This window comes from Pelobates fuscus, chromosome 11 (assembly GCF_036172605.1).
Source record: "Pelobates fuscus isolate aPelFus1 chromosome 11, aPelFus1.pri, whole genome shotgun sequence".
Lineage (NCBI taxonomy): Eukaryota > Metazoa > Chordata > Amphibia > Anura > Pelobatidae > Pelobates > Pelobates fuscus.
Window position 1 is genome coordinate 127918025 of NC_086327.1, and position 72089 is coordinate 127990113.

Sequence of the window (72089 nt, forward strand, 5' to 3'; positions counted from 1 at the left end):
TTGTAACAGGTTTTCCTCCGCTGCACCCTCCCCTCGCTCTGTTCAGGTTGAGGGCCAGGAGGAGTATGAGATCAACTCCATCCTCGATTCTCGAATTTCTCGGGGGAGGTTACAATATCTTGTGGACTGGAAAGGATATGGCCCTGAGGAGAGGTCTTGGGTGGTCCAGGAGGAGGTGCATGCTCCTCGCCTCCGCAGGGCTTTTCATTCCCGGTTTCCGTCTCGTCCCGGTTCCTTCCGCCCGGTGGGCGTTTCTGAGACGGGGGGTACTGTCAGGGTACCTGGTGTCTCTACCTCAGAGGAGGTGAGACACTTAGAATTCCGTCCTCTCAGAGGGACTGACTCACTCGTTCCTCGCGGTCCTCTCGGCCGTTTACACGCCGGACGCCTCTGATCCGCCTCCTTTTATGACGCGGCTCTAGTAGCCGACGTCATGACGACTATCCGTTCCGACCTGTCAATCAAGTCCTGAGCACGAATCAGGACTCGTTGGGGGCGTGATCATCTATTTAGAACCAGGGTATAAAATAAGGTTTTGTGTATTGGTTCATTGCCCTGTCGTGGTTCTAGCTAGTCTAGTCACTCAGCGCTCTTATTTCTATTTATCTCTTTGGTTCTGACCCGGCTTGTATTATTCTACCCTGCTTACCTCTATTACCCTTTTGACCCGGCTTGTCTCTCGTTTACCTGCTCTCTCGTTCCCTCGACCTCGGCTTGTCTCTAGACCATTCTTTGCTTACTCCTTACGTTAGTCCGGCCATTCTAAGGTCCGGTATACGTAACTTCTCCTGTTTGTACTCTGCGTGTTGGATCCCTGTCCCGATCCTGACAACATTCCCTCATTCAAGGATGTAGGTAACATATTTATAGACAATATTCCATATATATATATATATATATATATATATATATATATATATATATATATATATATATATATATATATATATCAGTATTCTGTTCTACTGCAGCACTAAACAAGATCTAAACAGGTTCTGTAAGCTTCATATAGTACATGGATTGTATGTATACTGTCAATCTGCTGCAAAAATCCAGTTATAGAGCATTATCATGAAGATTGTCCTGTTACTATCTGTCATTTGTAACTTATTCAGTTATTTGGATATTTTTTAAATGTGTCCCAATTTAAATTGCTAGTACTATTCTTGATTGCAAGGAATGTCCAGCTTGCAGATATCTCGCCAACCTCTTATATTAGAGGTATGTTATGCCCAAGCTATTATAACGTTATAGATGTTGAGAGTCTTTAATTAGAGCAGGGGATATCCCATTTCTGCATTGCAGGAAGTTATTAAGCTGTTCATCCAGGCGGTCAGATAGTTTATATGTACAAATTGTAGCTGTAAAGAGCCTCTCTACAGGCTCAAATGAGACCAGGGGGATCCGGAAAATTAAAGGACCCAGTATTTATGACTCACAGGGGCTTCTATAGAGGCTTCTATTGGCAACTGCCAATCTTCAGCTCTCTCTGGCAAGGGCTCTTTCATGGAATGCACGGCTGAATGCCTCGCCACGTGTCTATCTATATCGCCCATAACAGGGATTTTGCTACTGCTGTATCCTTGTGGAGTGGCTAAGAGACCTCTGTCACAGTCTCCGACAGCCTGATGGGTCTCAACTCTGTCTGCAAGCCCACAACATGCTCCAGTTGCTAGGTTGAACCTCCGCCATTGCCCGTTAGCGTCTCAGGCTAACTACTTCCTGTGCAGGGTCACATCCCTGTCAAATCTTTATAGCTTTTACACAATATAATTAAATGTTTTTGCACCATAAACCCACTTAATTAGCCATGCCTCATCATGCCAGAAAGACTTCCTTATCAACTGTATGCAAGTTGAGGGTTTATCTAGTAGGTTGTTAAAAAAATAAGTAGAGCGTTCTTTTAGCAGAATTTCAGTTATATCAATGCACACCATCTTAAACTTAAAGGGAAACTATAATCACCAGAACCTTCTACAGCTCAATGAAGTGGTTCTGGGACATACAACTTGTTTCCCTGCAGAGTCAGTATTATAAATACTGCCTTTTCAGACAGTCACTAGAAAGATTTAGTGGATGAAGGACCTATGTTAAGCATCACCTCGCTCTGTATGGAGTCTCTAAACACTCCCCATAGAGATACATGTATTCAATGTACCTCTATGAGTAGATACTGAATGGTCACAGCGCATCCATTGCCGAACATGCGCATGAACCTCTTAATAAATTCCATACAGGAAACCCGCGTGCAGTGAAATATGAGGTAAGCAATTATCCTTCTTACAGCTCATGGGTTGAACATCTAATTCATTAATATAATTCTATAGCATTAGGAAAGGAATACATGTGTTCTGGTAAATTATTTGGAAAAAATATATTCAAAAATTATTTTTAAACCCATATTTCCCTTTTATAGTAACAATAGATAGATACATGTATTATTTAACCAATAAATATACATGTAGCTTTTGCTCCATTTCCAGTTTATTCTCAGTTCAGCTGTTTTATTAACCAAATGAATGGCAACTATTTGCAAAACAAAAGGCTGCTTGGAATCAGACTTCTTGTTCCAAGAATAGATGATATACGGCAGTTGGAGCATTAATCAATGATTTATCTAATTTGTTTTGGAGTGTTAAGAGTCATTGTATGACCATATCAGCAGGACCCCTGTTGAAGAACCCACGTTCCAAGCAGTAATTGCCACTTATGTATTTTATTTCTATTTAATGTCAGTTGGAGGCCAGAAAATGGCTGAAATAGCTCAGGTTATTCTGCTGGAATACGGATGATGATGGGAACCGTGGGAAGCTGCGGTGGAGGCAGATTCTGAGACACACATCTCTCGAGGCTGTATATATTTTGTCGTGAGAAAAATACACATACAATCGAAAAATAAAGATAATCCAATATAGTGCTTCAAATCAAAACATATATTAGAAAAATGCAATTCCTTAAATATGTTGAATACGTACACAGTATAGATGTATTTAACCCCTTCACTACCAAGCATGTTTTGTTTAAAATAAGTTCAACATAAAATGTACTTGAAGCATGGAATACATACTTATCAACAACATATATGTTAAAACTACCATTTTATCTATAGACAACAAACAATTTAGGTTATGTAAATATTCACAATCTGTATTTTATATTATTCCTTTGTGTTTTAAAAAAACTAATGGCGGAATGAAAAACTTTAGACAGAGCTGTGAACCAGGTATGATCCTATCAGTGTACTGCAGAATATGTATTTAATAATATATTTTACAGTAGCATTTCACTTTGATTCTACCATTTCAGACCCGGTGTGAAGTATTGCAAGATAAAGAACACTACATACTATCAATAGGATTTTTTATTTCAGAAATATGTTTTTATTAAGTCCAAACAAATAATAAAAAAATAAAAAAAATGTGTAGATTTATGTATTTTAAATTTTTAAGTTAGTCTTCAATGCCATCTATACACCAAATAGCAGTGTTATGATATGTTTATATGCTAGCTATGCATCCCTTGCTTTAAATAAATGAAACGCTAATATTTTTCAACCAAAAAGTGCTTGGTACTGAAGGGGTTAAAAAACTGTTTCCTAATCTATAAATGCATTATTTGGTAAATATGTTTCAAAAGCATTTCTGTCCATCCAAATTGTTGTTTTCATTTCCATTAAATAATGTGCTATTGATGCATTCTGAAATGAAAAAATCAATTTAAACATTACTCTCCAGGACACCCAGATTAGTCAAAATGTGAAAAATCTATTTCTGCAAGCTGTTATTGGCTGGTAAATACTTGCACATCATTAAAAATGTGTGTAACTAAATGCACAGTATTTAAAGAGACACAGCTGAACACAGGCATTAGTCCCTAGCTCGGTGACAGCAGACCCACAGGATGGATGCTCGTTCATCTAAGCTATATCATGAGCCTGGCTTTAATTCCCGATTATACCTTGATGAGCTTTTCTCCATTAACATGGACAAGTCATTACAAGAAGAAACATTGATATTTCCAATAAAAATGATGCACAAAGCATTGCTCTCAGGTACAGTAAGTGCATGTATCATTGACTGTTGAAACCAATGTTATGTTTTATAAGCATGATTGATTTTACAGAGATATTTTAATCAAGTCATGATCTGCCAACCCTATTATCAAGCATTTCTGTCCTAACATCAAAGCGCTGAATTAAATATCGATTACAGGAGAATGTTGGTTAAGAAACAGGTGTCCAGAATTCCCATGTGGCTACCTTTCATCCAATAATGGAATCAAATGTGGGGGTTATACATTTTTTTTCAAATATATACAATCATGGTATTTTTCAAATTATCTGCTATTTGAGACATAGTTGAATTTTGTTTTGTTTTGCTGTCAGAGTATAATAGCCACCTCTGCATGCACCCCAGCAAAACTACAGTAAGATCTTTCAAAATATGACATCCTCTAGGATCCGGTGGCAAGTTAATTAAAAACAGGTGGAGTAATGGTAATATGTGACATACATTTGGTGGCCATTCACAAGAGTAAATTAAGCCACATTGAGTAAATTAGCGTTTAAATAGGCTTATAGCAGTAAGAGTAACATTATTAACTATTATTATTATTATTATTATTTTAACCATTTTGGTCTAAATTTCTGCAGTTCAGTTCTCAATTCAAGGACGCCCATTGTTATTAAATGAGCAACTTTGAGCTAGTTAATTTCTCATCAAGGTTATTCAATGAATCAGGAATTGTTGAGAACTTGGAAGGGAATGACAAATTTAAGCCAAAAGAGTTGAACTGTAAACATTGCTGAGGAAGGCCATTTTTACACGTTCATTGTATTTTGTACAGGTATTTGCAATGTTGTTCTCACAGGAGAATGCATGCTGGATAAGTGGGGAAAGAAACAGATACAATATTCAGCCATGTTAAATCACTGTTAGCTTATTTAGAACACTAAAGGTTGTAACTATAACATTATCGTTCTGTTTATGTGATTTTTTTTTCAAATAAATTTGCTATCGTAGAAGTGTAAAAAATTAGATCTAGCTTAAAATTCTCTCTCCGCTTTACTTTTGATACCTGCACCTTTTACAAAACATGAGCAGCCAATCAGTAGGAGAGATCAGTAGGAGAGACCAATCAGGATTCTGCTAGGAATTGTTATCATCTAGCACAGTGGTTAATAAGGAATGGTCTCTTACAAATAACAGTTAGTACGTTTCCTTTTCCAAAATTCTAACTTTTTCCAATTCTACAAAAACAAGTGTCAGCATACACATTGTGTAACAAAAAATAAATTTTCCCACTGCAGGTCTTATTGGTGGGGACACATTGATTGATGTTGCTATGGGCCCTATGGTTCATCATCTGTTACCAATCTGCACACTTTTTAAAGATATCATTATATTAGAATTTAACGACGATTGTGTCAAGGAAATGGAAAAATGGCTCAACAGTGAAACAGAGGCTTTTGATTGGTCTCATGCATCACAATTTATAACGGAGTTGGGAGGCAACAGGTTATGTATATGTCAAATTTCCTGCAAACTGTTAACACTGTAAATCTCATATAAGCTATAACTATAAAGGAGAATATCTTCTTTAAATATAAAATGTAAACTACATATGTTTGATATAGCTCAGTAATACCTAACTTTTGCAATGCAGATTTCTTTATTTGCTGAGCATCATGTGAGATTATCATAATTTTTACAAAATTCTACAGTGCCAAAGATGACCGTCACTGACCTAGATAAAACTAGGTGCAGACCTTATGAAAATGTATTGATTAATATATGTAATGAGCACATACAGGGTTATTCATTTAATCCAGTGTTGTTATTATGCCCTATAATTTGAAATTGCCTTGGCATATACACTAATCAGCCACAATGTTACAGCCACTGACTGTGACTTGAATAAAATTGTTTATATCATCACAATGGCATCTGTTAAGCAGCAAGTGAACAATCAGTTCTTGAATTTCTTGTACTGGAAGTAGGACAAATAGGCAAGGGAAAATATCTGAAAGACCTTGAGAAAAGACAAATAGTGATGATTAGACGACTGGGTCAGAGCACCTCCAAAATGGCAAGTCTTGTGGTGTGTTCCCGGTAAAAGGTGGTTAGTACCTACTAAAACTAACACAAGGAAGGACATCTGGTGAACTGGCATCAGGGTCTTGGGTGCCGAAGGCTCATTGATGCATGTGGGGATTGAAGGCCAGCCTGTCTGGTCTGATCACACAGAATCGGACCAAATTGCTGATAAACATAATGCAGGCCATAATAGAACGATGTCAGAACACACAGTGCATCACAGTTTGCTGTGTATGGGGCTGTGTAGCCACACATCATGTTTTCTTTTGGATCAGGTGGATGGCCAAGTGAGCATGTGTCATTTACCCGGGAAAGAGATGGCAGCAGGATGCACTATCGGAAGAAGGCTGGCAGGCCGGAGGTGGTTGTGTTATGCTCTTGGCAATGTTCCTGGTCCTGGCATTCAGATTACTTTGCCACATTCCACCTACCCAGAGATTGTTGAACACTACGTAAAACCCTTCAAGGAAATGGTGTTCACTGATTGCAGTGTCCTCTTTCAGCAGGATAATGTGTGTGGTGTGAGATATCCAGACGCACCCTTCATCTTTCCAGCCTTGTGTGTGTAAGAGCTTTTCTGGGAAGCTCCCACCCTACCTGAGCAGAATGCTCTCCCCGGCTGTACCCACCTCATGTAACCGAAAACATTCAGAGAACTTGCAGAGTCCATGCTTCAATGCATTAAATCTGTTTGGGCAACACAAGGGAGACTAACACGCTACTAGGCAGGTGGTCTTAATGTTGTGGCTAATCAGTGAATCTACTTAATAACTTCTTGATTAACTTCTGGTATTAACAAACCGGTCTAGGGTAATTCTGCTATTTTACAGAGATTTGGACAATTATTGCAAGACACGTAGTCTTGGTTAGATATCTTTATCTTTTCCATATGGTTAAATTAACATAAACAAATGCATGTATTTTGCAACTGTACACTTGCTGGACATGTACATTTTTTTGTTTGAGAAACACTGAAATGTTCTCTTTGGATTGAAACATATTAAAGAGGCTCTCTTCCCTCCAAACAATCATCTCAATTACTGTGGATGATTAATGTCTTCTTCCATCTTTAAGTGACAGTATATAAACAGAATAGTCTTTTGTTTCATCATTTCTCTATTTGTATTTTGCAGAGTTCACTGGCTGGAACAAGAACACATGCTAAAAAAGACTATTAAACACATAGTAAAATGTAACCTTGCAAAGGAAAATATTACAGATCCTGTGATTCTACCAATAGCTGACTGCCTGCTTATTGCGGGGGGCTTAGACGTGATGAGCAAAGACCATGACAGCTATCGCCAAAACCTGAGAAAACTCTCCTTTTTACTGAAACCTGGAGGTCACCTTATATTATTTGGGGCTTTCAATGGCACTTTTTGTCAAGTGGGTGAACACAGGTGCCACATTTTGACAATAGATGAAACCTTTTTACGCCAGGCTCTAACTGATGAAGGTTATACAATAGAATATTTTGAAGCTCTTGAGAGAAGAGCAGAAAGTTTGCTTCTAGATGCTCAACACTTTGTGTTTATCCTGGCAACCAAGACAAAGCTAACTCAAGAAAAAACAGCTTCAGTACCAATGCTAAGTGCTCAGAACTTTCCGATTTAAAATATTATTCAGTAGATATCCTATTTTCAAATAACTGTTTCCTGACTTTTCTTCTTATATTTACATGACACATGTGTGAGCTAACTAATAGGTACAAATTTTAATAAACAAGCTTGTTTAAATTAATATTAATGTTTTTTGTTTTTTCCTTTATGACCAGAGATGATATTATTATTTTTATTATTTTATTTTTTATATAGTGCCAGCAAATTCCGTAGCGCCGTACAAGGGGTGGACTAACAGACTCGTAATTGTAAGCAGACAAGTGGACGCACAGGAACAGAGGGGTTGAGGGCCCTGCTCAATGAGCTTACATACTAGAGGTAGTGGGGTATAGTGACACAAAGGGTATGAGTAGGGGTAACAAATTAGGTGGCTAGAAAAGTATTAGTAGGTTATTTTTGACAGGTGCAGGAGAGGAGTTATGAGGTGGATGAAAACCTGCTAACAGTTTAATTGATATGTTTTCCTGAAGAAGTGAGTTTTCAATGACTTTTTGAAGGAGTGAAAGGCTAACGAAGAAGGGAATGGAGCTCTACAGAAAAGATGCAGCCCTGATGAAGTCTTGAAGTGATCATCATAGGTAGAAAAAGAGGATAGACGTAAGTCTTCAGCAGAGCGCAGGGGCTCTTAACTGAGAGGGTATTAGGGAGGATAGCTAGGTTGGAGCAGCATTATGTAGGGACTTGTAAGCAGGCACCAGAATCTTAAATTAAGCCCTATATCTAACTGGAAGCCAGTGTAGAGACTGACTGAGAGGGGAGGCGTGGGAGGTGCGGGCAGACAGGAAAATGAGGCTCGCTGCTGTATTCATTATAGATTGCAGTGGTGCAAGCTGGGAACACGTAAGGCCACTGAGAAGGGGATTGCTGTAGTCAAGGCGAGTTAGAACAATGGCACCTGAACTGCGTCTGTTGTTAAATAGGGGCGGGTGTGAGCTATGTTTTTGACATGAAAGCACCAGGACTTGGTGATCGACTGGACATGAGGGGTGAAGGAGAGGTTGAAGTAAAAAAGAACACCTAGCAGCGAGCCTGTGAGGTAGAGGTGATGGTAGCGTTGTTGACTTGAAGGGAGACGGACACAGGAGTTGCAACGGTTGAGGGAGGAAACACCAGAAGTCCTGTTTTGGACAGTTTGGGTTTCAAAAAATGAGCAGCCATCCAGTTGGAAATCGTGAAGAGACAGTCAGAGACATGAGTCAAGATGGGCGGAGAGAGATTAGGAGAGGACAGGTAGATTTGCGTGTCATCTGCATATAAATAATAATGGAATCCAAAGGAGCTGATGAGTTTAGGCAAAATAGATAACGAACAGTAGGGGACCAAGGACAGAACCTTGGGGAATGCCAGCATAGAGGGGTTGGGGAGAAGAGACAGAGCCAGAGAAAGAAACACTGAAAGATCACTGGGAGAAGTAGGAGGAGCACCAGGAAAGAGCAGTATCCCAGAGACCGAGATTATGGAGATAAGAAGAAGCTGTTGATGATTAACAGTGTCAATGGCAGCAGAAAGATCAAGGAGAATTAGGATAGAGTAATGGACCCAATATTTAGCAGCGCTTAAATAGTTGGATACTTTGGTCACATGTTTCGACACAGTGACGAGCGTGGAATTAGACTGAAGAAAGTCAAGCAGAGAGTTAGATTTGACGAAGTCTGTCAATCTCGCATATACAACTTTTTCAAGTATCTTGGAAGCAAATGGCAGTAGCAAGATAGAGTGGCAGTTGGATGGGGAGTTTTGGTCAAGCTTGGACTTTTTCAGAAATTGGTGTTACGGTTGCATGTTTGAAGGGTGAAAAAAAAACTGAGGAAAGGGAGACATTGAAAATTTTACTGAGAGGAAGTGCAAGAGAGGGAGACAGAATGCGGATGATATATGAGGGAATAGGATCAAGGGAACAGGTGGTGGGGCGGGAGAACCGGAGCAGAGCAGAAACCTCTTCTGCTGTAGCAGGTGCGAATTAACAGAGAACAGTGGAGGGAGTGGGGTTGGATGATGTATTGGTAGGGGAGAGAGAGAGATTAGAGACCTCTTCCCCCATTGTAGAAATCTTCTTAGTGAAGTGAGTTGCAAAGTTTGTGGTGGACAAGGTGGTAGGAGGATGGGAAGCAACAGGACGAAGAAGAGCATTAAAAGTGTGAAATAGGCATTTGGGTTGGCAGGACAGTGTGCAGTTTTGCAGAGGAAAGAGCCAGATTGTAGAAGTGCAGCATAAATTTATAGTGGAGGAAGTCAGGTGCAGATCGAGACTTTCTCCAGCAGTGTTCAGCAGTTCTGGAACATTTTTGGAGGTATCGGGTCAGCTTGGTGTGTATTTCAGTATTACACACTCACTAATACACTCGCTGTGTGTATTAGACTGTATGTGTGTATGAACAGTGGCGTACGTACCGCGGTCGCAGGGGTCGCAGCTGCGACCGGGCCCGGCACTCCAGGGGGCCCGGCCGCCCTGCGGAGCCCCGCGACCGGGTAGCAGCTGCCACGCTTTGCGGCCCCGGCCCGTGCGGCAAACCGCCGGGGCCACATGTTAAGGGGTCCATCGGGTGGCCCATGCTGTCAGGGCCACCCGATGGACATGGATTGTAAAGGGGCCCGGTCTGCGCTGGGCGCTTTAAGAGCGCGACCGGGCCCCCTGTGATTCCTCCCAACATACTGAGAGCCCGCGCGGGAGGAAACTGAAAGGAGGAGGGAGTCAGAGTGGGAACTCTGACTCCCATCAGGCTGAGCCACCACTGGACCCCAGGGAAAGTCACACATGGTAGGAAACATTTTGTGTATTTGTGTGTATGTATGTCTGTGTCTGTGTCTCTGTATGTATGTGTGTGTCTGTGTATGTGTGTATGTATGTGTGTGTCTGTGTCTCTGTATGTATGTCTGTGTCTGTGTGTATGTATGTCTGTGTCTGTGTCTCTGTATGTGTGTGTCTGTGTATCTGTATGTCTGTGTCTGTGTATCTGTATGTCTGTGTCTCTGTATGTGTGTATGTATGTGTGTATCTGTATGTATGTCTGTGTATGTATGTTTGTGTCTGTGTCTCTGTGTGTGTGTATCCGTATGTGTATGTATGTCTGTGTCTTTGTCTGTGTGTGTGTGTGTGTGTGTGTGTGTATCTGTATGTATGTCTGTGTATGTGTGTATGATTGTGTGTCTGTGTCTCTGTATGTGTGTATCTGTATGTATGTCTGTGTATGTATGTGTGTGTCTGTGTCTCTGTATATATGTGTGTGTCTCTGTATGTATGTGTCTGCGTGTGTCTCTGTATGTATGTGTCTGTGTCTGTCGGGGGTGTGTGTATGTGTTTGTGTCTGTATGTATGTGTCGGGGGGGGAGGGGGCCACAGTCAGGGGGGAGTGGGTTTGGGTAGGGGGGCCCACGGATCAGTTTCGCACCGGGGCCCCATGGAGTGTGTGTACGCCACTGTGTATGAATATATGTATTAGGCAGTACATGTGTATGGATGGATGTATTTGCAAGTGTGTGTATGTATGGCAGTGTTTGTATGTATTGAGAAGTGTGTGGAGTTATGTATTGGACTGTGTGCGCATGGCTGATTGTATGTAATAGGTAGTATGTATGCATGGATGGATGTATTAGGCAATTTGTGTATATGGATGCATATACTGGATGAGTGTGTTTATATTGGGCATTGTGTCTCTTTCCATAAATGTATGCTCACTGTGTCTCTCACCTGAAGAGTCTCCCAGTCTCTGTTCCCTAAACGTTTTCCAAAGCCTTTTCTGTTCTCTAAATTTCTCACTCAAAGGGATACTATAGTGCCAGGAATGCCAAGTTGTGTTAAAGACCCTTTATTTACTTACAGGCACTAATGTCCCTTGGCGCTGGGTTGTGGCTCCTCAACCTACTGATAAGGGGGCGCAAATGCGTATGCACGGCGAGTGCCACGTGCATTAAGCCGTCCCCATAGCAAAGCATCTAATCAATGCTTTTCTATGGGGATATAACTGATGCTTGATGTCCTCATAAAGAGCATGAGGACATCCAGCGTCAATTACTAGACCAAAAGTCTGTTAACATCTAGGAAGCGGTCCAGTGACTGTCTGGGAGATAGCTACTGCAGGCAGATTAAGTGCTGCAATGTAAACATTGACATTTTTTTTAAAATGGCAATGTTTTACATTGCAGCGCAAAGTGCAAAAGGGACACTGCATCCAGACCACTTCAATGAGCTTAAGTGGTCTGGATGTCTATAGTGTCCCCTTAATGTCTACCCAGTGTATCTCCTTCCCCAAATATCACTTCTTTGCAATTCAGCATTTAGTGGATAAACCTCTGAAAGAATGTAGAGAGGGGGCAAAATGGATTGTTGCCTAGGGCGGTAAGAATCCTTGCACCGGTCCTGGGGTATGCCAGTGCCAAAGGTCAGCAGATGGTTCACAGACAAAGGAATTGGAACATTGTAGAGATTAGAGGTGGTACAGAGATTGGTGAAGATGAGGTCAAGAATGTTTCGTGCTCTATGGGTTGCTAAAGTAGACCACTGTGTGAGGCCAAATGAGGAAGTTAAAAATGGGAGTCAGTTGAGGTTGTTGATGGAATGTTAAAGTTTCCAAGTATGATAGAAGGAGTGATATATGAGAGAAAGTGGGGTAGCAAGGAAGAAAAGTGTTCAATGAATAGCTTAGGATGACTGGGGGGTTCTGCTTCTCTCACTGTTGACAGAATCATTACTCAGAAAATACAAAGGGTTATTCACCAAAGTGAGAATTCAAAGTAAATTCAAAGTGAATTTCCCATTTAAGGTCAGAGTATATTAAATGTGACAAATCTTTCATTCAGGTATGCTTTCACATCGGCTAGTTTGATTTTAAATTTAAAATCAACCTTGAATTCAGTTTATATCCTCACTTCCTATGGGAAAGCAATATGATTGGATGAGATCATCACTTCTGATGCTGCCAGTCAAGGAGAGCGGCGCCAACACTGACAGACTGGAATGAAGTTAAGATTTTACTATATTTAGGAGGTAAAGGGGGGGGGGGGGGGGGGCAGAGATGGTAGATAGTGAGTTTAGCACTATAAGGTCAGGAATACATACTAATGCTTTAATATGGTATTGGTGCCCAAATTGTCCCTTCAAACTAATTTTCTTTGTAGCAAAAACCATCCAGTTTTCAAAGAAATTTATATTTCAGAAGACCCCTGTATTTATAATGCTGGGAAAATAGAAGAAAAGTGTCAGAACAAAATCCTTAAACTGAAAAACAAATTGCTGATATTTAAAAAAGGACAGGCTGGAAAAAAAGGCAACAGATTAAAAAATCTGACATATTTAATTGTTTAATATTGTGTCTAAAATCCATCGTAAATTAGACGTAAAACTGCCGACAACACTTCGAAAAATCTTTGCCAATGTGCCGATTGCTTCTCTGCACTTGCAATGTTGCCCATGTATTGCCTGAATTGGATTATGATGTAATTTGCTAAACCCAATAGTTTCCCAATAGGAAACATTAGATAAGCTGAGAGACCAGCAGTTTAGAAACCTGTGTGCCGTGGGATATACGGTAAGTAATTCTCCTTTTTAAACATCTAAATCATTAATATGATTCTACAATGTTAGGAAAGGAATACATGTTTTCCATCATATTCTTTGGAATTAGAAAGTATATTTAAAAATTATTTTTTAAAACCATGCTTCCCTTTTATATTATTAATTATTAACTTTTGCTACATTTCCAGTTTATTCTCAGTTCAGCTGTTTTATTAACAAAATGAATGGCAACTATTTGCAAAACAAAAGACTGCTTGGAATCAGACTTCTTGTTCCAGGAATAGGTGAGACACGACAGTTGGAGCATTAATCAATGATCTATCTAATTTTTTTTGGAGTGTTAAGAATCATTTGCCATTTCGGCAGGACCCCTGTTGAAGAACCCACGTAATTGCCATTTCTGTATTTTATTTCTATTTAATGTCAGTTGGATGCCAGAAAATGACTGAAATAGGTCAGCTTGTTCTGCTGGAATACGGATGATGATGGGAACTGTGGGAAGCTGCAGTGGAAACAGATTCTGAGACACATCTTCTCTCGAGGCTGTATATATTTTGTTGTGAGAAAAACACACATATAATACAATACGAAAGATAATCCAATATACTAATTAAAATCAAAACATATATTGGGAAGATGCAATTCCTTAAATATGTTGAATACGTACACAATATAGATGTATTTAACCCCTTCACTACCAAGCACGTTTCGTTTAAAATAAGTTTAACGTAACCTTTACTTGAAGTATGGAGTACATACTTATCAACAACATGTTTGTTAAAAACTGCAATTTTGTGAATAGACCTTTGTTCAGACAACAAAAGATTTAGATTATGTAAATATACACAAACTGTATTTTTTATTTATTCATTTGTGTTTTATAAAGCTAATGGGGGAATTAGAAGCTTTAGACAGAGCTGTGAACCAGGTGTGATCCTATCAGTGTTCTGCAGAATGTGTATATAATAATATATTTTACAGTACACTGATTTTTGCACCCTTTTGGTTTGCCTGATTCAGTTCCTGAATAAGTTTTTCATTAGCAAAAAAATGTACTTGCAATGCACAATGCAGGTTAAAATGTCTGTGCTACATATTCAAAAATGTTATTTACTTACCCCTTTCAATACCAAAATCAGTTATAAACATTTGTATTTTCATGTGCTGCATGAAATCTAGTCCTAATGCCTCACTGACCCTCATTTATACTCTGCCAGAAGACATTAGTCACTGATATAATGAATATAAAAGTTACTGAAAATGTCAGCTCACGCTTTACTTCTAAACTGTACAGGAAGTTTCACTGGGTGATAGTATTCTTACAATCGGTAGGAAGAAGTGAGAGGTGAATGGACTCTGCCATTTCACCGTCTGTATTACATTGTCAGTCCAGGGATTTATAAAAATGTTATAGCAGTTTTAAAGGAACACTATAGGGTCCTTACAAATAAATATGTATATTTTTGTCACACCAACAGCTTGTGAGAAAAATAGAATTTTTTCTTTCATTCTACCATTTCAGAACCTGTGTGAAATATTGCAAGATAAAGGACACTGCATACTGTCTAAAGTGTTTTATTTCCCACATCTTTTTTATTAGGGCTCAATGAATAACTGAAAAGTTAAAATTGTGTAGATTTATGTGTTTTTAATTTTAAGTTAGTCTTCAAATCCATCTATACACAAAATTTCTGTGCTATGGTCTTTTTATATGCTAGTTATGCATCCCTTGATTCAAATAAATGTTACACTAATATTTTTTAACCAAAAAATGCTCCGTAAAACACTATCCTGGAGGGTGGGTCCTGGGCCTCATGGCGGCTGATCATGTATGGTAAGAGCTCTGTGCGCGATACTCACTCTAAGCTGAATTTGTGCCTACCTGCTTGAGAGTCACCTCTTCCAGGAGCCGGTAGAGGTGAAATGAGCTGATCAATTTGGCAACATGTTGTGCAGCGGATGGAAGTCTCGAAGAGGCCCGGTGGTGTTGCTCGTTGGGATCTCCTGTCTTGCGGGCCACCTTTAAGAATTAACAAACCAGCGCTCCCCCCTGCCCTCTTGACTGGAGGGGTTATCCTGGCCACCACTGGCCTGCAGTTTGCACCAATGCTGAGGCTGTACATGCTCAATTGTAGCGTTATCCAACAAGATGGCTGCTAAACTCTCTTTTAATGATTCGGGGCCCACTCAACTTCATATGGAACACTCACAGTCAGTTATCAAATTCTTAAAGCAGCAAGACAACATTTTTGATCACCTTTGGGCCTTGTTGGAGGCACGTTAGTCGGTTACTACACTTTATAGAAAAAAAATGGGAATTAAGAGCACACCCACCACATGCATTTCCAAGCAGTGGTGCTGCCGTAAAGATCAAAACATATACAAAATACAGTTAAAGGAACAGTGCACACACAAACAACAAAGCTTTACTTTTAACAAGGCTACTTAAAATCACCTATCATAGCTAATCAATATGGGGATACATTTCCACCATATGGCCATATTGTGTTAAGCCCACCACTACGTCACAGTACCCCAATATCGATGGAGTCTCTTGAAGCAGTTTATACAGCATGTATGTATTGCAAGTGAGAATGTAAATCTCCCAAAATTGAAGATTATGCTAGCTTTAGTGTACTAATAATCTTAATTTTAATAAGGACAGGAGGCGAGTATTTTGCATTAACTCTCTTTACTAAACTCCACAGCAGTAAAGAAAAACGTAAAAAGTAACATTAAATCACTGAGCAGCATAGTATATATAAGGGTCATGCTGCCTGTACACTTCCTCTTTCTTTAAGCGACATCCAAGTCCAGACTGAGCTCGAAACGATAGAAACCAACGAAACTGTCAACAACGGTCTCTGATGAGCAGAACTTTATGAGACTCCTGGTAAATGAGGTTGGAAAAAGACGAAACGAAGCCTTTATCCTTGTAAGCGGGGTCGTGAAGGTAACCGAACCAACAACCAGTGGGGGTCCTGAAGAGGATTACACTGAAAGAAGAATATGAAATAGGTTAGGTACTGAACCATAACTGGGCACGCATGAGAGCCATATCAGAGTGTGACAACCTAAGTGAGTAGATACACAGTTAGTGAGTGTAATGTAAGGTCAATTACGTGTTATGTGTAATTACGTGGTGTAACGTAACCTGGCTGTCCAAGACCTAGTTCTGGCATGAGAGACAGGGCAGAAACGATATATGCCCCAAGGAAAGTAGAAAACACCGACGAGCCAACGCAAAGCGTCCGTCCCCTTGAGATCCACTCCCCCGAGGAGTCAGGGTAGGGAACAAAAGGGAGGGAAAATACTCGCCTCCTGTCCTTATTAAAATTAAGATTATTAGTACACTAAAGCTAGCATAATCTTCAATTTTATAACATGACAGGAGGCTTCCTATTTTGCAATTTTAACGCTGAAGGAGAGATGTCCCATCAGAAGGGGGAGTGCGAAAATAAAAGGTACGGAAAGTGGATTCCCGAGACCAATCCGCCGCTTGGACTAGGAGTCGGCCCGACGTTGAGTTCCGAGCGAGGAGGTAACCGAAACGTATCTGCGCAGGGTAGACACGACGCAGAGTTGCGGATCGTCGGGGAAAAAAAGGGTAGAAAAACCGAAGTCGAACCCGACTAGAGCGACGGGAACGTGGAATGTGACCGCCTCCGGGGCAATCTCGAAGGCGTCAACGTCGAAGGCTCGATCGTTCGATACCCGTCGAAAGGAAACGAGGCAGAGCAGAAAAGCGCACTTAGCCGACAAAAGGCGTATGGAGAGGCGGTCATTAGGGAGCCAATCCCTTAAAAAACGGAGAACCAGCCCAACATCCCATAGGTGAGAGTACCTGGGAGCTGGGGGTCGGCGGAGCCACATACCGCGGAGCAGGCGGCAGACGAGAGGGTTTTTGCCGACCGGGAGGTCCCCTATGGGTGTGTGGGCCGTCGAAATCGCGGAGCGAATGACGTTAACCGAACGGTAGGAGCAGCCCGCGAAAACAAGGATGAAAGGAAATTGAGAATCATGGGAATAGGTGCTGTAAATGAATCGGAGTCCCGTTCCATGCACCAAGTAGACCAGGAGGCCCAAGCTGAAAGGTAGCAGCGTCTAGTTCCAGGGGCCCAGGAATCCCATAAGAGGTCCCTAGTAGTCTGCGATAGTCCGCTGACTTGCCAGGAACCCCGGAAGGAGTCCAAACCACCAGGGGTAGGCGATCTTCCAAGGGAAGCGGATGGAGATTCCCTTTGGGATCCGTGAGCGGCTCCGGAAAGGATGGCAGGAGGAGGGGATCCCTGCAGGAGGTGGCCAGGAGGTCCGGGAACCATGGCTGGCTCTGCCACAAGGGTGTTATGAGGACCAAAGTGACCAGTTGCGTCCGTATCTGGTGTAATGTTCTCGCAATCATGGCAAATGGGGGAAATGCGTAGGCTCCGGTTGTCGGCCATTGTTGTAGAAATGCGTCCGTCGCCTTGCTCTCCGGGTCCGGGAGCCAGCTGAAGAACTCCGGGGTCTGATGGTTGTTGCGGGATGCGAAAATATCCAGGTAAAAGGGACCCTTCCGGGTCGCTAGGGCTCTGAAGATCCTCGTGTTTAGTCTCCAGTCACTGACGTCCCTCCAGTGGCGAGAGTCGGCCGTGAGGTAGATTTCTCCGGGTAGGCATTCAGCCTGGAGAGCGATGTTGTGGGGTAGGCAATAATCGAAAATGTCCCTCGTGATGTCGGACAGTAGACGTGAGCGTGCGCCCCCCGGGCGATTGATATACCGGACTGCGGAGACATTGTCCATGCGTAGGAGGATGCAGCAGTTGGATCTGTCTCGGGCCAGGCTGCGGATCGCGAAAGACCCTGCCAGGAGTTCCAGGCAGTTTATGTGCATGGAGAGTTCCTGTGCTGTCCATGTTCCTCCTGTGGAGATGGTCCCGTTGGTGGCACCCATGCCCCACAAGCTGGTGTCTGACTCCAATATGAAGTCTGGGGTGTCCCCGAATATGGCCCTGCTGTTCCAGGCTTGCATGCTGTCCAGCCACCATGCTAGTTCCTCGGGAACTTCTGTCGTCACCAGGACGGTTTGATCGTACGTGGGCCTGTGGTGCAGGTACCTCGCCTTGAGGCATTGCATGGCTCTGTAGTGGAGGGAACCCAGGAATATGGCCTGAATGGAGGCGGAGAGGATTCCTACAATCCTGGCCAGGTTGCGGAGAGGGATGGAGTCACGACGGATTTCTCTGCGGATCTCCTTGCGAATAGACGAGATCTTTGAGGCAGGAAGCTTCAGAGTGCATGTTGTCGAGTCGATCTCAAAGCCCAGGAATTGTATCGTCTGGGACGGGGTCAATTCCGATTTCTGTTGGTTCACCACGAAGCCCAGAGATTCCAGTAGAGTCACTGCGAGATGAGTGTGTTGACGCAGACTGCGTTCGCTGGAGCAGAAGAGGAGCAGGTCGTCCAGGTAGATGATGCATCGGATGCCCCTGGATCTCAGGTGGGCCACCGGTTTCAGGAGTTCGGTGAAACACCAAGGGGGCGAGCTGAGCCCGAAAGGGAGGCAAGTGAATTGCCAAGGACGGTCGTGCCAGAGGAAACGTAGGAGGCTTCGGCAGTTCGGATGCACAGGGACCGACAGGTAAGCGTCTTTTAGATCTAGCCTGGTGAACCAGTCGTTGCTTTGTAGGAGGTCCCGCAGAAGGTGGATGCCCTCCATCTTGAAGTGGTGATACGCTACATACGCGTTGAGGCCGCGCAGGTAGACGACCGGACGGTATTCTCCCGTCTTCTTCCAGACCAGGAAAATATTGCTGAAGTAACCTCCCCAGTCATGGGTCGGCTGGATAGCCCCTTTGTCCCGAAGTTCGCGTAGTTTCGCGTTGACGAGGTATTGGTCAGAGGATGACATGTGGAAGGGACGAGGAGGCTGTGTCTGAATGGGGGTCCCTACTAGGTCTATGACATATCCCTGAACCGTTTGTAGGATCCACGTTTCTGAGGACAGAGCGGCCCAATTCTGGGAAGAATGGGAAATATGGCCTGCAGGGCAGGTGCAAGGCAACAATGGAGGAATACGGGTGCTTACCTGTAGCAAAGCGGGAACGTCCGCGTCTGCGTGTACCACGGCCTCTGTCCGAGCCTCGGGAGAAAGGTTGTTGCCTGTACTTCCGTGTTGGGTATAAAGGTGTCGGTTGAGTACGGAGGCCTGACGGCCAGAAACGGCTGGCGGCACGGCCCCGTTGCCGGCCAGCCCTTCCAAAAACACCTCTGGTGGGATTGCTCCGGAAGACTCTGCGCATAGATAATTGCGCCTTATTAAGTGAAGTGAACATGTACATGTGTTTGTTAAGTTCCTTGAGGAACGGTTCACCAAACAATTTCCCTTGTGCCTGGGGCCCAATCTCCTTTGTGCCAAGCTCTGCCAATTTACCGTTAATACGGTATAACGCTGCTTTCCGTCTCTCAGAAGAGAGCGTAACATTAGTGTTTCCAAGGAAACAAAAACAACGTTGTGCCCACTCGCGTACATCGTGTGCCCATTCCCTGATGTCTTCGGCAGGGAAGGAATCGGCTTTGGCAAGGGCGTCATCTGCCAGGTACATAATGCGGGCCAGAGGGCCAATGGAGTCCAGCAGGTTATCCTGAGCGCCGAATAGGCCTTTCTCTACCCTTCGTCGAGGGTCTCTCCCACTGCGCATCATGAAGGTTGTCATAACCTTGTCAAATTCGGGAGTGTTAGCCAGTTTATCTGGCAGGGAAGGGCGTGGGCATTCGGATCTGAGCCGTTTGCGGACCTCTTTCTCCAGGGCTTGCGAAGCCAGAGGTGCATGAACCTGGAGAGGTGTGTCAGAATCAAGAGGGTGTTCTGCGTCCGCAGTGTCTTCAGTACCCCCTGTCTGGGCCGCACCCAGAAGAGTCTGTCACATGAGAGCGGAGACAGATTTCTTGTCCGAACCCCAAGCGTCGTAGTCTGACGTCAGCTTGCCATAATCTAGCACTGACATGGAATGGGAAGGACCTTTACTTTGTCCGAAGAGTAATCCTGACGTGGGGTTGGGGTACTAGCTTTGGCAGATTTGTACTTGGCTGCTGCCTTACCCTTGAGTGGTTCTAGTGCCTGATCTTCGCCTTTCTCGTGGCGTTTCCTATGATGGCAATCATCCCTGGTCCGATAGTAGGACATATCCGAATCTGACTCGTGGCAAGGTCGCCTGCGAGTAGGCTTGGGCACCTCTGTAGTGCGTGCCTTGGAGAGTGCCTTCTCCATCGAAGCAGCGACAGCTGCGTTGATCATCGCTTGGAAGTCCACAGGGACGTTCTGGGAGTCTTCCATGATAAGGGTAGGCAGATATAATTTGTAAATAGGCAAAGTATAAATGGGGGCACCCAGGTCTTAAATATAGGCGTAGGGTCAGTAGATGTGGGACTTGTGGTGGGTGACAGCACCACCCAGTATAAAACCCCAGCAGGGTATAGTTGGTGACCTTATGAAACTGGGGCTCACCCAGTTAGAGAGAACTGCAACAGCTAGTCTCCCAATAAGCAGCGTGGTACACAAGTACGTATAATGGGGGCTCACCCCGGTTGCACAGGGTTGGTACCCTTAAGTGCAGGTCACAATAATAAGCAGGCAGCAGCACTGACCTGACTGACCCAGCCACAGAGTATAAGTTTTCAGTGAAGGTAATCCTGTCACTCACAGTGATGAAATTCACAGCCACAGAGTATAGATTTTCAGAGTAGGAAATCCTGTCATTCACAGCTACAGAGTATAGACTTTCAGTGTAGGAAATCCTGTCACTCACAGTGAAGCAATTCACAGCCACAGAGTAAAGGCTTTACAGTGTAGGTAATCCTCAGAGAAGGACTTCAATCCAGCACAAAAACAGGCAGTAGGCACCTCAGACTGCAAGCACTGAGTCCCCAGGGAAAACCGGCGCGATTTTCGCGATCCAAAATGGCGGCCGCGAGTGTAGGCCGCAAGCCGGGTACTAAATTTGAGGCAGGCCGACGCGAAAAAGATCGCGATCGATTCCGGTCGCGAGAAGGGGGCCCAGGAGGGCACCCCAAGGTAGAAAAACCAGGGGAAAACCTGAGGGAAGCCTAAGGGGGAGCCCAGGGAGTCCCAGGGCCGGCAGGGGGGCAGGGCAGGAGAAGGAACTGAACTAAACAGGCTAATCCTATCCCACAGCCCTGAAAACAGTAAAATAATATAAATGCAACTAGAAACAGTACATAAATAAAGGTAAATACAATGAAATAAGTTAAACAGACTAATATAAATAATGAATGCAAAGAGGCTCTGGAGGAGCCAAATAGTCTGACCTGTCTGCGTGGAGCAGTAAAGAAAGAGGAAGTGTACAGGCAGCATGACCCTTATATATACTATGCTGCTCAGTGATTTAATGTTACTTTTTACGTTTTTCTTTACTGCTGTGGAGTTTAGTAAAGAGAGTTAATGCAAAATAGGAAGCCTCCTGTCATGTTATAAAATTAGTGTGGGAATATTAACTAATAGTACAAAGGTATCTGTAGTTGCCATTCCTACTCTTTTGGGCAGAACAAATCTCAGATACTAAATGCACTCATAGAAATCATATAAATCAAAACATATTATTAAAATCAAAGCATATCATTAAAGACTACAGTAATACAAATCATATATAATGCAAATATATCTGCACACTATTTAATATAATCTGATATATGCATATTTAAAAGCCTACTCAAGGAAAAGAAAAAGGGAGAAAAATGTAAATAAATATTTACCAACCAAAAATATGTTACAAATCTCTACAAATTTGTTTTTAAAAAGATCAAATTATGTATTTTAATATATGGCTCTAAAGTTTTCAATTTGTGGACCCACTTCATTTCTTCCCTACCAATTTTTTAAATATGGTCACCCCCCTATAGTTTTTTTTTACTGTTTTATATTGATCTACACAGCGTCCTATGAGCCTAAATAGGATCACTCATTTTCCTGACACTATGTCATCTTTGGGGCCACCCTCAGGGTCCCCCTTTCGCTTGGCTGAAGGGGTTAAAATCCCTTCAGCCACTTACCTTAATCCAGCACCGGGCTCCCTCGGCGCTGGTGACCTCTCCTCCCCTGCCAACATCAGCTCCCGCGTGGAGCAGAATGTGCATGTGCAGCAAGAGCCGCTCGCGCATTCAAACAGTCCATAGGAAAGCATTTCTCAGGAAGACAGCCACTAGAGGTTGTATTAAACCTGCAATGTAAACATAGCAGTTTCTCTGAAACTGCTATGTTTACATGTGAAGGGTTAAAACCTGAGGGACCTGGCACCCAGACCACTTCATTGAGCTGAAGTGGTCTGGGTGACTAAGTGTCCCTTTAATGTTGCTCTTTTTTATTGTGTTCTACTTTGATATGATAAGATACAGCTGCACTCTACCGATCCAAAATCCAGTGGTATTTCTTCACACTATCTGACAAGCTCATGTCTACATACGTTCTGCTAAAATGCCTATCTAAGTATAAATATGGGGATTTGGTTCCAACATATGGCCATATGTTGTTAAGCCACCACTGGGCATTAGTGTCACGTTTACATAGATTGATATGGAGCACAACTGCAGATTTCTTAGGACTTAATTTGATGAATAGAAATTAGAGAATAAAATAGGAATTGTCTATTCAATATAGGAAAATACAGGTACTGTATCTTTAAATACTTCGCTGGTGGTTTAATTGGAGTAAGCAGCTTCCTATATCCATGCAATCTAGCACATTTGGTGTTTGCAAGTTTTAGGGTAATGAAGGAAGCTATAAATGAAGTTGTAACAGCGTTTTGGGTTTAGAGATAGCAGGTCAGGGAGCTGCTGGTGCCTGAATGCTTAACGGGCTTGAGAGCAGGCTGTAGCAGAAATGCTTGGAAAAACTTGAGAGCAGACTATGGAAGGAATGCTCAGCAGGCTTGAGAGAGGGAAAGTTCTTATCACAGATGAAACAATTGACTTAGCTTCCAGAGGGTGAAATTTAGGTTCCCAGAGTTCTCCTCCGGGGAGGTTCTTTCTGAGACAGGATGAGAGAAGTTCAGATACTAGCCGTGGTCGAGGAGAGGAGAAGGAGGTTAGTTCGAGTTCCAGTCCGGTTCGGTACACAGGTAGGTTTGCAGAGAAACTTTCAGCCGGTTTGATATCGCGGTAACGCTATTCAATAATCCAGCGTCTTGTATCTGGCGCGGTCGCATTATGTAGCGTGGCGAGACCGCGTCAGAGAGGGGGTGTGGCTAAACTCTGTCAACCTGGAAGAGACAAGGAATTACCCGGCAGTTGGGGCATGACAATTAGTGAGTATACTCATTTTTAGCACCAACACATTAATTATTTAGTTTTAACACTGTTTTTAATTGCTTTCATCACTTATGTTTGTATACTCACTATGCTCTTACTAGTATTTAACACTTTTTTATTTTTAACACTATTACTATTTATTTGCCCCCCACATTTTAGTGTAGGACCCACCAATAATGGGGTACTTTGAAAGTAGTGGTGGGCTTAACAACATATGGCCATATGGTGGAACCAAATCCCCATATTTATACTTAGTTAGGCATTTTAGTAGCCTTCTTTGTTTCTTGTATTTTTTTGTAGTCTGAGTGCGCCGCAACTATTTATTCTCTTATTCATGAAGTTTTGGTCACAGCGGCAGCACCTTTCATACAAAATTCAGGTCTCGGGAGTGCCCCCTATCTTTTCTGTTTACATACGTTCTGCTGACTGGCTACATCTTTCTTGCTGACACATATGTGCTAATTTGAGTTCATTTTAATTAAAAACTGTGATATTGTTCTTTATGCCATACATATGCTTTCAAATGTTTGTTATCACTGTGTCTTTTCATGCTCTTGTGACATCATAGCCACCCTTATACTTCATACATAGCAAACAAAAATACAGTTTTTTATCTATAAATTCCTTATTTGGTAAATTATGTTTTAAAAGTTTTGCTGTCCATAGAATGTTTTGGTTTTTCTTCCATTTTAATGATGTTCTATCAATGCATAGTGAAATAAATACGTAAACATTACTTTCCAGGACACCCAAGTTATTCAAAATGTGATAGAAATGTGTGAAATATCAATTTCTGCAAGCTGTTATTTGCACATCGTAAAAGATTAGTATAACTTATTGCACAGTATTTAAAGAGACACAGCTGAACACAGGCAGTAGTCCCTAGCTCGGTGACAGCAGACCCACAGGATGGATGCTCGTTCATCTAAGATATATCATGAGCCTGGCTTTAATTCCCGATTATACCTTAATGAGCTTTTCTCCATTAACATGGACAAGTCATTACAAGAAGAGACATTCCTATTTCCAATGAAAATGATGCACAAAGCATTGCTCTCAGGTACAGTAAGTACATGTATCATTGACTGTTGAAACCAATGTTATGTTTTATAAGCATGATCGATTTTACAGAGATATTTTAATCAAGTCATGATCTGCCAGCCCTATTATCACACGTTCCTGTCTGAACATCAAAGCACTGAGTTAAATATTGGTTACAGGAGAATGTTGGGTAAGAAAACGGTGTCTACAGAACGTCCATGTGGCTACCTTTCATCCACTAATGGAATCAAATGTGGGGGTTATACATTTATTTTCAAATATATACAATCGTGGTATTTTTCAAATTATCTTCTATTTGAAACATAGCTGGATTTTTTTTTGTTTTGCTGTCAGAGTATAATTGCCACCTCTACATGTACCCCAGCAAAACTACAGTAAGATCTTTCAAAATATGACATCCTCTAGGATCTAGGTGGCAAGCTGATTAAAATCAGGTGGAGTAATGGTAATATGTGACATACATTTGGTGGCCATTCACAAGAGTGAATTAAGCTACATTATTGAGGAGATTAGAACAAAGTAGACTTATAGTAGTAATAGTAACAATATTAACTATTATTATTATATTATTAACCATTGTGGTCTGAATTTCTGCAGTTCAGTTCTCAATTCAGGAGCACTGATTAAATGAGCAACTCATTGAAAGAGCAACTTTGAATTAGTTAATTTCTGATTGTTGAGAACTAGGAAGGGAATGGCAGATGTTAAGCCAAAATTGCTGAGGGGGGCCGTTTTCACTCTGTCACTGTGTTTTGTACACATTTTTGTAATGTTCTTCTTACAAGTGAACGCATGCTGGATAAATGGGGAAAGAAACAGATAACATATTTGTATGGGTGGGTAGGTAGGATTCAGCCATGGTAAATCAGTACCAAGTACTTTCAACATTAGAGATTGTAACTATTACATTATCAGTCTGTCTATTTATGAGATTTATTTATTTGTTTCAAAAAAAGATGCCGTGGAAATTTAAACATATAAAGGTTTGCACTCAGATCTAGCTTGTAATTCTCTCTTTACGTTTGATTCCTGCACCTTTTACAAAAGTACTTTTTATGAATACATAGTTATTAAAGGGAAATTCCAGGCACCCAGATCACTTCTGCCCATTGGAGTGGTCTGGGTGCAAACTCCCACTACCCTTAACCCCGCAAGTGTAATTATTGCAGTTTTCATAAACTACAATAATTACCTTGCAGGGTTAAGTTCTTAGAACACGAAAAGTGTTTTAAGCGACACTGGATGTCCTCACGGTATGTGAGGACCTCCAGCGATGCTGAAATCCTCATAGGAAAGCATTGAATAATTATTTCCTATAGGGAGGTCTAATGCGCGTGTGCTGCCATTGCCTCGCATGCACATTAGGTCTCGCCCGCCGACTGACGTCGGCGGGGGAGGAGAGTAGGCGGAGCCTGACCCAGCGCCGAGGGACATCGGCGCTTGATTCCAGTAAGTTACTGAAGGGGTTTTAACCCCTTCAGCAACTTGGGATGGGGTGGGAGGGAGAGGGGCACTGAAGGATCCTGCAGTGCCAGGAAAATGAATATGTTTTCCTGGCCCTGGAGAGTCCCTTTAAGACACAAAGTGAGCAGCTAATCAGAAGGAGAGATTCAGGTTTCTGCCGAGTAGTGTTATCATCTAGAAAAAAAGGTTTAAAAGCAATGGTCTCTTGCAAATAACAGTTAATGCATTTCCATTTCCAAAACTCTACTTTTCTTGGTATACAAAAACAAATTTCAGCATACTCATTGTGCAAAATAAAGTATCTTATAATATTTTCTACATGTGGGTTTCCTACTGCAGGTCTTATTGGGGGGAGCACCTTGATTGATGTCACTATGGGTCCTGTGGTTCATCATCTGTTATCAATCTGCACACTTTTTAAAGACATCATTATATTAGAATTTAACAACGATTGTGTCAAGGAAATGGAAAAATGGCTCAACAATGAAACAGAAGCTTTTGATTGGTCTCATGCATCACAGTTTACAACGGAGCTGGGAGGCAACAGGTTAAGTATATGCCAAATGTCCTGCTAAGTGTTACCTTTGTAAATTACTGTAAATAAACATAAATTGCAAGCAGAGCCTACGGACCTGGCTCTGGGTAAAATAGCTTAGGTGTCTATATAGAGGACACCACCCTTCCTTGAAGCAACTTTAAAAGGACCCAGATTGGACTTGAAGTTAATTCAATTTATCGAAGTAAAATGAAACACTTTAAAACAAGCTAAAAATAAAAAAATACAATGCTAATAAAAGTGTCCACCGTGGCTTCCTTGTTCCGAGACGCATTTTATCCTTTTCAAAGGGCTTTATCAATCGGTACAGTCTGCTTCCTGGGTTTGTCTGTTTTAAATATGGTGGTCTATCTCTTCATTGGGGGCTCTCAGTGGTTTGTAGCTAATCAGCTCCAGTAGTATGGGGGGGGAGGGGTTCTCCTTCTAAGCTGATTCATGTTCTTCCATTTAGTCCGTAGTGGAAGTGACGTAGCACCACTGCATGTGCGCGTCACTTCCATTGAGCCAGATGGCGCCATGTTGATATGGGAATGTAGTGAGGATACTGAAGGCAATCTCAATTATAGTCCAGTATTTGTTGGTGGAAATCCACTTTGTTCCTCCACGTAATATGAAAAGAAAATGCATAATAACAGGCATTAAGAAATAATGTTAAACAACTATTCGTATACTGAACAGCTTAAAAAATATTGACATGTCTTCCTTACATGTTAATAAGTGAATAAAAACTATTAAAAATGATTAAGAACTTTGAATGATGTGGCTGATCAGTTTATCTACTTCATCCTTGGTTAACTGCTGTTATTAACAGACCAAGCTAGGGTAATTCAATTATTTTACAGAGATTTGGACAATTATTGCAACAAATGTAGTCTTGGTTAGATACTGTGATCTCTTCCCAGAATCCATATAATGAAATTAACTTACAATCAAATATATGCATTTTGCATTGCTTAACTATACACATGCTGGATATATACAATTTCTTGCTTGAGAAACACCAAAATGTAATCTTTTGAGTGAAACATTGTAAAGGGACTCTCTTCCCTCAAAACAACTGAATTTCAATTAAGTTAAAGGAACACTATAGTCACCTAAATTACTTTAGCTAAATAAAGCAGTTTTAGTGCATAGATAATTCCCCTGCAATTTCACTGCTCAATTCACAGTCATTTAGGAGTTAAATCACTTTGTTTCTGTTTATGCAGCCCTAGCCACACCTCCCCTGGCTATGATTGACAGAGCCTGCATGAAAAAAAAAAAAAATGGTTTCACTTTCAAACAGATGTAATTTACTTTAACCCCTTAAGGACCAAACGTCTGGAATAAAAGGGAATCATGACATGTCACACATGTCATGTGTCCTTAAGGGGTTAAATAATTGTATCTCAATCTCTAAACTGAACTTTAATCACATACAGGAGGCTCTTGCAGGGTCTAGCAAGCTATTAACATAGCAGGGGATAAGAAAATCTTAATTAAACAGAATTTGCAATAAAGAAAGCCTAAATAGGGCTCTCTTTACAGGAAGTGTTTATGGAAGGCTGTGCAAGTCACATGCAGGGAGGTGTGACTAGGGTTCATAAACAAAGGGATTTAACTCCTAAATGGCAGAGGATTGAACAGTGAGGCTGCAGGGGCATGCTTCATTAAGCTAAAGTTGTTCAGGTGACTATAGTGTCCCTTTAAATACCCTGGTACATAACTGAATGTTGAAGCTAACAGTTTTTGTTTGTCTAGATTAAGACACTTTTTCTCTATGTTTCTTCCTTCTTCTATCTTTAAGTGACAGTATATAAACAGAAAGGTTCTTTGTTTCATCAGTGTTTTATTTGTATTTTGCAGAGTTCACTGGCTGGAACAAGAACACATGCTAAAAAAGACTATTAAGCGCATAGTGAAATGTGACATTGCAAAGGAAAATATTACAGATCCTGTGATTCTACCAAGCGCTGACTGCCTGCTTATTGCGGGGGTGTTACAAGTGATGAGCAAAGATCATGAAAGCTATCGTCAACACCTGAATAAATTCTCCTCTTTACTTAAACCTGGAGGTCACCTAATACTATTTGAGGGTTTAAATGCCACTTTTTGTCAGGTTGGTGAACACAGGTGCCACGTTTTGACAGCAGATGAGCCTTTTTTACGCCAGGCTCTAACTGATGAAGGTTACACAATAGAATGTTTTGAAGCTATTGAGAGAAAATCAAAAAGTTCAGTAATAGACGCTCAACACATTGTGTTTATTCTGGCAACCAAGACGAAGATAACTCAAGAAAAAACAGCTCCAGTACCATTTCTAAGTGCTCAGAACTTACTGATTTAAAATATTTTTCAGTGGAGAACCTGTTTTTAAATAACAAGTTCCTGACTTTTCTTATTATATTTGTATGATAGTAAATATAGGTTTAAATAATAGAGACACATTTTAGTAAATAAGGTCCGATGGGCCCTATATCTTCAGGGACCCGGTCAGCACCCTTAAAAAAAAAAAAGCAAAAAAGCAGCCGCAGCAAGTGCTGCTGGGAGGAAGTGGTCACTTCCTCCCAGCTCCCTCCACGCGGGAGGACCGCAAGCCAGGCAGTGAGGGAGAGCCAACCGACTACTCCTATCAGCCCCAGCCACCCTCCTGCAAAGAAAAGGTAAGAAAAAGGAGGGTGGCTGAAAAATGAGCTGTGTGTGTGTCTGTATGTCTGTATGTATGTCTGTATGTCTATGTATGTCTGTATGTATATCTGTATGTATGTCTGTCTGTATGTATGTCTGTATGTCTGTATATATATATATATATATCTGTATGTCTATGTATGTCTGTATGTATGTCTATATGTATGTCTGTATGTCTGTATGTCTGTATGCATAGGCGTGCGCAGCCTATTGCATTAGGGTTTGCACCCTAAATCACAAACACACACGCCGCATATATATGTGTGTATATATATATATATATATATATATATATATATATATATATACATACGCATACTGCTGTGTGTGTGTGTGTGTGTGTGTGTGAGGGTGCTGTTAGTGCGTGTGTGTCTGTGCTGCTATGCCTGATCCCTGGTGGTCCTAGTGAGTGAACTCTAGCCTGCAGAGCTCGAGTTCACTCTCACGAGATCTGAGCGTGGCCGTGGCAATGCTCCAACCTCGCATGGCTAGAGCTCCCCGGGTCCCCTCCTGCCTGTGGGCCGCTGAACAGGGCTGGACTGGGACAAAAAGTAAGCCCAGGCAGAGCAGCCCACTAGGAAGGGTGGGCCAGAAATGTGGCACGTTATATCGCCACCATTGACAAGCACCCCCCCCCCTGCCCTCCCAATTGTTATGTTAGTGTGATACCCCACCAGAGCATTCAGTGCTGTCTGATAGAGAAAAGGTCCTAGTGACTTGTCTCAGGTGTCCCCATTAGTGGAAAAGGATTGTTAACGTGTGTTTTGCACGTGTGGGAATGCTCCCTGCGGTGTTATATGTGTTTGGATGTTTTTTATGTGATTGCATGTGTGTAGAGGAGACCGGTTATGCTGTAGAGTGTAAAGGGGTCTGTTTGGGGTGTATAATATGTAGCTGGGGCCTGTAGTGTATAGGTGTGTTTTTGGGCTGTATAATGTGTGTGTGTGTGTGTGTTCATAGGGTCTTTACAGTGTGTGTGCCTAGTGGTGTGTTACGTTTGCATGTAAGGACTGTATTTCGTGTATCTAGGACTTGCAGGGGATGGCATTGTGTGTATGCTTATAGGTGTTGTGCACATGTGTGTATTGGTGTGGTAATAATAGGGGGTGTAGTGTGTATTTAGAGGAGTTGTGTGTGGATAGGGGTACAGTGCGTGCAGGAGGTGTATATCGGCATAGTATGAATGCAGTGGTGAGGTGTTTATAGGGGTATAGAAATCTGCATGTATGTCTGTATGTCTGTATGCATGTATATATGTCTGTATTTCTGTAAGTATGTATGTATGCCAGTATCAATGTATGTCTGTACATCATTATGTATGCCTGTATGTCTGTCAGTATGTATGTATATATGTATGCATGTATGTCTGTCTGTATGTATGTATGTATGTATGTATGCCAGTATCAATGTATGTCTGTATGTCATTATGTATGTATATATGTATGTCTGTATTTCAGTATGAATGTATGTCTGCATATCATTATGAACTTATGTCTGTGTTTATGGATGTCTGTATGCATGTATGTCAGTATGTATGTATGCCTGTCAGTATGTCTGTATATATGCATGTATGTCAGTATGAATGAATGTATGTATGTATGTCTGTATGCCATTATGAATGTATGTCTCTGTATGTCTGTATGCCATTATGAATGTATGTGTGTATGGATGTCAGTGTCTGTATGTCTGTCAGTATGTCTGTATGTCTGTATGTATGTGTGTATGGATGTCGGTGTCTGTATGTATGTCAGTGTGTATGTATGTATGTATGTATGTATGTGTCTTTATGTCCTCATGCATGTGTGTCTGTATGTATGTTAGTATGTGTCTGTCACTACGTATGCCTGTGTGTCTATATATGTGTGTATGTCTCAGTATGTGTGTGTCAGTATGTATGCCTGTATGCGTGTATGTCTGTTTCAGTATGTGTGTCTGTTAGTATGTATCTGTGTCCTTTTTTATCAGTGTGTGTGTGTTTGTGTCTGTGTGTGTATTCTTGTGGGCGGTATTTGGAGGTGGACCTTGTGGGCGGTATTTGAAGGAGGGCCCCAGACCCTGAGCTAAGTTAGGGGCCCCAAAATTTTAGGTGGCTGCCCTGCCCGTACAGTCAACTCACACTTGCAGGACTCCCTTCCTATGGAATAGCCTGTCTACCACCATCAGACTTTCCCCTAGTCTTGAATCATTCAAGAAGTGCCTTAAAACCCATCTCTTTAGGAAAGTTTGTGGCCTCCCAGAATAACATCTGTCTCACATAACTGCCCCTAGCTAGCTCCTAAAGGGCAGCATTCTACTCTCTCCTCCAGCTCTGCTTCATTCCCACCTTTTTTGATTTCCATCTCATGTCCTATATTGTGTTTTATACCCCACCTAATATAGACTGTAAGCTCATTTGAGCAGTTTTTTTTTTTTTTTTTTATAAGCTCACCTGCCACTTCAAGGCAAACCTCTTAAGTGGGTTCTACAATAACAATTCACCTTGCTTGCTTCAGCTTCAGGCAAAAACACTATAATGAGACAGAAAGGGATATTTTTTTTAAACCCCTATATACTACACATGGGATGGGTAGCAGCACTGTAACATGGCTGTGATATAAAAAAAAAAAAGCAAATACAAATACACAAAAATAAGTCCTGCACTTAGACTCACACTACTCCTGGGTGGCAGCAATGACCATGGTACACATAAACCCCAATACCCAATACACAATAAAAACCAAAGAAAGAAAGTCACGTGTGTACTATTCCAAATCCCTATGCATATTTAGATAGATGGAGGTTTTTATTTCCAACCCTGCATTAAGCTGTAATGGTTCTGGTGATTATGGTGTGCCTTTAACTAATAATACCCTAATAAATATAGTTACAATTCTTTCTTTTTGTGTGTGTATGTTTGCTGATTCCCAAGGCTCCACTGAACTCTCTAAAGCAAATGCAAGTTTTCTCAGACTACATAGATAATCATAAACTCTGAACAATATTACCTTAATACCTGCACTTGTGATTTGGAAAGATTGCAATATTTTTAATAGCAACTATTTGTAAGAGTCAGTAGAACATATCTCAACCTAATCTCACCTTCTCCTTGATGGGGGCTTTAAATCAATTAAACTGAAAGTCCAGAAGACACCATTTAACCATACTTCCTTGCAACCCCTTTACCTGTAGTGAGAGAGGATGGCTGGCCAGGTCCTATTACAGTACAAAACATAAACAACATTTTATTATTATTATTTCTTATCATTTTAGCAAACAATGCTATGAATCAGATGAACACACTTTGATTCCTTGAATTAACCTCTGAATCGACTTTATTAACAATCTGTCAAATTTGAGGAGTTGTTTGAAAACCTATAATCTACTTGGAGTTTAGTTAATAACCTTGTCTCTAATCAATCCAATTAATGACTTAGTATATTAATAATTTTCAGCGTTTCGCAACTCTCTGTTCAGTGGAAAAAAAAATCATTAAAAAATATATGTTTGACAATTAATCCCTTCTCTATAATTTAAGTAAATTTTTTCCTTCACAGATTTTGTGACTTTTTGAGAGCAAATGTCCATGCATATCTTGGCTGGAATACAATTTACTTTTTAACTACATAGGAATGTATGCCTAACTGTTAATGAATAACCATTTCCAAGAAACAAATTGTTTATTTTCTGTGAATTATTTTTTTATTCATAGCTGAAGAAACGTAAGAGCTAAGATTAATTTATCTAATTGAAAGCAATGATTTCAGAAATTAAAGCAACATACCTATAATGCAAAATACGTACCATCTTTTATAGTTCCTAAAATTACAGGGCTTTACAGACAAGAGTTGCCATGAGCAGACCCTCACAGAAATGGAGGAGGCTTATTGCATAACCCCTTAACAAGCACCATGAGTGTCGTCAGGGAGGGGACTGACCATGTCTAGAGCTCAAAGTGTGTGCTCAAAAAGCCCAAGGTGTACATTTTTCCATTTATTACTGGTAGCCCTAAGTCTCACCCCAAGTCTCATCCCGAGAACGGTTCTGGAAAATGATTTAGATGAACCAAAAGTGCATGAAAATGGGCCAAACAGTGTACTACAAAATGTATACACAATATGAATATTTGGTTCACTGATCAAGTGAGAAGAATTGACCACTAATGGAAAATAAAGTAGGAGCAGTAAAAAAATCTATACTTTTATGTTATATATTTATTAAATATATAAATGTGCATTGTTTTATCACTCCCCCTTTTTTTTTTTTATAATTTGTACTTTATTTAAATTTTAATTTTCAAGTAGGGAAGGGATACAGAAAGGAAGAGGGAAGGGGGGGGAGTGGGGGAAATATACATCCATAGTATAATCAGTACAGTACATATACCACGTGAAATTGTGTCATTATACAAGCATACCAGTTTGTGGTTTTAGATTCATTAGAATACCAGGGTTCGGGGGGCGCGGAGCCTAGCATCTGAACGGAGCGGTTGTGCTGCACCTCAGCTCCTGCCAAACACAGCACAAATTGGGGTATTTACCCCCAAAAAACGGCACAAAAGCATGCAGGAGAGGTGCCATTAAGCAGGGAACACCCGGGTGACACTTGGGTGCTAACACAAAACGTGTGACTCATCGAGAACCTGCATTACCACCCGAGGCCTACCAGGGCAGTGGAGAGACGGCCGCTCACCACGCTGCTGACCTGAGCATGGACTCCCAGGAGTTCCCGACCCCTAGCTCCCCCCCCCCTTTGGACCGATGGGGGTCATCTCGGTCCGGCATGGGCATTGAGAGAGACAGACGAAGCCCACAACCGCGGCTCACGGGAAAGCAACAAAAAAGATATCAAGCACATGGCCAGCACAAGATGGCGGCGATGAGCGAGAGAAACTGCCTTCAAGGAACAGAGAATAGCAGCAATATTCAGCAACGACTGGATGCAGCCTTCGACCAATTCTGGACCAAGCTATGGCACCTGCTGAACATGCCTCAGTTAAACCCGCAAGCACCACCACCCCAGGGCGTGCGGAACCAAGGGCACTGGGAGCAGACAGGCACACCGGTGAAACGCATGAGAATAAAGGGGCGGCATGAAGGTGAGCCACAACACACGCCACCCGACGCCATGCCCCCTAAGCAACACTCAGTCTCACCGAGAACCCACACCCATAAGCACCCCAGACCTACTTCCCAGGCTCCCCGCTTGCAGAAAGGCAAAAGAAGTCCGACCGCACAAAAAAAAGCTCCCTATCCGGGTGCCCGGAGAACATGGCGCCTACGCAAATCCGCCCACTTTCCTCACCAGGGCCTCACCACAGCCCGACCGGGCAGAGACCGACCCCTTGCGACTAACTACCCAGGGAGGAAAAGAAACGCACCACAGAGCCGACCACAGGCTCTGAGAAGCACCCACTCGCCTAGCCCACGTCCTTGGAAGCTACTACCGACCACCAAGACCACCCGGGATCTCGCCTACAGCAATGAGAGCAGCTGGAGCGGAGGGACATACACAGGGGTCCCCGCGCAGGCCTGGGGCCGGCGGAGCGACCAAATCTGGAGTAAGCCGGACAGGGGGACCGAGATGCCCGAACATAGGATGAACTGTCCACGATGGCTTGTACGGGGTATTGGTTGAAGACCACTAACACCGCCTCCCTCTGCGCCTCCTATGTTGCCTGGCAAACGGACTGACATGTGACAAACCTCATGTGAACCCTAACAGTTCTTATCAAGCTGGTGGTTTCTATTTGATATCCCATAACCTAGAAAGCAATGTTAACTTGATAATTTTCTCTTGTGTCTTAGGCCTCATTGTATTGTTTAGCCTGGCCTGTTGGTAGATAATAGTTATATGCCTCACGCAATCCTGCCGACAAACCATGCCATAATATACGGCAAACCAAGCCAAGATATAAGCCTAATTTGTAAAAGCATAGCAGCTCTATTAAAGTCTATTGCAATGATTAAGATAGTATGTAACCTTATATAAAGTGCTAGCTGCATTAAGACGACCAATTTAGCAATGTTAAGCTCTAATAATCGATTGTTTTTTTATTATTATTTGCCTCCTCTACTATAACTTCGATGTTTTAACTGTTTAGTTAAGCTGGATGAAAAACTCAGAAAAATGTGCATATTCTCAAGCAACTGTCTAACGTGTATTGATCTTGTTATACGCTGTTGTGGCGATCGTTAACATCATGTACCCACCTGCACAACCAAAATAAAGAATCAAAAAAAAAAAAAAAGATGCAGATCTCTTGTCTGCAGCCTTTGCAAAAAAAAAAAAAAAAAAAAAAGAATACCAGGGTTCGGTAGAATTACCAGGGTCATTAGAGACCTAAGGGTTTTAGGAACTTAGGAATTCTCCTCCATGTCTGGGTATAGTGCTCGTAGTCTAGCAGCCCACCCCGTTTGTATATAATAAGAGATAGATGGATGTAGGCCTGCATTGTGTATAGAGAAGTGGCATGTCCAAGGGACCCCCATTCCTTTCGGAATGGGTTTTTCCACCTAGGTTTGTAGCCTGCAATATTTTAGTCTAGTGACCGTCATTCGTGATGGTATTGCATCCCCTTATCAGGTGCTGTAAGATTGTACCAATGCTTCTAAGAGCAGTACATGTTGACATCCCGTATATTCACAACATAACAGGTCATAGCGAGTGAGATTTCTGCGTATTGTGTTCACTTATTGGCCATATGTGCGTATACGTTAGATACATTGAATCCGATCTCTCGGTATACTTAATTGCTATCGTTGGATCAATTCTCTAGGACTAAGTGTAAATCTAGAAAGAACTCATAGTCATATGTTGTGATCCATCCTAGCATTTCTTAGGGAGGAGAGCGGATATAAGATTACCTCGTGCTCAATGAGAAGGTAGTGTACTTTGTAAACGCTTTGTCATATCTAGATTTTCCCATTTTTGCCAGTTCGATCGTGCTATATAGGTCTGTTTGGGTGTGGTGGCAGATATTATTTCATACCTGAGAAATTGTCTGGTTTTATGCCATATCAAAACGGGAGTTGGGCAACCAGATTTTTTCCAATGAGCTGCAATTACACTCCTTGTGGCTAATATTGTCATCAGCAGTATGTGAGTGGTCTCACGGGACATTTCACCTGGGAGTAAGAGGAAAAGGGCCAGTGTGGGCGTAAGTGGTGGAAGGTTAATCCCCAGTAGTTCCCATATGTGTTGCGTTTTGTCCCATAGTGGTTTCACCTCTGGACACTCCCACCAGATATGGGTCATTGTTCCCTTATCTTTGTCGCACCTCCAACATGTAGGTGAAGATTGGGGAAATATTTTTTGAATTTTGTCAGTTGTGATGCCTTTCAAGGCTTGGAGTGAGGTCAACCATTGTTTGTCTGTAGGACAATGAGTGCATTCTTCTTCCCATTTTGTTTGGTATTTATATTTTGATTGAGGAACTTGATGTAGGAGTAGGGAATAGCAGCTTGTGAGTGTTTTATTCCTGACCGGAGTATAATGACAGCGGTTGTACAGAAGTAAGTGTTTTGAGTCTGTAGTATTGCTTACAGATTGAGTAGATGTGGGCGCTACCCTGTCGGAGATCAAACTCTTTAGTTGGATGTATGGGAAAATAAAAGATGAGGGTAGTCTGTATTGTGCTCTCAGTTCTGGGAATGGCATTAGAGATCCCTGTTTACATAGATCTGCAATTCGGGAGATCCCCATTTCCCCCCATTTACTTAGGGATAGCCATGGGGACACCAAGTTCAAAGATGTGATAGGTGCCCATAGGGAAAATGTAGTGTCATTTCCACTGGATCGGTGGAGGTAGTCCCATGCTTGGATGGTGTATTTAGTGAGTGGTAATAATGGTTTGCGCTTGTCCCTGAGGTGTTTGGAAGTCCACATATAATCAAGTACTGAGCCTTTAGGGTCATACCCATTTTCAATGTCGACCCATTGTAACGTGTGTTTGGGGGCATGAAGTTTCACGGCATGTTCTAATATAGCTGCTCTATGATAAGCTGCTATATTGGGGAATCCCAATCCCCCTTCTTTGCTGGGGGATTGTATAAGGATTAAGGGCAACCTGGGTTTTTTATTGTCCCATATGTACTTTGTCAATATGGATTGTATTTGTTTAAGTAACGTAGGTGATATGGGAATTGGCAGCATTCGAAATATGTACAATAGTTTTGGTAAGACCATCATCTTGATGGTATTTATCCGGCCTAACCAGGATATCATAACATCTTTCCATTTATGTAGTATCAGTTTACAAGTTTGCGGTATAGTGGAAAAGTTGCAAGTACTAATGTTTCTAAGTGTGCCTGAGATTTTTACCCCTAGATATGTGAGGAAAGTCTGTCTCCAATCGAACGTGTATTTGTGTTTCAAGTTGGTAACTTCTGTAGACGGGAGACGTATGGGTAGAGCCTGGGTTTTTGTTTGGTTAAGCTTGTAATAGGAAATTTGACTATATTCCTCTAGGGTGTGTAGAAGATGTGGCAGTGATAGGTCAGGTCGTGACATGGATATGAGTATGTCATCCGCGGACATTGACAATTTATATTCTGTGTTATGAATGGTTATACCCTTTATATTAGCGTGTGATCTGATTTTGTACGCCAATGGTTCTAGGGACAGCACAAATAGTAGGGGGGACAACGGGCAACCTTGGCGAGTGCCATTAGTAATATAAAAAGGGTTTGAGATGAATCCTGCGTTGGAGACTCTGGCAGATGGGGTAGAATATAGCGTCATAACGCCCTTGATAAATTCCTCAGGGAATCCGAATTTGAGTAACACTTGGGTCATGTATTCCCAATTAAGTCTATCGAAGGCCTTCACTGCGTCCAGCGCCAAGAGAAGGCCTTCCATATTGTGCGTGTCCATGTGAGCGAGAATATCCAGTATTTTCCTCGTGTTGTCCGAGCCTTGTCTAGTTTTGATGAATCCTGATTGATCATTATGTATTATTCGTGAAAGAATGGGTGAGAGACGGTCCGCAATTATTTTGGCGTATATTTTGGTGTCACAATTAAGTAATGATATGGGTCTAAAGTTTTGGCAAAGTGTCGCTGGTTTGCTCGGTTTGGGGAGTGTCGAGATGTTCGCTTGGAGCATTTCCGATGGCATCTCCCCAGTGAAGAAGCAGTGGTTGATAAATTCGGCGAAGTGCGAGGCTAATGTGTCGGAGAAAGTCAGATAATATAAGTTGGTAAAACCGTCTGGTCCTGGTGCTTTGTGGGGGGGTAATTTCTTAATTGCGTTTTTCAGTTCTTCTACTGAGAATGGTTTAGTGAGTGTTTCTAATTCTGCTTGAGTTAATGTAGGGAGATGTATCGACTTGAGGTAGTCCTGTATTTGTGTTTTCGAAGGTGTGTATGTGTTCTCGTCAGTGACGAGGTTGTAAAGGGAACTGTAGTATTTTGCGAACGTTTCGACAATGTCTTGTGGGTTCAGGATTTTGGTTTTATCTGATCGTAGTAAATAGGCAACTCTAGAGTTAGCCATCCGAGATTTTAACTTAGACACCAGGATCGCTCCTGCTTTATTTCCGTGTGCGAAGAAATTGTGTTTGTATTTCTGTAGTAAAAAATTTGTCTTGTCTAAATCTAGTTCTTGAAGTTGGTTTTGTAAGTGCCTGAGTCGTACGTAAAGGTCCGGGGACGCATTCACTTTGTTAGTGTGTGTCAGTACTTTTATTTGTTGGATGAGGTCGGCATACTTTTTACATCTTTTTTTGTTATCAAAGCTAGCCATTTTTATAAACAGGCCTCTGAGCACTGCTTTGTGAGCTTGCCAAATTATTGGGGTGGATGTATAATCCGTGGAATTAGTTTGGAAGTAGATTTCCATTTCTGTTTTGATTTGTGCGACAATGTCAGGATCCCTCAGTAAGGAATCATTTAATCTCCATGAGCCCCCCCCCTTTGTTGGGGTAATGGGTTGAGATGGTGAGCGTGATTGGGGCATGGTCAGACCAAGTCATAAGACCGATTTTTGTGTCTTGAATGCGGGGTAATCACTCCCCCTTTTTTGAGTCACTTCTCACTTGATCTGTAAATACAATTAATATTTAGTGTCTGTCCCCTAATCATCAATCATCTTTATTCCTATCAATCATCTGTTTTACTTATGATTGAATTTTTTCGTGATTTTCGTGATTCTGTCATAAGTCATTTGGAGCTATGGAATTTAGATGACCCGTCAAACACCCAAAATTTGGACCAATCACAATTATTTTAAAAACTGAATGCACAAGTCTAGTTGATAGATATAAAAGATGGCTCTAGTCAAATGAACTACCAATCTGGATATCATTAGTTACTCTGGGGAGATAGGCAGGACAGAGGGTACTCTCTGCATCATAACATTTGCAATGATGCAAAAGTTATTATGTAGCTTATAACGTTCTTTAACCCCTTAAGGATACAACTTCTGGAATAAAAGAGAATTGCGATGGAATATTTCTGTCATGTGTCCCTAAGGGGTTAAAGCTGGACTTCTCTTTGGTCAGATAAAATATCTCACTGATGGTAACTGTCAGTATTGGAGTTTCTACAGTAATGTATATTGTGATGAAATACCCCTACTATTACATTTCATTTAACATAAGCTCCAATGAAGAATCCTAATTATTACTTGTATTGTTTTTGCAAGTTACAACTGTTGGACATCTTATACCTGGTTACTTTGTATGTATGCATACTCAGAGATATCTTCCTTCCTGGTCAAATTGGCGTGGGAAAAGGGTGGTCTCAGGTAAAAGAGAGCTCAACACAGATGTAGCTAGGGCCACAACTATTGTAATCGAAGGTCCAGGTACATCTGGAGATAATAATGATAATAATGGGCAAGGAACTACCAAAGTTAAAAGTCACTGCTCCCCTCCTGGAGAAACCAGCACTGTTGATTATTTCACCTTAATGCTCATCTTACTCTTCTTTCAGAATTCTTATATTGGAAGTAGTACAGAGCATGTACGTTCTAAGAACTCATTAGTGTTGTGGAAATGAGATATTATCCTGATTTCTTAAACTAGTAAAATGTCTATTTACTTTATATATATTCTCAATCAGCATTTATCGTTTTATATGATTCACTTAAAATGGCCGCTAGGGCCAGGGAGTTTCCCTTAGTCATCGAATAATACCCTCACTAACAAGATGGCGCTGGAATCTGGGGGAGACCCGCATGATGCCAGTGACATCACACCTGGTAGGACGAGCAATAAATCAACCACTTAACCCCTAACCAATTATTGATGTATAAATGAATGTTATCTCTGACAATGCTATGATGTATTTCTTGCTTTATAAGGGGCATGCCTGCACCTCTAATAAACATTCCTCAAGTTCTTCATTAACCTGAAACTTGTGTCTGGTGTGAATTACTTCAGGGAGCGTGCATGCATTGTTTCTTAATTTGGCCAGGGGCAAATACACAAAATAATCAATTTATTGATTGATTTCCACTTCATTTGGCGCCCAACGTGGGGCCCCAGAATCGCCGGTTCGGAGAGCCGGAAACCAACGGACCGGAGCGGACCTCCGGAAAGTGGGACAACCAGAGCCTGATCACCTCCAGAATACAGCCGTTGCCTGTATTCTCCTGTTTTGTGCCGGTCTGCCTCCGTGTCCACTTCCAGAAGGCTACAAGACAGGTAAATTATTTTCCGGAGCCTCTTTTAACGAACTTGTCGATTGTTTATCTGCCTCCTGAATGTATGTATGCACGTGTGTGACGGCATGTACGTTCTAAGAACTCATTAGCATAGGCCCACAGTACAATTTATACATACATGTTGATCAAGTGACTATGTGACAGATAATGAATAGATGGGCATTGGAAAGCTTCATTTCTCCATAAAAATAAACCATGAAGGTTTGGAATAAGAGGAAGTATAAAGCTCAAATCTTGTTGAGACAAGGTTCACTAACCTTCTTCCAGTAATTTATTTTTAACCTTTTAAATACTACACATGCAGATGTGAGGGTAATGAAGTTATGTTGCTGAGACCCTGTGGAACCCCCATTTTTTTATTACATTTACTTTGTTTATTTATCACAGGCAAAAAGTCGATAAGCCATAACTTCTCAGCGTGCCGACTATGAGAAAGCTTAGCTTTTGGCATTAGCTTGTTATCCATAATTTGTTGTTATGTTTTGTCAACTGATGATACCCAGAAACCCGGTCTTACATGTACATGTAGCTAGAACAAGCAGCATTCCATGTAGTTAAAATACAGATATATTGTTACAAACAAAATTTGATCCAACTAAATATAAGTGATTTACACAAAAAAGACTGCACACTTCCACAATTGAAACAAAAGCCCCAATGGTGCAATCAAGGACCAAGGTTGGCAAAGTCCCTCATGAAATCAATATGAAAATCTTTTGAGCACTTAAAAATTTGGGTTGCTCAAATCTGTTATTTTAACACCAATAAAATATTGGTGACCAAATGGTTCATTTTGGTGAAAAAAACCAAAACTCAAGATATAATATTTCAAGTTATTTTTTTTTTATTAGTAAAAGTTTGTATTTCAGAAGGATGAATTAAGATGAGGCTGTACTGAGAATCATTAATAATACCATAGCCTAGCTGTAGTATAATGAGTAATATTATACATGATTTAAAAAAAAAAAAAAAAGGTAAAATTATAGCACATTAATACAGGTAGTGTTTTTTTGCAGGTGATATAAGAGACAACAAACTGTACAGCTAGTAACAAGTTCAATCGCAGCTGCTGCTTTTCATGCAATTCATTAATGTTTATATTCATTGCCTAGAGCAGGGGTCCTCAAACTCCGGCCCCCCAGATGTCGCTGAACTACAACTACCATGATTCTTTGAATTACATAGATAGCCAGAGAATTATGGGAGTTGTAGTTCAGCAACATCTGGGGGGCAGGAGTTTGAGGACCCCTGGCCTAGAGACACTAAGTATGTGAATATGCCCATTTCTTATATGAAGTGTATTTAAAAGCAGGTAGTTACAACAAGTATGGGTTTTCTAGGGTAATTTTGCCATCACACCTGTTCACTAAGTAGCTTACACCACTGGCTCCAAAACAGGAGTGGAGACTACTCAAAACTATAAATGTATATCTTCTGTGTGCTGATTCCACCTATAGTGGGAGAAGCAGGACAAAAAAAAAATAAACATTTTCATTTAGACAACCGTATTTATTAAATTGTGTATCTTTTATTTAGCTTAAAGGGAAACTCCAGTGCCAGGAAAACAATCCGTTCTCTTTGCACTGCAGGTCCCCTCTCCCTCCCACCCCCCAACACCGGTTGCTGAAGGGGGGAAAACCCCTTCAGTAACTTACCAGAGGCAGCGACGATGTCCCACGTCGCTGCTTCTCCCTCCGCCGCTCCTCCTCTGTATTACATCAGCTGGTGCGCGAGACTGATCCCGCCCACTGGCCGGGGAGACATAATGCGCATGCGCGGCAATGCCACACATGCGCATTAGCACACCCCATAGGAAAGCATTGAAAATGCATTTCACTGCTTTCCTATGGGCAAATGAGCGACGCTGGAGGTTCTCACACAGCGTGAGGACGTTCAGCGATGCTCTAGCACAGGTTTCCTGTGCTATGATCCAGGAAGTGCCCTCTAGTGGCTGTCTAGTAGACAGCCACTAGAGGAGGAGAGAACCCTGCAAGGTAATTATTGCAGTTTATAAAAAACTGCAATAATTACAGTTGCAGGGTTAAGAGTAGTGGGAGTTGGCACCCAGACCACTCCAATGGGCAGAAGTGGTCTGGGTGCCTTGAGTGTCCCTTTAATCCTGCATTATGTAAATATAATAAGAAAAGTCAGGAACTTGTTATTTTAAAACAGGATATCCACTGAATAATATTTTAAATCGGAAAGTTCTGAGCGCTTAGCATTGGTACTGAAGTTTCTTCTTGGGTTAACTTCGCCTTGGTTGCCAGGATAAACACGAAGTGTTGAGCATCTAGAAGCGAACTTTCTGCTTTTCTCTCAAGAGCTTCAAAACATTCTATTGTGTAACCTTCATCAGTTAGAGCCTGGCGTAAAAAAGGCTCATCTGCTGTCAAAACGTGGCACCTGTGTTCACCGACCTGATAAAAAGTGGCGTTTAAAGCCCCAAATAATATAAGGTGACCTCCAGGTTTCAGTAAAGAGGATAATTTTCCCAGATTTTGGCGATAGCTTTCATGGTCTTTGCTCACCACGTCTAAGCCCCCCGCAATAAGCAGGCAGTCAGTTTTCGGTAGAATCACAGGATCTGTAATATTTTCCTTTGCAAGGTCACATTTCACTATGCGCTTAATAGTCTTTTTTAGCATGTGTTCTTGTTCCAGCCAGTGAACCCTGCAAAATACAAATAAAACACTGATGAAACAACGAAATTGTTAGGAAATTGAATTCCCAGTTACTTATCCTACATGGAGAAATGATAGCATATTTTTTAAAGTAGGTATGCTCTACTTTTGTTTTTTATCAGCTAGAATGTGCATTTGCCAGTGCCATGCCTCAATAACCTCACAAAGCACTCAAAGGGGCATTCTGTTTATATACTGTCACACAGAGATGGAAGAAGAAAGAGAGAGAGAGAAAAATGTCTTAATCCAAACAAATAAAAATCGTAAGTTCTTTAGGGCAGCCTTGTTTAGGGTTTTACATCCTAGTGACGGTCATCCTTGGCACTGTAGAAATTTTTAAACTACAATGATAACATCCCATGATGCTCAGCAAAATGAGAAATCTGTTTTGAAAAAGTTAGGTATTACTGAGCTATATTAAATATACAGTATATACTCGAGTATAAGCCGACCCGAATATAAGCCGAGGCCCCTAATTTTACCCCAAAAAACTGGGAAAACTTATTGACTCTAATATAAGACTAGGGTGGGAAATGCAGCAGCTACTGGTACATTTCTAAATAAAATTAGATCCTAAAAAAATTATATTAATTGAATATTTATTTACAGTGTGTGTATATAATGAATGCAGTGTGTGTGTATATGAATGCAGTGTGTGTGTGTGTGAATGCAGTGTGTGTGTATGAGTGCAGTGTGTGTGTATGAGTGCAGTGTGTATGAGTGCAGTGTGTATGACTGCAGTGTGTGTGTATGAGTGCAGTGTGTATGTATGAATGCAGTGTGTGTGTATGAGTGCAGTGTGTATGAGTGCAGTGTGTATGAGTGAGTGCAGTGTGTGTATGAGTGCAGTGTGTGTATGAGTGCAGTGTGTGTGTGTATGAGTGCAGTGTGTGTATGAGTGCAGTGTGTATGAGTGCAGTGTGTATGAGTGCAGTGAGTGTATGACTGCAGTGTGTGTGTGTGTGTGTGAGTGCAATGTGTGTATGAGTGCAGTGTGTATGTATGAAGGCAGTGTGTGTGTATGAGTGCAGTGTGTGTGTATGAGTGCAGTGTGTGTATGAGTGCAGTGTGTATGAGTGCAGTGTGTATGACTGCAGTGTGTGTGTGTATGAGTGCAGTGTGTATGTATGAATGCAGTGTGTGTGTATGAGTGCAGTGTGTATGAGTGCAGTGTGTATGAGTGAGTGCAGTGTGTGTATGAGTGCAGTGTGTGTATGAGTGCAGTGTGTGTGTGTATGAGTGCAGTGTGTGTATGAGTGCAGTGTGTATGAGTGCAGTGTGTATGAGTGCAGTGAGTGTATGACTGCAGTGTGTGTGTGTGTGTGTGTGTGAGTGCAATGTGTGTATGAGTGCAGTGTGTATGTATGAATGCAGTGTGTGTGTATGAGTGCAGTATGTGTGTATGAGTGCAGTGTGTGTATGAGTGTTGTGTGTGCAGTGTGTATGTATGAGTGCAGTGTGTGTGTGTATGAATGCAGTGTGTGTGTGTATGAGTGCAGTGTGTGTATGAGTGCAGTGTGTGTATGAGTGCAGTGTGTGTGTGAATGCAGTGTGTGTGTGTATGAGTGCAGTGTGTGTGTGTGTGATGCAGAGTGTGATGCAGAGCCTTGGTGGGGGGTGGGCATTTTTAATATTTTTATTATTATTATTATTTTAATTTTTTTTTTGTTATATTATTATTTATTTATTTTTATTATTATTTTTATTATTATTTTATTATTATTATTATTATTTTTTTTCGTCCATGTATCAAGCAGGAAGGGGGGCTCTCCTTCCCTGGTGGTCAAGTGGCATTGGCAGTTCAGTGGTGGGGGAGCGGGGCTGGCAGAGAGCACTTACCTCTCCTGCAGCTCCTGTCAGCTCCCTTCTCCTCTGCGCCGGTCCGTGCAGCTCTTCTGTCAGCTCACACTGTAAGTCTCGTGAGAGCCACACTATGACCCCGCGGCTCTCGCGAGACTTACACTGGGAGCTGAAAGAGGTGCTGAACGGACCGCCGCGGAGGAGGAGAGAGCTGACATGAGCTGCAGGAGAGTTAAGTAACCGCACACAGCCCCATTGTCTGTATTATGTCAATCTAAATTGCCATAATACAGACAGTGACTCGAGTATAAGCCGAGTTGGGGTTTTTCAGCACAAAAAATGTGCCGAAAAACTAGGCTTATACTCGAGTATATACGGTATGTAGTTTACATTTTATATTTAAAGTAGACTTTTACATTATAGCTTTTATGAGATTAACAGTGTTAACAATTTGGAGGACATTTGATATATACTCAACCTGTTGCCTCCCAACTCTGTTATGAACTGTGATGCATGAGACCAATCAAAAGCTTCCGTTTCGGTGTTCAACCATTTCTCCATTTCCTGGACACATTCCTCATTAAATTCTAATATGATGATGTTTTTAAAAAATGTGCAGATTGGTAACAGATGATGAATGATTGGGCCCAGAGTGACATCAATCAAGGTGTCACCACCAATAAGACCTGCAGAATAAAATCCAAAATGAGCAAATAATTATGATATATTTTGTTTTATTCAATATGTATACTGGCATATGTTTTCTAGGCTAGGAAAAAGGCTGCATTTTGGAATTGTATATGTATTAGATGATAAAAATGTATCTGCATACCCCTGCATTCATCCTTCTGATTGGCTGCTCATTTTGAATGTTATTAATTAAGTGCTAAAATAATTGTTTTTGTACAAGGCGCAGGACTCAAATGTAAAGTAGTATACATTTCCACAATGGTAAATTAATTATAAAGAGAAACAAACAGATAATGGGATACTTACAACCTACCGTGTGTTTTAGTGATAATTCTGTTCGTCAAAACCAACGTAAACTCCAGGGACGTCATCCTGCGTTGTGCCACTTCACGGGTCAAAATTAACATAATGTCGGCAATACGGGGTAAAACTCCCCTGGACTTTGAAAGTACACAATTACTATTCTTCCAAGACCTGTCTAGAGCCACGCTCCAATGGCGCCGCACATTGAACCACCTCACAAGCCAATTGCGCACCGCTGGGGTGCAGTACAGATGGGGCACACCCAGACTCCTCCTGATCACCCACAATGGCACAACTCACAAGATCTCATCGGACAAAGAAGCCCCTGCTTTACTCACCAAGCTGGGACTACCAGGCAGTGGCCACAATGCAAGAACCCCTGCACAGACATGGGACCCAGACAACATAATACCATTCACCCCGCGAACAGCCCCGCGAACAGCGGAACCAGCAGACCGAGTCACCTGACGGGCCACGGCACAAGAGAACCTTCCAAACTCCACGCAGATCTCGAGGAAGGACAGCGATGCTTTTGATACTGTTGACTCTTATTTTCTGTTCTTTTGACCTTAGTAATTTTCTCGCATTTACTTAAGTACTGGGGATCCTGGCTGCTAAATTAGCTGGTACCCAGTCTCCCAAAGCCCTCCCACCTGAACCCACCACGACCTATTTATTCACCTTGAATTTGACTGTGGTCTCGCCACACGACCTTGAGTTAGTCTGCACAACCTTACCTCATCTTAAGATGACATCCTAGCCCATATATTCCCTTGAACCACCACGATTCGTACAGCTCCCCAGACTAACATACTCACCTGATTATCCTGCTCAATGTTACACATAACTAACCAAACACGCACACTCCTGAACTGCCAAATCTGGCAACTTAGACACACAACCCTGATTCATCCTTATACCTGTCTTGCTGATGAACACATCTTAGTTGAATGTTTAACCACGATACAGAAAAACAAAATGTGCGAAAACCTCAAACTGTCACAATGCTTGACTACTGGTACTGGTTAAATGTTTTTATGCCTGCTGTTGTGGCAGAACACACATGTATGTAACCATAAGCACATTGCAAAAATAAAGAATTATAAAAAAAAAAAATGGCTAACAGTGATTAATCAAAGCTGTCTACCCACCAGCACAAACACAGTAGACATGCAGTGACATGCACTGTTACACTCACAATAATATGCACACAATGACACACACACACACAGGCAGAGTATACACACACTTTGGTATACACAGTTAGACAAAGTATATACACAATGACAAACATTTAGACAACAGTATGCATACAGTGCAATACACACAGTTAGACAATGACCCACTGCTATACAAATACTCATTCAGACAGTATACATACATTCTGCAACACAGGCAGTCAGACACATTGTAAGTATTTTATTACTGATTTAAGGAATTTTCCCCTTCCAAATGCTTTTTTTTTCTATCACTCCCTAAGATGTTAAGTATTATCAGGTGACACAGTGTGCTGTGATGTCACACACTTATAATTAATTATGCAAAGTAGAATAGCTCTTTTTCTTTGCAACTGATCAATATTTAATGTATCAAACAGCAGATAATTAAAAAAAATATATTATGGGTGTATTTTTTTTCAAAATAAATGTACTCCCCCACATTTGAATTCATTGCTGACTGAAAGGCAGCCCCATGGAAATTCTGTGGGCACCTTGTCTGTACCCAACATTCTTCTGTAACCAATCTTTAAATTAGAGTTTTGATTTTAGGATTGACCGTGGTAGCACACCCATTAACAAAGCTGTCCTGAGATCAAAAGGTTGGCAGATCACGACTTGATTAAAGGATGTTTGTAAAATCAATCATGCTCATGAAACATAACATTACAATGATACATGTACTTACTGTACCTGAGAGCAATGCTTTGTGCATCTGTTTCATTGGAAACATTAACGTCTCTTCTTGTAGTGACTTGTCCATGTTCAAAGAGAAAAATGTATCAAGAAATACTCTTGACTTAAAGCCAGGCTCCTGGTATAGCTTTGATGAACCAACATCCATCTTGCCGGTCTGCTGTCACAGAGCTATGGGCTGCTGACTGGATTTAACTGCGTCTCTTTAAATCCTGTGCTATTGATTAAACTCATTTTTTTCATGACGTGCAAATATTTACCAGCCAATAATAGCTTACACAAATGGATGTTTCACACATTTTAATCTGTTAATGTTTTTTTTTTATTTTTTTTATTCAAGACATCTGAATCCTTTCCTATGGGAATATATATAATATGTAAAATCTCTCTCTCTCTCTCTCTCTCTCTCTCTCTCTCTCTCTCTCTCTCTCTCTATATATATATATATATATATATATATATATACATACACAGTATCACACAAAAGTGAGTAAATATTTTATTATATCTTTCATGTGACAACACTGAAGAAATGACACTCTGCTACAATGTAAAGTAGTAAGTGTACAGCCTGTATAACAGTGTAAATTTGCTGTCCCCTCAATATAACTGGGATTTGCTGTCCCCTCAAATGTCCAAATTGGGCCCAAAGTGTCAATATTTTGTGTGGCCACCATTATTTTCCAACACTGTCTTAACCCTCATGGGCATGGAGTTCACCAGAGCTTCACAGGTTGCCGCTGGAGTCCTCTTCCACTCCTCCATGACAACATCACTGAGCTAGTGGATGTTAAAGACCTTGCGCTCACCCACCTTCCGTTTGAGGATGTCCCACAGATGCTCAATAGGGTTTAGATCTGGAGGCATGCTTGGCCAGTCCATCACTTTTACCTTCACTTTCTTTAGCTGTTCTTAATTTCTCTCTCTGTATTTACATATGTTTATATGAAATTGTTGGAATATTTTCTTTACCTCTTAGCTGGATGAAGCTGCTTTGGTGCGTGGAGGTCTCAGGCACCATATTACCTTAAGGAGTCAAACATTAATGAAACGGTTTAATACCAATCTCTGGAAGATGGCGGTCAGTCTGGAAGTCTCTGAATGGGCTCTGCTGATCTGAAAATCTGAAAATGTTAGCTGTAGCTCTCAGTCTATCACTAGATCTCCATTTAAAAAAGTGAGTGAAAAAGGTTTGTGTCTTTTTCACTCGGTTTTCTAAATGCAGAGCTTGTGATAGGCTGCTTTAACTGTAAATACTGCATGTGGGTATTATATACAAATCCATACATTTGTTTTTTACATTCTGTTGCTATTTGCAGTAATTTGCACTGCTAGTAATGCAATCGAGGTCTTTTTTGTCACACATTTTGTAGGTAAGAAAAATGTAAACATTGCAAGATAAGGTATTCTGTATGCTTTATAAAACTTTTTATTCCCCAGTATTTTTCTAAAACTCAAATGAATAAAAAAATGTTTTGTAAATTTACATTATTTTAATTTGTGTGTTTGACTGAGCAGCAATTTGCCATTTTTATCATAGGTCTGTATGCTAAATATGCATCCCATGCTTAAACTATATATTTTGCTCAGTAGTGAAGGGGTCAAATCGATATATACTGATCAGTCACAACATTAAAACCACTTGCATGGCCAGCATTAAGTTCTTCAGCAATTTGAGCTACAGCAGCTTTTCTGTGTGATCAGACCAGATGGGCTAGCCTTCACTCACCATGTGCATCAATAAACCTTGAGCACCCATGACCCGGTTGTCCTTTCTTGCACCACTTTTGTAAGGTACTAACCACTGAATACCGGGAACACCCCTCAAGACTTGAGATGCTCTGACCCAGTCTAGCCATCACTATTTTGCCCTTGTCAAAGTTACTCAAGAAGAACTGTTCACTTACTGCCTAATATATGCCACCCCTGGACAGTTGCCATTGTAACAATACAATCAATGTTATTAACTTCACCTGTCGGTGGTTTTAACGTTATGACTGATTAGTGTATACTGTGTATGCATTTGTAGCATTGCATTTTCTCTCACTGTGTGGCCCAAGGTATGTTTTGATCTGCTTCATTTTATTATCTTCTATTATTTTTACATGCTATGTGTACTTTTCTCACATTAAAATATATGCAGCCTCAAGAGAAGATTTGTATATCAGAATTTACCTCCACTGCAGCTTCCCACAGTTCTTATCATCATTCATCTTCCAAAAGAACAAGAGCTGAGCTATTTCAGCCATTTTCTGTTCTCCAACTGACACACACACACACACACACATATATATATTGTAACGGCACCTCCAGGCATAAAATGGGTTAAAAGCTGTTTAGTCGATCTTCCCCTTCCAGAGATACAGGCACAGCTACTGCAGAACACCAAATTCCCGAACTGGATACAAAATAGCAGTCCACCTCCCGAACTGGAACCTCACAAAAAGCTGCTAACAGACGAACAGGAAAAGCAGACAATCTTACACTCCTGGCAATCAGTCTCTAACAGCATACAGTAAATCCCCCCAAGAACGAGACAAGGCTCCATGTTGAGGGTCAAGCAGTGGTCAGACAGAGCTGTGGGTTTATTGTTCTTATATACACATTAGTACCACCCACAGTTTTGGAAAACAACCAATAAACACGTACAATACACTCAGACACTCCCACACAAAATCTTCCCCTCTGCCTGTGATACAATTACCTTACACAATGGGTAATGTAATTATCACAAGCAGAGAAATAAATTTTTTCCACATTATTCATAACTTTAAAAGTATGCATCACATTCACATAAACTTAAATTTCCAGAATCAGCATACTCCAAATACAAACATACGTCAAAATCATACAAATTGGTCCAGTGGTTCAAAAGATAGATCGTAGTCCTTTGTGACCAAATGAAGCATGGCTTTTCTGCCCAAAACCAGTTCCACAGAGTCTTCTATCCTGGAGATAATTGGGAAGTAATCAAATTATCAAATTATCTCCAAGGAGAGAGGCAAAACTCCATTGAACATATGGCAGCAAAAGACAATAAAATACATAAAAATATATAACTGTTCAGCCATTGCATAAAACAGGTACATTCAACATATCCCCAGATAGCTCAGATCTGAGCACACATTATTACTGAATGGCGCTCAGATCACACACATACAGTTCAATTACCATGGAGCCAAAGTCTTTCCGATAGTATTTCCTTATACGAATGGGCTCCATGGCATAGCTATCTGGGGTATCACCGCTCAAACAGGGCATGCACTGAAAGACCCGACTTTCATGTCTTTGCAGGGGAAAATCAAGCTTTTTAACATGGGGCCATAGTCCAGAGGCAACAGGCGGGCAACCAGGCTCCTCCAATGCAATGTGGCGAGATTGGTCTTGTCACATATATATATATATATATATATATATATATATATATATATATATTTATATCAAAAGATAAGTAGCTAGCACTCAAGGTCTTGTAAAAAAATAGTTCTTTTAATGGTACAAAGATCCCACAGTCGGTCAACGTTTCAGTTCTTCATATAGAACTTTCATCAGGACATAGTATCAAATACATCAACTAAACCATGATATATAAGAAGAAACAAACTTACCAACCCCCATCACCTGTGTGTGAGCGTCTTCCCTCTCTCTGTACGTCTGCATGCCCAGTGGGACCTCCCCCTATGACGTCATAGCGTGCCTGATGTGCGCCCGTCACCATAGTGATGTGTATATACAGACCACGGTATCTGTTATAAACATTGCAAAGAAGATTATTACTGTGAGTGAATGAATTTTAAACCTCCTAAAGTTCCCAGACTAGTGTCATAATGTGCAAGAAAGTGATGGACTGTAGTGATAGGGAAATTACAAGAATGATATACAATCGTTATGTAGCGTAATAGACAGCATTAATCGATCTAAGATAAGATTCCATATGTATGGAATAATTCAAGTGCTGCATAAGTGAAAACCAAGTGAGATAATCTAAGTCAAGCGCTACGGAATCTGTTGGCGCAAGCGCTACGGAATCTGTTGGCGCTATATAAATGGCAATAATAAATAATAAATAAATAAGTCATCAATTGGATTAATTTAAAGTGCCATAGTGTATTATATTCCATGTGATTATGCAATATACATAGCAAAATAAAATGAACATAGTAGTGCAATTAACTACCTGTACTTACGCAAAGTGCAATGTGCAATGATGATCCACATGTGTTACAATGAATTGTTTCATTATTATATAACCACAATTTATATATATATATATATATATATATATATATATATATATATATATATATATATATATATATACAGTTGCAAGAAAAAGTATGTGAACCCTTTGGAATGATATGGATTTGTGCACAAATTGGTCATAAAATGTGATATGATCATCATCTAAGTCACAACAATAGACAATCACAGTCTGCTCAAACTAATGACACACAAAGAATGAAATGTTGCCGTGTTTTTATTGAAAACACCATGCAAACATTCACAGTGCAGGTGGAAAAAGTATGTGAACCCCTAGACCAATGACATCTCCAAGAGCTAATTGGAGTAAGATGTCAGCCAACTGGAGTCCAATCAATGAGATGAGATTGGAGGTGTTGGTTACAGCTGCCCTGCCCTATAAAAAACACACACCAGTTCTGGGTTTGCTTTTCACAAGAAGCATTGCCTGATGTGAATGATGCCTCGCACAAAAGAGCTCTCAGAAGACCTACGATTAAGAATTTTTGACTTGCATAAAGCTGGAAAGCTGTAAAGATGACTGCAAGAGCACAGTGCAGACTGCTCAATGAGGGGAAGAAGAATCCTAGAGTGTCAGCTAAAGACTTACAAAAGTCACTGGCAAATGCTAACATCCCTGTTAGCGAATCTACAATACATAAAACACTAAACAAGAATGGATTTCATGGGAGGATACCACAGAGGAAGCCACTGATGTCCAAACAAAACATTGCTGCACTTTTACAGTTTGCACAAGAGCACCTGGATGTTCCGCAGCAGTACTGGCAAAATATTCTGTGGACAGATGAAACCAAAGTTGAGTTGTTTGGAAGAAACACACAACACTATGTGTGGCGAAAAAGAGGCACAGCACACCAACATCAAAACCTCATCCCAACTGTGAAGTATGGTGGTGGGGGCATCATGGTTTGGGGCTACTTTGCTGCGTCAGGGCCTGGATGGATTGCTATCATCAAAGGAAAAATGAATGCCCAAGTTTATCAAGACATTTTGCAGGAGAACTTAAGGCCATCTGTCTACCAGCTGAAGCTCAACAAAAGATGGGTGTTGCAACAGGACAATGACCCAAAGCATAGAACTAAATCAACAACAGAATGGCTTAAACAGAAGAAAATACACCCTCTGAAGTGGCCCACTCAGAGTCCTGACCTCAACCCGATTGAGATGCTGTGGCATGACCTCAAGAAAGCGATTCACACCAGACATCCCAAGAATATTGCTGAACTGAAACAGTTCTGTAAAGAGGAATGGTCAAGAATTACTCCTGACCGTTGTGCACGTCTGATCTGCAACTACAGGAAACGTTTGGTTGAAGTTATTGCTGCCAAAGGAGGTTCAACCAGTTATTAAATCCAAGGGTTCACATACTTTTTCCACCTGCACTGTGAATGTTTACATGGTGTGTTCAATAAAAACATGGCAACATTTCATTCTTTGCGTGTTATTAGTTTAAGCAGACTGTGATTGTCTATTGTTGTGACTTAGATGATGATCAGATCACATTTTATGACCAATTTGTGCAGAAATCCATATCATTCCAAAGGGTTCACATACTTTTTCTTGCAACTGTGTATATGTATATATGTATATTATAATATAATCTGCCGAAACACATCCTGATCTATCCCTTTTTATACAATTTATGTTTCCAAAGATTCACTGAGGTCTCTGCAGTCAGGCATTGTAATTTGGATGGCGAATGGACATCTGAGCTGTCCTGTATTTACAATTCTGCTGGCCTCTTCTGATAATTTAATGATGATTATTATTTGAGTTGTGTATTTACCAACTGTTTGTGTTTTCTCTCTTCTACTAATAGCATAAAATAGGATAGTGTTATTGTCTTAAAAATAAAAGTTACCCATAACAAGGTGAGGTAATATATTTTATAGATTGTTTAACTTTGTGTGCGCTTTCACTTTTTTTATACTCAAATCACCCATCTCTTAACCATCACCCCCTTTCCCCCTGCCCCCCCTCCACATTCATCTTTGTTGTTTAAGTGTCTTAATGTGCTCTACCAATTCACTCCTGACAATAACCCTTCACCCCTGCTCACTATTAATCTTTTAGTAAACACTGAACTAGTTCTTGTTAGTCTCTTATCTTGGACAAACTGCGTCTTTACACGATTTGTGTATCTTCCTTCTCTTTATTTTGCTGAGCTGCATGTAGTTATGGTATGTATAATTTAAAATAAATTGCCATATAAAGCCTAAAATAAAAAAATATATATTTTTTTGTGTATGCATGAGAATGCAGCAGAACGTAGCAATAATATAGTTAATGTAAACATTTTCTTGGAAAACTTATAAAATTATGCATGATTAAAGGGACACTATAGTCACCTGAACAACTACAGCTTAATGTATCTATTCAGAGAAAATACAGTGTTTACATTGATTGATAGGAATACCTCCAGTGGCCGTCACTCAGACGGCCACCAGAGGGACTTCCTATCATGTAGGGCTCTAAAAAGGCCTTGTACACGTCAGACGTATTAAGATACGTCTGACATGTGCAGGAGAGAGAAGGCACTGTGTGCGCGCCTTCTCTTTCCAGCCTGTCAGCAAAGGAGAGGGGGCGGGCAAAGACCGCGAGCTGAGCTGTCAGTCAGCTCAGCTCGCGGCCGTGAACACCGCGCGCATGCGTGGTAGTGCACTCAGGACTTCAGAGGGCGGCATGAATGCCGCCCTATGAAGTATGTGCGCATGTGTGGCGAAGCCGCGCATGTGCACAAGGGAGCAATGACGCTTCCAAATGGAAGCGTCTGATTGCTCCCTGCTTGCGCCCACCTATTTAGTCATTTTGACGAAATAAGGGGCACGGCTTCACGGCTCACGAGGCTCCCGGCGCTGGAACCAGGTGAGTAAAATACTCTGCCTGGAGAGCCCCTTTAATTTATGCTACATGATATAGAGCTACATTTGTCATCATGGCTTTATGAATATAATGGAATACAGTATAGTGTGGATATATTACAACCAAATTCCAAATAAAAGAAGTTAAAAACTGATCGCAATCCTTTAAATATTGTTTGTCTTGTGTGAAGAAACAAACAAAGGCTTATATACATAGACTGTCCTCGCACAGCTTGGCATATGATGTAAATCCCAAATGTCCCATAATACTTGCCCTTGGCCAGTGATGGAAAATCATGAACTCTATTGTGTAGCGCAGCTTAGCGGAAAAGGGCCTTGTCAGGGGTTAGGATGCGGGCTTAGCAGGGATTGGTGTTTTGTGGGTAAGGGGTTTGGCTATTTAAATAGGCAGCCATCTTGGAAAGAGTCACTTTTAATTACCTACCTAGCTGAGTTTGTGCCACCCACCCTCCCTGGGTTCTTGGTTTTAAGTAGGTTGGAAATGGCAAATTGTGGTTATTGGTAAGTTGATAGGTTTCGAATCCTGTCGGTGGCTCAGAACCTGGTGGGGTAAGGGTATCCAGGTATACGCCTGCCATGGTAAATTTATGTTTGGCACTTTAAGTTATGTTCATGTTGGAATAATGTTGGAAGAATGTTTTATATATATATATATATATATATATATATATATATGTTATTTATATTGGGGTAATTGACTTTTATATTTAACAGAAGGATAAGGATGTGAGCGCGGGGTATGGGGCAATGACCCGTGATTTTCTATATTAAATTATTATTATTATTATTATTATTATTATTATTATTATTAATAATAATTAATTAAAGATGTGGACACTTTAGACCCATATACCCTAGCGTCCATGTTTTATTGGGAAAGGTATGTGGGGGGTTTCCAAGGTTCCAACTGCCCATATGGTGACTATACACCGGTCATGTGTTTTCAACAGCATCCTGGGAGTAATTATTCTCTCTGTATTTTGTCTAATCACATAAATGTTTATTATTTACATTACTTGTCTTTAACAATACTTCCCTCTTTAGGAAAGCATATCAATTAAAAGCTTTCTCTCCCTGCATCCTGATTCCTTTCCTGCAGCTGTCATCAAAACAACATCTAGCCCTCAGTAAATACTATTCTAGCAACAAACTTTTCTGCCCTACCCTTACCTTTTGTGTCACTATACCCCACTCCTCCTAGCATGTAAGCTCATTAAAAAGAGCCCTCAATCCCTCTGTTCCTGTGCGTCCAACTTGTCTGGTTACAAATACGTGTTTGTTATTCCACCTATTGTACAGCGCTACGGAACTTGTTGACACTTTTTAAATATTATTAATAATAATATAAAATAGGTAATGAAACTCGGATTACAGATGTTCTAATATTGTTTATTAATAGAGCTAATATAACATTCTTAGAATATCCTTAGAGTGTACATCTTCATTCCAAATCAGTTGTACACACAGAGGAAGAAGCAGACTTAAAGATTAAAATCACTGGTACATTTATCCATTAAATCAAAAGTAAACCAGACACTTTTGAAAGGGTAACTGTCATGACACATTCAGCTTAATTGTAAATGATTGAAAACCATTTTCATCTGTACATTGTAGTAGTATAATTGATAGCAAATATCTAGATTTCTCTAAAATCAGAGAGTAAAAAAAACAACAAGATTTTTTCAGCCTAAGGCAGGGGTAGGCAACATTCGGCAGATGTTGTGGAATCTCCCCTGAAGCTTTGCCTGCATTATGGCAGCAAGAACACTATGTGATATGTAGTCCATAACATCTCCAGTGCCGAAGGTTGCCTAAAGGGAAAGCATCCCCTGGAAGCAGAAGTAGGGAACAGGGTAAAGATCCTGGTGAGAGCAGCAAAAGCAGCATGGAGAGATAGAGCCAGAGGGATTTATTTAACTTTGGACAGACAATGTAAGAATTGAGAGAGGAAGAGTGAGAGAAAACAAATATGTTTTATTTCCACACCATGAAGCAAACCTAAATTGTTGAATTGTTGAGGACATTTAATCAGTTTTGGGAAACAAGTCTATGGTCTATGCAGGAGAGGTGTGTCTTAAAGCAAGTGTAAAACCCACTGAAATCATGACTGATGCTCTCAGTAGGAGACAATGGTATATAAATACATTTTGAAATATGAGATTTTATTATTATTATAAGAAGAAACACTTGTGTAATATGAGTAAAGCCAGATGGTTAGGAAACTGCAAACATGTATCAGTCATGGCAGGTTAAATCTAAGTTGATTTTGTACATTGACATATACAAATTAAACATACTATGAGAGTCAACAAATAAAACCTATTTTGAAAGTAGAACACATGTACTTTCAGAATAAAAGTTCAAACATTTGTTTCAAGGGATCACTCCTCTAAAAATATATTTTTTAACAATTAAGTAGTTGTACCCCAAAACACAACGCAAGTATACATTTATTGTCACCATTTTTACTTTTGGGAATAGGAAAAAATAGCTTGCAAGCCACTCCAATAAAGGATTTCAGTCTGCCTCGAAATACTCCAATACGAGGCTTCTCATTGCTCCACGTGCACACGATCACAGCTGCTCAAAGTTTCTCACTGAGCTGTAGTACAGCACCAAATTCTAAAAGTTCCAATTTTTATTGAAAGCCTCAATATAGTATTTTTGGATAAACTTTTAAAAATGTATTTATATATTGAAATATCAAAAATATACCATGCATAAAAAATATCAATAAATCAAATAATTCAAAATATTATAGATAATAAATATATATTTAAAAATATTAAATCACTTTTAAAGTTTAACAAAAACATATTAAATTATTTAAAATGCTTATGACGGCCATGTTTATCACTTTTCTAAATTGTCACACATATGACGGATTCGAGACACGTGAAGCACTTCAGTAAGCTGAAATGCTTTATAAGTCTGAAGTGTTCATTTACTAATTACATTTTAGTAAGTTTATTTTTTTTTTCATTAAAAGGTAATATTTATTAAACTGTGAACTACCTTGCAAAATTTAAACCAAAATAGTCCATTTGAAAAAAAATCTCAGTTTCAACTCAACATGAGACATTTCTCACTTCCACTATTTTGCCTTGAAATGCTTAAATAGAAAGCCCTTTACCAGGAATCTACGCGGAGGATAACCTATGAGTGGTTTATTAGATAAAACTCAGTACATCATTTTTTCAGATGTATAATGATCTTAATGATCTGATTATGCCTCCATGGGTTTGCGTGCTATGATGAAAATGATGTCCTTAAAATCTGTAAGATGTGAATCAGAGGATTTTTCGAACCTGTCAACATACTCTATAACAAAGCCTTGTTCATGTAGAACTCTTCTAACAAACGACTCATCACATTTGAAGTAATTGAACTTATGCTCCCCGACATGGTAGAAAGTTGCATCTAATACTGTGAATAATAAAAGCTGTCCTCCAGGTTTGAGCAAAGATACGATTTTCTTGAGGTTTTTGCTAAACGCTTCCTGGTCTTCGCTAATCACTTCCAACACAGCTGCACTCAATAGACAGTCAGATTTTGGTAGAATCACAGGATCTGTAATATTTTCTTTTTCAATGTTACATTTCACAATGTGTTTAATTTTGCTTTTTAACTCTTCTTCCTTTTCCTGAATTTGAGAGCTGAATGACATAAACATAAGAGATAAGAAAAGTTACCTTTTAGTGTACTGAAATGAAAAAAAAAAATTCTGTAATATTTTGCCACGAGTTGTCAAATTTATATAATTGTATCTGTATACGCTAAAATATTATGTGATATAACTTTTATCACTTGTTTTACAACGATTTATTGTTTTTCCTTTCACAATCTTACATAAATAATAAAAATGGGATCAGCAGGAGTCTTTACAAAATTGGCCTTGTCGATATGCAGTATTGTTTTGCATGCTCATTTTTGCTGAAAAAATAAATAAAAGATTTGCAGAAATCTGCCTCTATAGCCACACATTTACCTTACCTCTGACGAAGGCGCAATTAGAAGCGCTGAAACGCGCGTTAGGTAGTTTAGTCAGGAGCTGCTCCACTCTTTGAGATATAAGTCAGTCTAGCTTTCGTGTACTAGCTCTGGGACTTTGGTGGTTTACTAAAAGGGGATTTTCGATTAACAAGTTTATTTTGGCGATTGATTTAGCCGAGTTTGGTCCTGAATAGACACATTTATCTTGCTCTATGTGGGTGGTCTCCTTCATTTATGCTTCAGGGTGGGGGGGGGGGGGGGTTCGGTTTAACTATCTAAGTTTGGAGTGCATTTTGTTACAAGTGCAACGTTGTTGCCCTTTGCACCAGTTACTCTGTTACCTCTAAGCCTATAAGCACACATTCTTTTATAGGAGCATTTTCAGTGACCTAGAGGATTACCCTGGTTGTCTCCTCTTTCCCTTCCCCATCTAGTTACTAGCTGTGACGTTTGATCTCTGTATATAGTTGGCTCAGTAGGACAGTATTTTTTCCTTATTATTTTTACTGTCCACATCCACAGTTACTGTGGTAGCACTCCTATTTTCCATTTGTTTATTATTTTATTTTTTCACTTTGTGTTTACATTGTTTTATTTGATTACCAATAAGGGTTAAGTTTTAGCATTACATCTAGGATGGGGTTTCCTCGCTTGGTTTATCCTATGTAGGGGTGTGGAGTTTCCCCATCTCTCTTTGGATTTTCCTCCTTGTTTTTTCTCTTCACACGTATGTAAGGGTTACCCCCTTTAGGATTCCCCTGACACACTTACCAGCTGGTTGCCTTTGGCCACTGGCTTCTGTATAGCCACACATTGCAGAGGTAACAAAAAACTAGTTAAAGGCACGTGTGTAAAAAAAAAAAAGGAGTAGTAGCAACTGCAGGAGTAGTTTAATTAAAATTTTATATGAGGTGAGTGAACAAAGGGATGATTATGAGCCACTTTTTCTACAAAGTGTTCTAAAAAGAACACCACACTCAATGTAGGGTTTAATGGAACTTGGATTGTGTGGCTTTGGAGCAAGTGTGTGATATTTCAAAGAGTGCCCACTACACAAAGGGTTAATTTGCATTTTAAAGATGTAATCTGCACTGCAGTGCACATCTTTTTTGTGTTTTGTACATCTGAAGTCTGCTCTGTTATAGTAAGAATTTCACACATTTTTCCAATTAAATTTAGCTTTAAGGTTAAAGAGGTGCTTAGAGTAGAGCAATGTGGAGTTTTAAGGGTTTTGGCAAATTTCTTAGCTTCCTATGGTTGACAGGAGCTGTTATACAGTGTGCATTTCTCATTGCTGTCCCTTGCTACTCCTGCATGCCATTTCCTGTGTGATAGGTTGTTAGTGGGCAGATAGAAATTGATCCCTTCCACTTCCTGCCCAGCCTCACAAACAGACACTGGAAGAGCTGGAACAGCATGGAGCTATACATCCTCTATAACTGTTCCTATAACTTTGCTGTTAAGCATAAGGGACTGACTGAATACCGAAGACACTGGCCAAGGCTAATGGTGTTCATCTTTTTCCTACTAGTCAACTTAATCTCAAGAAAACACATTATAAGTGTTGAAAGCAGGCACAGCCGTCAGGACATGCATCTGTAGGCAAGTGTCTACTTGGCCTAATGGCAAATCCAGCTCTGGGTCTTGTCAGTATAAAGCAAAAAAAAAAAAAAACAACAACAAAAAAACAGCTTAATAAATAGTTCTAAAAGAAATACACAAAGAAGGCACAAAACTATCTGCAACACTTTAACATGTCTCCCTCAGTTACTCCATAATTCTTTACCTTCCTCCATATAGCTCAGTGATATATTTTGATGCATGAGACCAGTCAAAACATTCCGTATGTGTGTCCAGCCATTTCTTCACTTCCATTATACATTCATTATTAAATTTTAAAATAGTGATCTCTTCGAAAATATCAGAGACTGTACACAGGAGGTGCATCAGGGGTCCCATAGTGACTTCAATCAATGTGTTTCCTTTAATGCGTCCTGCAAGAAAAACATTTTACTGAGAAAGTTCATTTACTTGTGTTCTGTTATTACAAGAAAGCCTTGCTGCTGACGTTGTCAAACTGGACCGTATTAGAACAAGCTGCATATAGTAGCATGATTCTTTAGCTTTTTATAGTAATGTTATATATGCAGGAATATTTAAAGAACTAACCATATGAAGGCAAGATTAACCAAAAAAGAAGAAATAAATGTGAAAAAGCACATGAAAATAGTGAAATACTCTGTACTATACACACTAACAGTTCAAAAAGGTACAGCTATTACCAATTTTGTATAGAATATGGAGAAGCAGAGGTGTTACCTCTAGGGCATTCAGCATACACATCTGTTTGTGGGTATTTCCAGAAACGTGTGTGCTTATTGTAATCCTCCTTTTAACCTTATGTGTCTCTTAATCACTTTCACCCTTGTGTGTATCTCTTAACTTTCCCTTACCTTTTGTCTGTTTCTGAACTCTCTTACCCTTTTTAGTTCCCATATGATTGTATGTTTACATGGACATACAATCATCCGTTTTCCTGGCACTGGAGGGTCCCTCTCCCTCCCACCCACCAATCCCCAGTTATTGAAGGGGTGAAAACTCCTTCAGTCACTTACCTGAGGCAGCGGCGATGTCCTTCGTCGCTACCTCCTCCTCTGCGCTGCTCCTCCCTGTGCTTCCGTCGGCTGGTGGGCGAGACTGATCCTGCCCACCGTCCGAGGAGACCGAATGCGCATGCGCGGCAATGCCGCACATGCGCATTAGCGCTCCCCGTAGGAAAGCATTGAAAACAAATTTCAATGCTTTCCTATGGGGATTTGAGCAACGCTGGAGGTCCTCACACAGCGTGAGGACGTCCAGCGACGCTCTAGCACAGGTTTCCTGTGCTATGAAGCAGGAAGTTCCCTCTAGTGGCTGTCTAGTAGACAGCCACTAGAGGTGGAGTTAACCCTGCAAGGTAATTATTGCAGTTTATAGAAAACTTCAATAATTACACTTGCAGGGTTAGGAGTAGTGGGAGTTGGCACCCAGACCACTCCAATGAGCAGAAGTGGTCTGGGTGCCTGGAGTGTCCCTTTAAGTTCCTTGCCCTGCGACTATGGCCCTGGGGTGTATTAACCCTTCAAGAAGTATATTTGGGCACAATGGATTTTTGTATGCTGTTCCTGGCCCTTTAAATACTTGGGAGCAGTGTTCCAACTTTTAAACTGGCACTTCGAATGCAGTCGAAGTGCCGAAGCCGTCGAAGTGCCGAAGCCGTCGAAGTGCCGAAGCCGTCAAAGTGGCCGCCATTACAGTCGAACACGTGGCGGTGGCCATTTTAATCCAGTCGAACGCGGTGAGCTGTACCTTCCCCTACCCATCGACACTGCGGCTGGAGACCAAGTCCCGTTCGAAGATTCGAACACACGTTTGAACGGGACTTTGTCATTTCTGGGTGTAAAACAGACCTCTGGTAGACACTATAACACCACGGAAAAAACCCTGGTTTCACTTCGACACTTCAACTAAAGTCGAAGTGAGTTTGACGGTTCGAACGCCGCCTTCGGATGGGACTTTGTAACTTTTTAGGGCAGAAATAGACCGACCGCACAGCCTGAATCTGTGGAACTGTTTTGGGCAGGGAAATGTGCTTGCGGTCGGTCATAAAGGACTTCCAGTTAACTCTTTAACCCCTGGATGGAATTAGCTGAATTTTGGATATGTTTGTAAGTAAGGTATACTGATTAGGATTGAATACATAGTTTGGGAGTTATAGAAAAGTATGAAAATGTATGTTTAAACTGTGTTATAATTGGGTTACCTCTTAGGCTAAGGGGAGGGAATCTGTGGGAAGAAACCATTGTGTGATTGGGTAGTGTTTAATTGGATGTGGGCGTCTCCCTTGCAGGGGAGAATTGCTTAAAAGCAGAGTGTGTGTAATTAAACAAGAGTTCTTCTTGACCCTCAATACGTAGCCTTGTCTCGTTATTGGAGGGAACTGCTATATCACACTGGGGATTGCTATGCTCTGCATACTCCCTTGAGCTTTAATCACTTTGTTCTTGTTCCTGTTACGCTCTTCTTGGAGGAGAGGTATTTCCCACATGGTCCTGAATGCTGGAGGTTCATTCAGGGTGGAAGGAAGACGGCACGGCTCCAGTTAAGCTACGGCGGTTGTGGAGTCTGCGGTGGTTGTGGTGTCGTCTGCAGTGCGTGGAGTCCTCAGGAAGCGCTAGGAGCATCCGTCAACGGAAGGTGATCCGTTACAGCATTCTTAGTGAAAGGAGGGACAGTGTAGCTGCTGCTGATTTAATAGGGAAATCGATAGCTAGGCTAGTGTATTCAGTGTCCACTACAGTCCTGAAGGACTCATCTGATCTCTGCTGTAAGGACAGCACCCCAAAAAGCCCTTTTTAGGGCTAGAACTAGTCTAGGGCTAGTCTGCTTTTTTTTTCTGTGTAATTGTAGCGATACTTACCCTTCCGGGTGCCGGCCGGGGTCCTCTATTCAAGCCGCGCGCGGCTCAGCTGCTCTCTGCTGTAAGGACAGCACCCCAAAAAGCCCTTTTTAGGGCTAGAACTAGTCTAGGGCTAGTCTGCTTTTTTTTTCTGTGTAATTGTAGCGATACTTACCCTTCCGGGTGCCGGCCGGGGTCCTCTATTCAAGCCGCGCGCGGCTCATCTGAAATGGAGGGCGGGCAGTGACCGCGAGAAGCGGTCACGTGTCCCGTCTAACACTAAGAGCGCGCCGCGAGTCTCGGGCGCGCTCTTAAAGGGACAGTGGGAGCCTAATTAGAAAAGGTCTCCCATTGGTCCCTGTCATGCCACACTCCCCATACAATTACCTTTTGGGGGTGTGGATATGACAGGGACCAATCATAATAGATGTTTGGCTATTTATACTTACCTCTTTCCCTTTGTTCCTTGCCCTATCGTGGTTTCTGCTACAGTTCCCTTTAGCGCTTGTGGTGTTCAGTTGTGTTTCTTAGTTTTGACCTTGGCTTTGTATTCTGACTTTGTTTACTCTTTATCCTTATCTGTTCTGTTTGCCGGCTTGCTGTTTACTGTGTACCAGACCCCGGCTAGTTCTAGTTTACGCTGTCTCTTAGTGCCCTTGACCTCGGATTGTTCCTGACTCTGTACTTCTCCTATATACGTCGAGTCCGGCCACTCTAAGGACCAGTAGACGTATCTTCCCTCTGTGTTGTCTTCTGTTTAGCTGGATCCTGCGTGTTGTGGTATAATCTCGTTACAGTAATCTAATTGCAGTTGCCTGCCTGCCAGCGTGTGTGTCAGGCTCACAGCGTATACTGTGCCCACTTGCCCAGTGCCACCGCTCATATCTGGTGTCACAATAGCTTGCATTAAAAAACAAAAAAAACTTTTGCACTGTAATATAATAGCAGTCAGTTTCCTTCACACGTGTGCGTTTCAGGGCCTGCCAGGGCACAGTGTCACACCAGTGCAACTCGTATCTGGTGTAACAGTAGTGTACATTAAAAAAAAAACTAGAAATTTGACTGTAATATAATAGCAGTCAGTTTCCTTCACACGTGTGCGTTTCAGGGTCTGCCAGGGCACAATGTCACACCAGTGCAACTCATATCTGGTGTAACAGTAGTGTACATTTAAAAAAAAAAATACAGGGGGCTTGTTGTCACCTTTCGGGGACCCTTGGTGTTGTACGTGGCTGGGTGGAGGAGGAGACCTTCAATGACATCATTGAGGACAAGGAACGGGACATGGCTAGCTTGGTATCCAACCTTGTGCAAATGGGGAGTTTGCGGTTGTGCAAATGGACTGTTTGCGGTTGTTTGCGGTGCGTTAAACGGGGAGTTTGGTCTGTCACTGTGAAGCGGGCGTAACCCTTACACTACCTGATCGATACAACATCATACCTGATGTTTTAAAGCACGTTATTCCAAACAATTTAGGAATGTTAGGTGATTTATGCCCTTTATGGATTAAAACCAGACTCTGCATAAACTATGTAATTTTCCATGGCAGTTTTGCCATGGATCCCCCTCCGGCATGCCACAGTCCAGGTGTTAGTCCCCTTGAAACAACTTTTCCATCACTATTGTGGCCAGAAAGAGTCCCTGTGGGTTTTAAAATTCGCCTGCCTATTGAAGTCTATGGCGGTTCTCCCAGTTCGCCTGTTCGCGAACATTTGCGGAAGTTCGCCGTTCGCCGTTTGCGAACGGAAAATTTTATGTTCGCGACATCACTAATCATACACATCCAGAAACTACAAATGTGGATCAGGCCCCACTAAATTTGCAAAGAACCAATATATAGACAAGTTCAATTTTAGACCTGTACCTATTAGTGTCATTAAGAAAAAACAGTCTGGACCTGATCAAATCCCAGCAATGCTGTTGAAGCTCAGTGCGCTGGCAATTGCTAAACCTGTCACAACCCTAATTAACGAATACATACCCAAACTTTGGAAGACTGCAAGAGTAGTGCCTTTCCATAAAAGTGGTGACACTACTTTGGTTTCTAACTATCGCTCCCAGTATTTGTCAAAAATGCGTTTGTACGCAACTATATGAGTATTACCAACAATCTAACTATCTGACCTCTGATCAATTGGGTTTTTGCCTGAATCAGTCCACTAAAACTGCCCTCTTAAAAGGCAAATGACATCCAAACTGGCATGGAACAAGGAGACCTAACTTGAGATATTTTCCTTGATTTTGCAAAGGCCTTTGACACAGTAGACCATGACATTCTACTGCACAAACTAAAAAACTCAGGTATTGGTGATCATCCACTAACCTGGTTTCGATCATATGTATCGGATCGTTCACAATATGTGTCCATTTCTGACAGTGACTCCCTCCCTCTCCCAGTCACGTGTTGGGTTCCCCAAGGTTCCATTCTTAGCCCCCTACTATTCACATTATTTATAAATGATCTGTCTAATGTCTGCAAATCCTCAAATGCACACATGTACGCAGACGACACAGTAATCTATGCAAGCAAATCCAATCTACCGCAGCTTGAGGCTGTGCTCCAAGACCAGTTTACAGAGGTAGAAAAGTGGATCGTAAAAAACAAACTCTTCCTAAACACTGACAAACCTTTCATAATGATCTTTGGAGCAGTACCTAAATTACACAAATTACACAATTCCCACTTATTCATCAAACCAAAATCAAATAGCACACTGACCGCAGTCCACTCTTTCAAATACTTGGGTTTGTTGTTAGATCCCTATCTATCTTTTGGCCTCCACATAGAAAAACTTGCATCTAAACTTTATCCAAAACGAGGTGTACTGTACAAAAACAAATCCTGCCTAAGCCCTACAGTAAAAGAAAAGATTGTACAGCAAATGCTTATGCCAATCATTGATTATGGGGATGTAGTATATGCACCTGCACCGCAAACCCACCTTAATAAACGTAATACATTGTATAACTCATTCTGCCGCTTTGTGCTACAATGTAATTACATGACCCACCATTGTGATATGCTAAAATAACTAAACTGGCTGTTGCTGGAATCCAGACGCACCTTTCATCTTTCCAGCCTGTGTGCATAAGAGCTTTTCTGGAAAGCTTCCACTCTACCTGAACAGAAAGCTCTCCCCGGCTGTTCCCACCTCCTATAACCTTCGATCCAGTACCAGCACTTTATTTAGTCTACCTCAATCCAAAAAGAAAGTGTCTCGATCCTCCTTTTCCTACAGAGCGCTGCTATTATGGAACGACTTCCCGCACACTTTCAAATCTTCCCCAGGCCTAAAAATCCTTTAAGAGATCCCTCTCCACATACCTCAAAACAGAATGCACGTGTCATGGTTGATTATATATTTCCTACCTGTTCTATGTTAAATTTTGTATATATTGTGTATTGTTTTTGTATGTTATTTACCCTATTGTATCAATGCAATGTCGTGTGGACCCAGGACATACTTGAAAATATGAGAAATCTCAATGTATCTTTCCTGGTAAAATATTTTATAAATAAATAAAATATTTCAGAAAATTTAGTACTTCAAACCGTTAAATTGACTAATAGGATTTGCATTTTTTTTTTTACTTTGTTATGTTACTTTGTTATAGTTTCTCTTAAAGGTTCCCTGCAAACCACGTTAAATTTTTTTTTAGCTTAACATGTATTTAAAATAAAGAATGCATAGCTAGCACTGAAATGTATAATACATCATCTATTTTCAGAATTGAATTTACACAAATGTATTGTGTCATTTATTCTTTTATCCTTTACAGAATGTTTGGGGGAATGAAAACTTTAAACAGTATACTGGATCCTTAATCATGAAATATTTCACACAGGGTCTGAAATGTGAAACAAAAGCAAAACTGCTAAGTTCATCACATATAGTAGTTGTGACAAAAAAAAAACCCAAAACAGATAAATAAAAATGGTGGGATAGATTATTTATATATATTTATAAGGCCCCTGAAGTCATTACTATAAGTATAGCTCATGAAAAATAGCAATATAATATAAAATCATGGTCTGCATTTAAGCATAATATAGAGTACACATAGAGCAAATACATTTAAATCATATATTTCTAAAAGGAAGATGTTTAAAAAGTGCTATTAATTTTTTTTTGAATCTATGGAAAGCTAATATTCATGCTAACAGTGAAATGGTAGAGCCCATTCAGCCCCCCTCGAACTGTAGGAATGGTAGGACACATTGAAATGTCTTTCACAGGGTTATTTGCTAAAGCGAGAATTGTCAGGAATTCAAAGAGAATGTCACCGTTAAGACCAAAGTAGCCAAACTGAAAGTATGGCTTACTTGAAGAACTTTTCCAGCTTGGCTATTTTAACCATAAATTAGATATTCACCTTGAATTCACTTTTAATTCCCAACGAATATTATGTTTAACAAGAGGGTGACTTGACAGATTCAGCACACTTGCAAACATTAAATGAGTGGCTAGTGGCTTCTGGCAAAGTAGTGTGTTACTCTCTGCAGTCTGGTAATCATTCCTAGAGTATAAGTGAGGGTGAGAGGCTTTATCGACTACATATTGTATTGCAAAGTACATGAAAATAAAAATCTTTATACTGAATTCTGAAATTAAGTGGTTAAAAATGTAACTTTTATTACCTATATTTTTCAAATGATACATTGCTGTATGGATATGTTTCAATAAAAATATTTTATTTTTAAGTTCTGATCTTAACTCTATTAATAATCTCCCCTCACAATTTCCCATCACATGTTTTGCTCCCCCGACAAATTAAACGTTTCTCTCTAAAAGGCTACCCATGCCATGTTGAATGATCAAGTCATATTTTAAAATATGTAACTATACTGTCACTACTTGAGCACTGTTAAAGTCAGTACGTCAATATATTTTATTTCTACTTAAATTTATTTTAAAACGGCAACTCAACACACCATACCTGAGGTCACTGACTTGTGGAGCTGCATTACAGGATATCGTATTGCGACTTCTTGCAATGATTGATGAGCACCCTGTGAAAAATAAACATCAAGAAACAATTTTGAATTAAAATCATCCACATGATAGAATTTGTGAGATTTGGAGGCCATTCTGGATGTCTACAGTGTCACACTACACTACCGTATGATGAATATTATTTTTAAAGCCTTGACAACTAAGTTATGTTTAATTATGTAAACACAGAGGGCTTATTTAATATTTACTTCAGTAGTTTATATTTTAATATAGGATTTTTAATTAGATATTAGTCATATGTTTAGGAATTTAATATGAGTCTCAGGTAAAAAAAAAAAAAACACTAGTCTTATCAGTTATTACCAACTATTTATTTATTCCAATTATTTATTAATTAGTTTAATTTTAAGCTGAACAGTTTTCCAACTTACCTACTTTATTATACATTGTGCAAGTCATTTATCAATCATCTTTATATTTAAAAAAAATACACTGGGAAACTAAAGTTTTTTATTTACTGAGAGCTTTACTACTATGGGAAACACACAGAAACAATGCACATAATTATGAATTTATCTTTTATACCACCAAATATAGAGAAAATATAATATAATCATAATTGAGAACCCTTATCATGTGTAAAGTAACTCATCATCCTTCTCTTAATCTTCTCTTCATCACTAAATTCAACTCTGTTGTTTAAGCATCTTAATGTGTTATATAATCCTGTAATTCTTTCCTGACAATAGCCCTTAACCTCTCATCACTATTGACATTCAGAGAAAATAAATTGCCATATATAACCTAAAATTTAGGATTTTGTGACTCTGTCCTCTTGTGGTTTTCCTCTTATCTCTCTCAATGCTCATTCAGTGTCTCCTTTTATAATGATACCTCCTCTCCTCGTCCTGTCTCGGTTGGAGATCCCCCAAGGCTCTGTCCTTGGTTCCCTTCTATTTTTCTCTTTATACTGCTTCTCTTGGCAAACTTATTACCTCTTTTGGATTCCACTACCACCTGTATGCTGATGACACCAGGATATATTTCTTCTCCCCGGACCTCTCCCCTGCCGTCCTGCAACGTGTCACTGCTTGCCTAGCTTCCATCTCTGACTGGATGTCCTCCCGCTTCCTGAAACTCAATCTCACTGAAATTGAACTCCTTGTCTTTCCTCCTCCTAATACTGATCTTCCTCTTTCGCTCTCCCTTCAAGTTTGGTGGTATCCACATCAGTCCATCCTTCCAAGCGTGCTGTCTTCATGTCATATTTGACTCTGGCCTCATCTTTGAAACTCACATCCAGTATGTTGCCAAATCCTGCAGATTCCATCTTAAAAACCTAGCCTGAATCCGCCCCTTTCTTACGCAAGATGCTACTAAGGATCTTGTCCATGCTCTAGTAATTTCCAGCATGGATTATTGAAACCCTCTCCTGATTGGTCTTCCCAAAAGCTGTATGGTCCCTCAACAGTCTGTAATGAATGCTGCCGCCAGACTAATTTTCCTCTCCAGTCGGTCCTCTGTTGTCTGTTAGACTATATTGAAATTCTGGGTAAATCCATGCCTATCAACATGTTGCATTCCTCTGTACCTATGTCACTGTGTCATGTGTGCACCTTACAATAAAAACGAAACGTTAAAAAAAAAATGTGTAATTCTCTACTTCAAGTAGAAATTCTTGCAAAAACATAATATTCAGGGATATAATTGTAAATTTGTGGGGTAATAGCTACTTGATCCAAGGAGAGATCTACCTGACATTCTGCGGTCAAAACTGATTTTTTTTCCTAGTTTGTTGCAAAATTGGAAAGAAATTGTGGGAAAGTGTTATGTTTTTTTTTTGCATTCTTTTGGATCAACAGCAAAAACAGATATGAGAAAGGTTTAACTTGATGGACGCATGTCTCTTTTCAGTCTATGTAACTACATGCAGCACATCACCCTTAATGCACTGTGAAAATATTCCCATCTCCATGAGTTCCCACTGCTCTAGAACCTTGACGACAGCCCAATATCTGGAGATTACCACAATCATATGAAGATTCTTTGTGTTGCACCCGCTTGCTAGTTGATTTTCTATTGCAGTTAGCCACAAATACATTGTAATTAGGCAGAAAAAATAAAGTTTTTTTATGTCCTGTGCCATAAAAAGAAGCGTCTCATTTACAGGGAGAGGATCAGTCTTTCAGTTAACTAAATGTGAAAAATATATTTATATGTTTTGATTTAAATTTGCAAGTGGATGACTGTCCTTGGCATATGATGTAAATTCCAAATATCCCATGATACCTGCCCTTGGACAATGATGGAAAATCATGGACTCTACTGTTTGCTTTTAACAGCATCCTGGGAGTAATTCTTATATCTGCATTTTGTCTTACCAAATACATGATTATTATTAACATTAGTTGTCTTTAAACAATTCTTAATATAAAAAAATGTATATATAAAAAAGGCTGTAGGAAGACATAAGGATGTTCTCCCCCCCCAGATATATTTAATGACATATGCCAATTTATCCACCCCTCAAATTCCCACATCTGGTATCCAAAGATGTGGGCACTAAGGGGACCACTCCTTCATTGTTTGGCTACCCAGTCGTTTGTTTTAAATGTTTAATAGATATGCCCCCACCTACCACGATGGCATAGGGAGGTTTTTCCTCCCTTATATTAATTGAGAGGTCCTATAGACCCCCATAAGATATTTATTTATTTATTTTTACTTTTTTAATCTGGATGTTGGCTAGAAAATTCCAGCCAGACACCACATAATAAACCCTTGCATTATTAAAGCTTATTTAACTATTTGACCATATGCACCTAGCACATCAAGCAGGTATATAACACTTAAAATTATCTTTACTGGCAGAGGCTCTGTCCACCAGTTAACTAAAACGTAATTTAAATTTGCAGATGGAGACTGTCCTGGCACAGCTTGGCATAATGATGGAGAATCATGGTCTCTACTGTGTGCTTTCAACAGCATTCTGTGAGCAGTGTTAATCTTGGCAGCAAATTTCAATTAAATTTTAGTCATAGACTTTTAACTAAAAAGCCATTTTAGTCATATTTTAGTCATCTGAATTGTTTTAGTTTAGTTTAAGTCAACTAAATCTCCAGTAGATTTTAGTCAATTAACTCTCCAGTAGATTTTAGTCTACACGATTAAATATGTCTCTTTTGCCCCTTCCCCAGCCCATCTGTGTCTCTTTGTGTCCTCCCCAGCCCCTCCATGTATCTCATCTCCCCTAC

General features: G+C 40.7%; 3 protein-coding genes across 3 annotated transcripts; 2 read left to right on the top strand and 1 right to left on the bottom strand.

Moving 5' to 3' along the window:
- Window positions 1–3900: 3900 nt before the first annotated feature.
- LOC134577487 (nicotinamide N-methyltransferase-like) lies at window positions 3901–7769 on the top strand. Its single transcript, XM_063436252.1, has 3 exons — window positions 3901–4051; window positions 5309–5516; window positions 7229–7769. Exons 1-3 carry the CDS (start codon window positions 3901–3903, stop codon window positions 7707–7709), a joined length of 840 nt encoding a protein of 279 aa, XP_063292322.1. The 3' UTR covers window positions 7710–7769.
- Window positions 7770–24437: 16668 nt separating this feature from the next.
- On the top strand, window positions 24438–28936 carry LOC134577014 (nicotinamide N-methyltransferase-like). Its single transcript, XM_063435660.1, has 3 exons — window positions 24438–24588; window positions 26394–26601; window positions 28456–28936. Exons 1-3 carry the CDS (start codon window positions 24438–24440, stop codon window positions 28934–28936), a joined length of 840 nt encoding a protein of 279 aa, XP_063291730.1.
- A 13943-nt stretch (window positions 28937–42879) lies between these two features.
- Window positions 42880–48474, bottom strand: LOC134577325 (nicotinamide N-methyltransferase-like). Its single transcript, XM_063436029.1, has 3 exons — window positions 48305–48474; window positions 45880–46087; window positions 42880–43590 (listed from the first exon to the last, which is right to left on the bottom strand). Exons 1-3 carry the CDS (start codon window positions 48453–48455, stop codon window positions 43113–43115), a joined length of 837 nt encoding a protein of 278 aa, XP_063292099.1. The 5' UTR covers window positions 48456–48474; the 3' UTR covers window positions 42880–43112.
- Window positions 48475–72089: the final 23615 nt, after the last annotated feature.

What these genes read in the sequence shown, in the direction of transcription:
- LOC134577014 (XM_063435660.1), top strand. Translation starts at nt 24,438, where the DNA reads ATGGATGCTCGTTCATCTAAGATATATCATGAGCCTGGCTTTAATTCC. An exon ending in GCACAAAGCATTGCTCTCAG is followed by an intron (nt 24,589 to 26,393) that starts GTACAGTAAGTA and finishes TTCCTACTGCAG; the next exon opens with GTCTTATTGGGGGGAGCACC. An exon ending in ACGGAGCTGGGAGGCAACAG is followed by an intron (nt 26,602 to 28,455) that starts GTTAAGTATATG and finishes TGTATTTTGCAG; the next exon opens with AGTTCACTGGCTGGAACAAG.
- LOC134577325 (XM_063436029.1), bottom strand. Translation starts at nt 48,455, where the DNA reads ATGGATGTTGGTTCATCAAAGCTATACCAGGAGCCTGGCTTTAAGTCA. An exon ending in GCACAAAGCATTGCTCTCAG is followed by an intron (nt 46,088 to 48,304) that starts GTACAGTAAGTA and finishes TTTATTCTGCAG; the next exon opens with GTCTTATTGGTGGTGACACC. An exon ending in ACAGAGTTGGGAGGCAACAG is followed by an intron (nt 43,591 to 45,879) that starts GTTGAGTATATA and finishes TGTATTTTGCAG; the next exon opens with GGTTCACTGGCTGGAACAAG.
- LOC134577487 (XM_063436252.1), top strand. Translation starts at nt 3,901, where the DNA reads ATGGATGCTCGTTCATCTAAGCTATATCATGAGCCTGGCTTTAATTCC. An exon ending in GCACAAAGCATTGCTCTCAG is followed by an intron (nt 4,052 to 5,308) that starts GTACAGTAAGTG and finishes TTCCCACTGCAG; the next exon opens with GTCTTATTGGTGGGGACACA. An exon ending in ACGGAGTTGGGAGGCAACAG is followed by an intron (nt 5,517 to 7,228) that starts GTTATGTATATG and finishes TGTATTTTGCAG; the next exon opens with AGTTCACTGGCTGGAACAAG.